The 72,089-nt window shown below is 37.7% G+C and overlaps 1 protein-coding gene across 3 annotated transcripts in view; it reads left to right on the forward strand.

Annotated features, from left to right (window-relative positions):
- Positions 1–784, forward strand: part of CBLN2 (cerebellin 2 precursor) — a 6,536-nt gene extending 5,752 nt beyond the window's left edge. For all 3 annotated transcript variants that reach the window (XM_034995818.1, XM_034995816.1, XM_034995819.1), the window contains one exon: positions 1–784. This exon is cut by the window's left edge and continues 18 nt beyond it. In XM_034995818.1, the coding sequence (XP_034851709.1) occupies positions 1–180 (180 nt within the window). In that variant the 3' untranslated portion in view covers positions 181–784.
- Positions 785–72,089: the final 71,305 nt, after the last annotated feature.

A 72,089-nucleotide genomic window follows, 5' to 3' on the forward strand; every position in this document is an offset into this window, starting at 1 on the left:
GGCTACCCGGTGATCTCAGCCTTTGCAGGAGACCAGGACGTTACCAGAGAAGCTGCCAGCAACGGGGTCCTGCTGCTGATGGAAAGGGAAGACAAAGTGCATCTCAAACTGGAGAGGGGGAACCTCATGGGCGGCTGGAAGTACTCCACGTTCTCGGGCTTTTTGGTTTTTCCTCTATAAACACAGAGCCCCCAGACGGTGGGACAAATTGTGATCTGGACCCAGGAATCTGCCCTTCCTCAACTCCCTGAACTTGCCAGAATAGGACCACTTATTTCCCACCTCCGTCAGACGGTTGAGGTAGAAGAATGATTTCCTTCTAAATCTCCAGTATTTTCTTTGAATATTGACCATTCCTCGGGAACCTGGCTTCTAATTAGTTTTAGACGACAAGGTCTGAAGGAGAAATGAAATTATCGATTTGAGCAATTTGTACCTGTGATTGTAAAGTCAATATTGGATCTTATTGTGGGGACCATTGACTTTTCTTCTTTTGTTTGTCCGTTGTATTGTTGCCCCCACATGAGGAGTGCCGCTGACCCCAGGATGGATGGCAGGTCGCAGGCAGGGCTCAGAGCAGGAGCCCTGCAAATCGCCACCCGCCGGATAGTCCTTGAAATGTGTTCTTTGTGTGTCTGTTCAGCCTTAAAGAAAAAGAATGGCTTCACTTTCATTCTGTATTTTCCCCCAGGGTGGACGGGAGGCCTCGGGAGGGGGAAGGGGACATTGTGAATCTGTCAAGAAGTGCTTTATCCGGAGAAGCAAATTTTGCACGATTGGACCTCGACTTTTGCTTTGTATTGTTTGTGTGTGTGCGTATGTGGTTTTTTTGTTTTGTTTTGTTTTCCTGGAAAAGCTTTACTTTTCTTTCCACATTCAGCTCTCCCTCCTTGCCCCTACTTCTTTTTTTTTTTTTTTTTTTGTGCTGGGATGGGGAGACAAATGTATGTTGAATTCTTGAATGAGACCAAACAAAACAACACAAAGAATGCCTATGTATTTTGTTTTGGTTGAGAACAAACCAAACAGAAGGTACCTGTATATCAAAGTACAAATAACAGATGGACGATTCTGCTTCTTCTTTCCAAGAGATTCTCTCAGACGCACCTTTAGAACCAACAAGCTGGAATTTCTTTTCTTTTCTTTTCTTTTTTTAATGCTCTGGAATACTTTAAGAACTTGATGTTCCTGGGTGGCCTGAATCACGTCTGATGAGGACGGAAGCTGTAATGACCAAGTCTCCTACACACACGCTTTCTTGGTCCAGTGTACCTGGGTCTTCCCAGCAGCCTGTCTCCGTCTATTTGCACCCACCTCTGTGCCAGCACACCAGGATCAGGTGCTTCAAAGCCAACAGGACCAGCCAGTCTCCCTCAGGATCCTCCTCTGATCTGCCAAGGAAAGAGGTGTTGACACTCCCCGCGGACACCTGGCGAGAAGCCACCTGCAAGTCACAGTGGTTATAGGTATTGGCGGAGGCACCCTGGGAGCAGTTTTGCAAATCCTTCTTCTTTGGCCCCTTGTACAACAATAGTATTACAATACAGCTGGGAGTCAATGGGTGCAGGATGCATATGCCAAGGAAATGTTACTAAATCCCAAAGCAATCGAAGAAGAGACCTCACAGCGGATGTTACTTTGTCCTTTGTGTCACAATGTAACCAAAATATTGATGATAAAAAGTCATAATTTAAGATTCAGAATAAATGGGTTTGATGTCTGGCTTGTTCTTCTCCCTTCGCATCGTTTCCCAACTCCCACTAGGTGTGGAAGTAAAGACCAAGGTTCAAGGCCTCGGGGAAAAGAGATCCACACCGTGCCTCTTGAAAACACACACTCAAATGCACACTCTCGTATGCAGATCTAGCTATGGGTCTAGATGGAAATTGCACACTTAAGTACATTTCAATTTCTATATATGTATTTTTCACACAAGAAGATTTTGGGGGGAGATATGTGAAAAAGATAGCATTAAAAAGGCTTTATGGATAGGCAATCTGCTTTCATCACATATAATCATTGATATGGTCAAGTCCCAATCCAATACTTCAATCAGTGAACATGGACATAAAAGAAACTGACATTTCAATATAGCATCAATTTTTTCTAAGATCCATGTGAGCATGGGGAAGCATTGGATTCCATTTTCAAATAAGAAACTCTGTGAGGATGATAGAAGTGCAAAAAATATATAGTTTGATGAAGAGTCTAAGTTTTACTGGCCTTAGGTGGACAGCATAATAAGGTACAGAATTTAATTTAAATTAACATGCTATTTTATTTTGTTAGGAAAAGAAAAATCAAGAAATATCAACCAAAAAACACTTGTGTATTTTGCCTCTGTGATTAGGAGACAACCTTCTACGTATGAGTGTTGTTTATTAATGCTGATGATGCAAGCAGTAGGATGCTAGCAGATGTTTTTCTTCTGTGTTTTACTGCCCTTAGTGAATTAGTCCTCTGTCCCTAATTTTTTAAACCTACCGTTCAATTTCAGACAAGCAGCAAACTTCATTAGGGGACAATATCGCCCTTCCGAGATAGAAAAATACATGCATATGTGTTATTTTTTTTGCTTCCTAATATGTAATGCACATATTTGTATTTACAGCTTTACTACATACAGGTTGTTTATTTGGTTATGCTGTCTAATAAATAAGTTATTAAATTGATGAGTCTAAAAATAAGCATATTTCAGGAGTTTATTTTGTCTGAGGAAAAAAGCTTCATCCTGTTTATCCCACTCCTGCCAGTTATTTATTTATTTTTTTATTTCTATCTGGAGCTGGATGCCAAAAACTACATTAGGGAGAAGCCACGACAGTAGGTTTTCTGAAGTTGTTTTGCTGCCCGAGTTCTGTCTGGCTAAGGATCTTGGAGGGAGATGATGCTCCTGTGTGTGGTCTACAAAAATATGTAGGTCAGATAAAAATTTGAAATATATTTTCCTTTAACTGGGGAACGAAAGTGACATCTGGAAAATGTGCATTCTGATTTGAACATCCCTACCTCTGAGCTTCAGCTTTCCCCTGTGGAGCGAGGGCAGGAGCCTCCACATGTCCTGCCCAACTCACAAGGCTACAGGTATTGTGAGGTCACACAGATGTGCAAGGCACCGTTGATTACAAGAGGCATTATGTGGCAGGAAGCATGTTTCTGGAAAGTCGGATGTTTCCCCATGCAGTTCATTAAAAGTATTTAAAACAAACATCTGACAAGAGGATACTTTTATGTGATGCTTAATTTCCATATTCCCCACTAGCTTATTAAAACTGTAGCACTTTGGAAGTTTAATTTGATTTTTCAGAATGATGGTAATATGAACATGTCAAAATCTCTGCATTTTCCTAGTAACTCCATTCTTAATTATGTTCTTTGACTGTCTTGTATGCCTCCCTTTCCGTTCCAGGATGTGATACCAATATTTTATAAAAATATACAACTGTAATATTTTTAACACAAGGAAAAACTGAGTTATCAATATTTTGGCATTATAATAATGAGTTGGTCTAGCCAATAAATGTTAATCCTACTAAACTGTAAATGCTTTTAAAACAACACTATTTTTTAACTTAAAATATATTCTAATTTGAAACACAACCCTGCTTCAACTCTAGGTCTTGAGAAACTGTGTTTACTATCTGTTCCTGAGCCTTTTTTGCAGCCTAATATTTTTGATCGATGAACTCATGTATAATGAAATTATTTACATTTTTAAAGTTTGTGATTACTATGACTGCTTAGAGCAAGGCAAGAAAGTCTATCAGATATTGGCATGGACACTCATGGAATCTTGTAGAGATTACATATTTACTTGTTTGGAAAAAAATGTTTTTTAACAAAACCCAGTGATATCAAGCATCAGAAGAGTTAGGAAAGACATAAAGCAAACCAAAACCTTTGTTGAATCCTTAATTTTAGTTGTAATATTTCCTTGATATCTTAAGGACATTGATACCAAGTCACATACATAGTAACTGTTACATATAGATCATTTGCCTGTAAGTACATGAACATATACACCTGATTTTTATCAATGAATAAAATAAAATACATAGGTTGACCACATTCTCCTGGAATCTGGAAATAGGTGAGAGGAGAATTTGTTGAATCATTTTATACAAGCAAAACAAAAGTATTGGTTGCTCCAGCATGCCTCGTATATAGCAAAAGGAGCAAAGAATGTTCTGTCAATTTATGTCCCCATGATTTTGCAATCTTTTATAAGGAAATAAATATTGCAATAAGAAAACGTTGCTGTGAATAAATAGTTAATGTTTATATTTCTACAGCACAGGAAGTATATAATAATCTAATTCACATGAATGAAAGGCTGTGACATTATATTTAAGGTGGTGTAAATAAATGATGGAACTCATAGAAGCAGGTTACATTGAATCATTCTAAATGTTTCTCTGTGCACTCTGTAAAAACACTTGTAAAAAATATAAAATTAGATTGACCATAGAACTACAATGAGGATTTGCCCTTTTACATTGCTTATGTAGGAATTTACTTGTCAATGGGACTCTGTTTCTAAAGCAGACACTTTGCTACCAAAATGGGAGATTACAAACATAATTAACATGTAAGATCAAAGCCTATACATTCTCAAAAGACTCTGAAAGTTAATTTTCTTGGCATTTAAGGAGCAAATATACACCAAAAATACTGAAGTAAGGCAAAATACAATTTCCATTTTGGTTTTTATCATTTTATGATTTTTGTGTTCAGAATTTTTTTTTTTATGAGAACACTATGAAGATGTTAGCTGATGATGGCCATGTACATTATTAATCAAGTATGTTTATGTATTTGCCTAGCCTTTTAAAACCTAATTTTTATGGATAGATTTCACCAAAAGGTGTATTTACTGCCTTTGCAGATAGAGAGCTACAATTCATTTACATTTAGATATTTTAATTTAATTTTAATTTAATTTACATTTAGATATTTTAATTTAATTTAATTTAGATATTAAATATCTAACATTTAGATATACGTTACATAGCTATCGATGATGGGATTGCTCAGATCCAGTCTTCACCCATCCCTTCAAAAAAAGAAAAAAAGTCTTTTCAAAATTCCTTTAAAGTAGATCCAATGAATATAAACTTTAAAAAAAAATGTTCTGTGTGTGAGTTTGTATAACATTCCACCAAAATCTGAATTCTAAGTAAATGAGCTTTCTTTCCATTCCCAAACCCAGTAGGGTAACTTGAAATTTGTAAGGGCAAAAGCTGTGTGGTTTTACCTCCAACAGATAATAGGAGCTCTGTTTTATCTTCCTAAGTGGATTTTGCTATGGATTTCCATCACCAAAATCACCTAAGTGTCTATAGCATCATAAATCATCATCTGCATCAGCTCGCCCACATACACTCACTGTGTAGTGTAAATGAGCTTCCTGACAACTTAATTTGGAAAAGAAATCTTCATTCCCTCTTCTTAATGCCCACGGCAGGACTCCCCGGGGTTAGAACGCTGCTTTGCACTGGAGTCATCCTAACAGAATGGAACTACTTATTAATGAGCCGCTGCCATTGCTTGCAACCTGACCAGCTCTGCCTTACCTTTTATCATTGTGCCTCATATTTGTCAGGAGTGCTGATTTCTCCTTTTGAATTTGTTTCGGGTGGCCAAACAAAATAACACAAAACAAAAACCCTACTTGAGTTGGAGAATGTTGGCAATATATTGGGATGTGGAACTCCTGAGTATTTTGCTTACTTTATTCATCTTAAAATGCTCCCATAAATCTCTTACACTCTCAAAGTCCTGTCGGATAGAGAGCATCCTAACATTTCCTTGACTTCATACTATAAATGAGCATTTATTGTGAATCTGGGTGCTTTGCTATGGAACTGACTTAAGATAAGAATAATATTTAAAGTATAACCAAATTAACTGGGAAAATTGGCAAATATTCTAAATTCCTCATTTCCAGTGTTTTGTTTACATGGATTTTTTTACAATGTTTTGCATGGATCTTAAAGATTCCTATCAGCTTTAAAATTAACATTAAAATCAATATTTATCTTTGAATTGCTAACATATCTTTTTTTTTTTTTTAACAAACATGTAACTATTCGGTCATGAGTGATATACTTTTAGAGAGAAGTCTATCGCTGGATATAGTACATGAAAATGTGATACCTATCTTTTTTTTTTTTTTTTTTCATATTCCCAAGCACCATGTCGGGATGTCATGGCATATTTTTGTTCTGGAACTGTACACTGTCAGTGGAGAAAGCAATTATATTACTTATAAAAAGAAATCCATTCTTTTGAGATCAGGGTGTAAATGTTTCCTTTTCATTCCGTAACATTTACACATTGCTGCTTAAGGGCCAGATAGTGTGCTCATGGATGATGATAGAAAAATAAAGACACACTATTATGTGCCAAGAGTTTACAATTTCTTGTTAAAAACATAGCCTGGAGGGTATCCAGGTTAACTCATGGTAAACTCGTGGGTGGGCTGGGTGTGTGTAGGGGGAACCCTAGAAATTTGAATGCAAGTTTACTAAAGTGAATAACGTAATTTACTTTTTTCACACACAAGGAGAATGTTATTTGGGTGTTGACACTGAATACTGAACACCCGTTAATTTTCCAACTAAAAGGTTCCTGGTGACCTCTCCTCCCACACTGAATATGGTTGGGTATTTGGCAGACACATGGCAGAGTAGAGCTCATAAACTAACCTTGAAATATTAAAGTGGATGGGACAGATATGGGGAAGTTCCATTGTTTTTACACATGAAGGTTAAGATACAATAGCCCTTTTTTATAGTTTTATTTCTGTTTGCCTTGTGTGGTGAATTGCTTGAGAAGACAGAAGGCATGCTAGAATTAGTCAAATCCTTAAAAGACAGATATAAAGCAAGATAAAAATAAGGCATGATGCGAAGTCCATTCTGAACAGAGCTGGGTGGAGGACCATACCCAGCATTTTGGCATATTTTACAAGATATTAACGAATACAGATCTAACCTAAGACACGCAAAAAAATAAATGCAAGATCAAATTGCACTGGTCAAAAACATGAACTCTGTATGTTTTATTATATAATCACACACACATGTGTGTCCGGGGGTGTGTGAAAGTTGAATATAAACAAATGTTTATAGTCAAAACTTACCCTGTCAAAATGCTTCCCTGTGCCTCTAGCTGCACCAGCATTGAAACCTTGCTTTTCTAGAAGGGGGAGGTGACAGAGCCACTTACCTTGGCTTGGATAAGTATCTCAATTCTTTGGTCTGTTTCCTATTTTATTTCTTGTATTCAATCTTAGGAATGCATTTCTCCAGAAGGTAGATACTACATCTGGTCTCCCTGACAGACAGAGATTGAGAACTGTTGAGACTAATGAAGCCATCTGGTGCTGTAAACCCAACAGAAAGCTATGATCAGTGGATCATGGCCTAATCTACTCTTCATCCATGGCATCTGAATTACCTTGGCACAAAGGAGTGACAAGGGGTTGGATTTTCGACAAGATTGTTGTATCTCCCCAATCATTTAGCAGGGAAAGGCATGCAAGCATCAGACTGTGATAATTAAGGAAGACTTATTCTCCCGTAAGGCCTATTACTTTCGATACTTAATTCCCCCCCCCCTTTTTTTAATGTCTCAAAGTGTACTGCACCCCCTGGATGCCATGCGATATTGACTTAACCATTCTTACCAATTTCTGATATGTTCACTGGAAGAAATTATTTACAAATAAACTTTCCTCTTTATCTCAATGAAGACTTGAAATGAACATAAATTTATTTTGTTATATTTTTTTTCCAGAATTGCAGAAACATTTGTTTCAGGAAAAAGTCCCCAATAGATGGTGCTGCTGCTGTGATTTAAACCACTGAACAATTAGTATGCAAAAAAGCTCCAGAGAGAGGCCTCTGGGAATTCCCTTACATCAAGTTATAGAAAGACAAAAATGTGGCTTTAGTTTTGCTAAATGCAAATTGTCATCATTGTATAATTTGAAAACTAGAAAGATGTTTTTGATATTTTGAGGTCAAGAAGTTATTTTTTATCTCCGTTGTTCATATTGCAAATATCTTGGAAACATAACCACAAACAAAATTGAGTGTTTCAGAAAAGTGAACTGAATGGCCTTCCAAGTTTCTATGCCCCCCCAATACTTCAAGGATCTATTAGTTAAAGTGATAATATAAAGATTAGAGTACAAATGAAAAATGGAGTCCTTTCATATTTATGGGAGAAAATTACAGACGCAGGAATCATACTGGCAGAATGATGTCATCACTGCTCTCAGTGATAAACCCTAATACATCAACCCTTTACACATGCCGTGCACTGTGTTGAGTGCTTTATAGTTATCTTTCCATTTAATCATTATGATAGCGTACAAAGTAGGCACTGTTATTACCACCATTTTACAGGTGATGGAGAATATGGTTTAAAGCGATTCAGTGATGTGGTCAAGACCTCAGAGCAGATGAGTCCCAGAGGTAGGAATCTGACCATGGGCTTTCTAACTTCAGGACCTATTCCCTATGTATAGCATTACACTACATCTCAGAATGAGCTAAAGTAAGAAAAGGATTTCCTTAAATAAGTTATCTATATATGTGATGATTAATCAAAATGGTTGCATCATAGTCATTTCAATAAAACTCTTTGTTTAAAAAAACAGGACAGTCTAGCTTCGTACTCTGCAAACATAAAAACTGCTTGATTGTAATCGTAAGAGAAAAGTTACAACAGCTACTGTAAATTTACTGACCCTGTGGTATCAGAAATACGGCAGTTTGGGCTCTCACTATTTTCATACAGAAAACGATAATGTAATCATTTTCTTCCTTTTGGTTTTCTTGCCGAAACTTTCTGCAAAGACAGGACTGAAAATGCACAAACGTACAATTACAAATAACTAATTTTCCCAAAAATATTGTATATTTTATAATGGGCACAGGTCACTAGAATTCTAGAGTAAAACCTGAGAAATCAAGTGCACAAAGTAAATAAGCTATGCTTGAATGGAGCATCTTGCCTTCAAGCTGTCCATGAAGGTTTTCAGCTTAACCTCTGGTGAGAGAAATCTCTTAGAAATTGGAGTCAGAGAGTTCTTTAAGCGATTAGATCTCTTGCCTAAAAGCATAATTAGCTTTAAAATTAGTTTTTAAAATTAAAATTAAAACTAATTGGACAGAATTAAAATAGATTTCTAAAATGGTAAATGTCATTTGGTTGGATTAAGTGTTTTTACTATATTCTAATCCGAGGAAAATATATTTTAGGAGGTAGGTAATAATGAGGCAAAACAAAATATGTCACCAAATGTTTCTCTGAGATTTCATTTTATTTTTTGGTACCTCCCATTTTATCTTTTATATAATTATATATTATATAAATATAAAATATTGATTTACATCAAACACTTATTCACATATAATATATTATGTATTTTTATATAATATAAAATATTAAAAGCGGCACATTCCAATTCAAAAAGGTAAGGCAAAATGTACCTTTCTTTAACAACTTTGTATTTGTTTATAATAAATGGCTTGGTCTTGGTGAGTAATGAATTGCTATGTTTTAAGAGGTGATTACCTACTGTGTCATAGTATTTGTCCGGGTTCTTTGCTGGGCTCTACCACCAGATAGAAAACCTCAAAAAGACCCTCCACTACTTAATACAACAGAAAATAAGGTAGATTAGCTAGAAGTATAACAATTACGTACAGGGATGTTTTCCTTCCCAGTGAGATCAGGTATTTAAAAAATAAAATCGCAAATGACCATAAAATAAATGTAGATTTTGATCATTTGAGGTTTTTAAATCAAAGGTATTGAGAATTTTCCATTGATGACTTGAGATGGTTTATTGCAGATTAAGTATTATGAAGTTAGGCTTATGGTCCTGTAAGATAGTTAATGTGACATCATAAGGGCACCACTGAAGAACACGGAACTGTGGTTTATTGATGGTATTTTGGCATCATAAAAGTTTATCCTGCCAACCCTGGTGGTTATCCCCGTAGTTAGAAAACAAGATAAGAGTTCCGCTAACATGATGCATCTCGCCAGGCTTTAGCCACAGAAGGTGAAGAACCAATCAGTGCTGCTACATCCCTGCTCTCTAGTGGGTCCTAGCACCTTCCTTCCTGCATCTTTTGGGAACGCGCATCATCTTCAGAGCACTAGCTTTCACTCCAAGGACATACATTCTGGAATTAAAATAACTCCTGTTAGTCACAAATGTATGGAAAAAAATACATCAGGGCATATTGATGGTGACGATTGATGACATGTACACATGAATAGGATAGATAGATGATAGATTAGATAGATAGATAGATAGATAGATAGATAGATAGATAGATAGATAGATAATAGATAGACAGATAGATAGATAGATAATAGATTTCAAGCATAGCAGTAAAACAAACAAAAGAAACCCCATATAACCTTTTTTTAGGTTTTTGCTTTTGTGATACTTGTCTGACATGCACATAGCTATAAAAAGAATTAACAAAAATAACTAGAGATGATTCCAGTTTTGTTTACTGTTATCACATGTCTGCCTGAAAATATTTCCAACATCTTTTTTGGTAACTTGCAACCTTAGAGTTAAGTCATAGATATCGGTTCATAATTTCTAAGTAAGAGAACCTACTGAAACATTCATTATTAAGCCTACATTTAAGTTTTTTTTTTATGCTTTGGGCTTCTTATTTTCATATGGCATAGAGAAGCTAAATATACTTGAGTCTGTTAATAAACACGTTCTTTTGCCACATTGAAAAGTTATACTACGAGGAAGCATATACCGATACAAATTGTGACATGTATGTTCTTAAAATTTGGCAGTCTACTACAGAATTCACAACTGTTTACTCCCTAGATTTCTCTGTAGGAAGTAAAGGTTACTAATGGTTAAACATTATAATCAATATGTGAACATAAAACTACTAGAAATAATAAGGGTGAAGTGAAATAGCATTGTACGCAAAGGGTATGCAGGATGTGGTTTTGGAATGGGAAAAGAGTAATTTTGCTCTAAATAAAAGGTGAAACTGAATGTGTAAGAAAACTGAATGTGTAAGAATGTTACAGGCAATTTGGGAAAAAGAATTCTTGAAAAAGAATCTTATCAGTGATATCAAAGCTGGATAATACTAAGTGGTTTTATTTATAAGTTTTTCTTTTTAAGAGTTTTAGTATTTATGGTACATAAATGCAAGACTAGAGTTTGGCTTTTTCTCTGTTAAAACAACGAAGTGTTCTTTGATTATTGGTCTTCTCTCAATAAGAGATTATTAAACTTTGGAGTTTTTGTTGTGGTTGCTGTTGTTGTTTGTTGATTTGTTACCTTTTTTAGTAATCCACCTAGGAAATCAAGATTCTTGTCTTATTAGAACAATTTCCTGTGCTTTGTGTTGATTTCATTATGTTCTTAATGATGTAAGAGAAGTGAATCTTCTCACTTTTTAATGAGTTAAGTTTTTGTCTTGTTTTGCTTTCTTACCATCACATCATTTTTTATGTTTACTTTTGAATTATTTTATTGTTACTTTGGTTAAATAGGTAGCTATTTTTTTTAGACCTAGGATCTTATTTGTTCAATTAATTTTATTTATTCAAATGTTGACATTTTTTGATATTTTGCCTTTCCAAATTAAATTCTAAATGAAATCTTTATAATCTCAAACTGGCTTTAAGATTTCTCAGAGGGTCCCTGGAAAATCTCAAAGGATTTGTCTTTTCATCTTGCAAAAAGAGCAATTAAATTTATTTGATATGTTAAATTGCATGAAAATTCTTAGCAAATAGGAAGCGATGCTTAACCTTCCCTAGGTTACATATGTATTGGGTAAGTGTAGTTAATATAAATATTTCAGAAACTATATGAAGTTCTGAGAAATTAGCCCATGCCTTTGCTGTCCATATGTCCTGGTATAATGTTATCAGTCATAATTCTGGTTATTATTTAAAATTGTTCTATGCCACAGAAATAACCAAATTTCTTCATCAAATGAATTCTCACCAGATCTTTAACCATAGTCAAAGTCTTTTGTCATCCACAGATAGGTTTTGTTTTATTCTGATTCTTTTCCAAAAGTTTTGCAATCAGCTGCAGACCCAGATGCTTTGTCTTCAATAAAAAGGGACTGTCTCAGAGACCTGTAGAAAAAACTATGACAGATACTCTGGGGTACAGACTTCTTTTTTTTTTTTTTTTTAAGATTTTATTTATTTATTTGACAGAGAGAGACACAGCGAGAGAGGGAACACAAGCAGGGAGGGGTGGGAGAGGGAGAAGCAGGCTTCCTGCTGAGCAGGGAGCCGGATGTGGGACTCGATCCCAGGACCCTGGGATCATGACCTGAGTCAAAGGCAGACGCTTAACGACTAAGCCACCTAGGCACCCCTGGGGTACAGACTTCTTATGACTTTGCTTAAACATACTTCAGACCATACCATTGGACTGAGTAAGGATTTTCAGTGCTCTGGTGGAGAAGCTGACAAGTTCATAAAACTGCTAACCCGAGATCAAGCAGAACAAGAATTAATTACATGGGACCGAAGAGTGATAATATATTTTTTTACAGTTTTTGTGTGGAACAGTGCTGGTTCTTTAATGCTCTGTTTTCTGGATATAAGGAACCCCTTTTGCTTTTCTCTTAAGCTATCTATAACTTGTAACAATTTAATAGATTATACTTTTGAAAGCTAAACATTTGGAATGAAACATTTATCTTTTTCTCCCTGCTTGATCCCTCCAGAATTTGGAAGCTCTTATTGAATGTGCTCATTTTCATGGCAATAGAATTATTTGCATAATTTCCATAGGAATCCAGTCCCTTTATAATAGAACATAATTAGAAAAAAAAAATGGTTATATAACCAAGGCTTTGACTGGCCTGTCATATTTGAGAATGATGTGCATGGAATCAGCTATGACCAGAAAGTTTAATGGAACTAAGATTGACTTTAAAGAGCGAGTGCTTATAAAGTCCTTTTGGAAAAACCAGCTTGGTGCCTGGCTTCTGGGGTTCCTATCCTTATAGGTGAGGAAGGAAATTCACTTTCTGGCAGACCCGGGAACCTGAGGATATTTTGGGGACCTCAGGAAGAGAGGAATTCACCTAAATCTGTAGGTACTACAGGTGAAGTGTGATGGTGAGTTCTTGGCTTGGCTTTCTAGCCAAGAGAAACTTCTAAAGAGAGGCGGTCCCTCATGAAAACTTCCAGCATTGCAAATTTAAAAATCCCTGTGCAGTCAATTGTCATTCTTGTTACACTTATGCAAATTTCAGGCCCAATCTGATGGTATCAGACTTATGCATGTAAACTTTGGTGATCTTTGGTCAAAAACAGGGGAGACTGGAGGATGGACTCGGTGATGGATTGGGGTAGGCTCTGGATGTGGGTGGGTGAGCAATATAATGGCATGTATGATAGGATTAGGGAAATCAGGGATGCGGTGTGATTTCTATCTTGGTAAAATCTGTTCTTCTTAGTGAAAATCTTTTACGCTACAGATATTGTTAAACTCTGATTTGAAACAGAGGCATCTCTAATAGGTGGCAAATCTGTTTATAGTGTGACTTTCAGGGAATCAGGGATGGGACGCTTTAGCTCTGCTTTCCTCCATGAGGCATTCTAAGTAAACAAGTTTTACCTGTCAAGACTGGTTCATTTTAAATTAATATGTATGGTTAGGTGGTTTTGTTATTTTGCATCTAACTAAACAGGATTTTAGGTTCAAAACATAAAACCGAATCTGCTACAATACCGACTTAATATTCCTTGTCAAATCAAATTTGATGCTTGAACCACTGATTCATGGTGCTGATTGTGATTCCCAATCCTGGAAAGAGGGAACTGTAAAATATCATGAGGTAGATTTCCAGAAAACCCCTACTAACATATCCAGGAGACATATGGAGGATACAGTTTATTTACAGCATTAAAATGCTCTTTAAATCTTAATTGTAATAGTCATGCCTGTGGGTTTCCTTCAGGTTTGTTGGATTCTGAAACTTGCTTCAGACTCTACCTAAAACACATTAATGTAAAAGCAAAGTGTTAACTCTTAGCAGGTTTTTCTCATTGGCATCTCTATTAGAACTCTCACTCAGAGGCTAATCAATAACACTAATGAAAATGACTAGCGTTTATTTAAAGCTTGCCAGTTACCAGGTGCCATCCTAGGTGTCCACACATTTTATATCTTGTCATGAGCCAGGTTCTCTCACTTTCTCTGGCCTATTGTAGAGAAAACTGAAGCAGATGTTAGTCAGCTTGTTCAGATAGCATTGCTGGCCATCCCAGCCAAGGGCTGAGTCCAGACTCACTGGCTTGAGATCCATACGATTATGGATTATGGCATCATACCGTGTTAGGAGCTGGCCTCAGAAAATTCCAGTAAGGGCTGAAAGCTCCTTTCTCTAATTGATTATTGTGGCCAGATGCCTATCTTGCAAAAGTTTTCCTTTTCGCTCCATAAATCAATTATTCATTACATTTGTTAGTTAAATATATCTGAGGTTAAAATTTATTTACGAGTTTAATAATATTTTTTGGCCAAGTAGAAAATGCCAAATTAAATACCAGCACTGAAGTGCTTAACTTGATGGCTTAATATATTTGCCAGCCAGACTCCAATAGTTTACTTATTTATGTATTAGGGTTCGGTGTTGGGGTAAAATGATGACATAAATAGTCACAATTCATGAAGCCTGCGGTTTGGGGGGATTTTGCTAAGCAGGTAGGTAATTACCACTGTGTACGGGAAGTGTCAGGACACTGAGAGGCATAGGGCCCCAGAGCAGAGACACAGTGGATTAACAATCATTCTCCCTGTAGAGGAGTCTTCATGGGGAGGTGATATGTAAGCTCCTGTGAACTTTGAGGGGAATGGGTACGATTTAATCAGCACAGCCTCCCTGAGGAGGAGGGCTGGAGAGGACATAGGAAGTTAGAGAAAAAGCCCATGAGACATGAAGACGAATTTGGAATTGAGCTTAAAGGTGAATTCTTTACAGTTTTAAGAATAAAAGTGTTATGATCAAATCCAAGTCACTCTGATGAGGCTGTTGCAACATGAATATAAAAACTTATAGTTTGGAAAAACTGAATTATGCAATGTTGACATTTCACATTTTCTGCGTCCCCTTGTCCCTTGTAAAAATGCACGTGGTAATGTCATAGTTGAACACTGCTTAGTTGTGCAGGCATAAAAGACATGCCCAATACCTACTCATTTGGTTCCAGCCTGTCATAATTTCCCACCTGCAGCATATGTAGCTTCCAAAGAAAAAACAGCAGTATCATGAAAAATGCAACTTTAGTCTGATTTCTAAGACAATTTGGAGGCCAAAGCGTCAGCTATGTTTTTCCTAAATAAATACGTGTGTTACATTTTTGGTGGTCATATTTTGGTTCATATGTTTGGTTCTTGTTGATATTTTAAAACTTGGAGAATATTTAATTTTTTTCCTTTTTTTATTAAAACATAATTTATATATAGTAAATTCCATCCTTCTAAGTTACAGTCCTGAGGGTCCAGATACAGTTATGGAGTCTAAACTCCACCAGCCCCACAGTCCAGACACAGAAGGATGTCATCACGGCAGTGAATTCCCACCTGTCTCTTACAGGAAGCCTTTCCTTCCATGTCCAACCTCTAGAACCCACTGATCTTTGCAGGTTTATAGTTGTACCTTTTCTAAAATATCATATAAATGAAATCTTCTGACATGTACTTTCCTGTGTCTGGCTTCTTCCACTTCACATAATAAATTTAAGATTTTATATTTTTGTATCTATCTGTATTCATTCCTTCTAATTGCTGAACAGTGCTCTAGTTTTCAGCAATTACCGAAAGAGCCACTATAAACATTCATGAGCAGGTTTTCCTTACATTTGGGTAAATACCTGGGACTGCGATGGCTCATACTTCAGGTATTGTATTTAAGAAATTTTGCCTTCTACAAGCCCACGAAATTTTTCTCCTTTCGATTCCTCTGGGTCATTTCTAGTTTATGTTTTTCATTTAGGAGTAAGTTTGTGCTCTAGACAGCTAGACCATGCTGGCTCTCAAGAGTCAGTTCTTAAAACCATAAGCTTTTGTGAATTTCCTGATGATATTATTAACTGAAGAAAAGCCATGTCAGTGTCATTTACACCATGAAAATCAACAAATGCAAAAATTTAAAGCTTTATCCCCCCCCCCCAATTTGGTTGTTACACACTTACAAACAGAGCACCTTCTATGATCCATATTAAATTGATTTTTGAGCAAGGCATAGAAAGAGATAGATGTATATTTTGCTGCAAATGAATATCCATAAATTCCTGCAGCATTTGTTGAAAAGACCATGCTTTCTCCATTGAAAGTCTTTGGTGCCGGGTTGAAAAACAGCTGACTATGTATGTGTGAGTCTCCTAGAATCTTCTCTGTTCCATTCATCTGCATGTCTGAAATGTCTGGATGACTACAGCTTTATGCCAGGTCCAGAAATGAAGAAATGTGAATCATTACAATTCTTTCTGTCTTCCTTTCCAAAATCATTTGACTGTTATAAATACTATTTTTCCTTTCAATCCTAGTTTTAGCTTCATGGACCTTAAAACTCTGTGTGTACACACTTTAAAGGTTCTTATGTCTTCTTGGAAAATTACTCTTTTATCATTATGTAATGTCTGCCTTTATCCCAGACAGGGATCCTTGTTCAGAAGACCAGTTTGATATTACCATAGCTACCCCAGCTTTATCTGGATCAGTGTTGGAATATAGCATATAATTTTCTTTTCTCTTACTTTTAACCCATTTATGCCTTTACATGAAGTGTCTAGAGTTGGGACATTTCCCACTCCCTCCTCCCCAAACTTATGATCTGTCTCTTAATTGGTGATTTTAGACCATTGACATTAATGGTATTATTAATGTAGTTGACTTATTAAGATCTATCATCTTGCTTATTGTTACATATATATATTACGTTTGTTTCTTTTTTCATCCATTTCTACCTTTGTTTTGATTATTTTATCTCTATTCTTAGGATATTATTTATAATTCTTTTAAAAATTGCTTCTAGCGGGGCACCTGGGTGGCTCAGTCTTTAAGCGTCTGCCTTCGCCTCAAGTCATGATCCCAAGGTCCTGGGATTGAGCCCCGCATCAGGCTCCCTGCTCAGAGGGAAGCCTGCTTCTCCCTTTCCTACTCCCCCTGCTTGTGTTCCCTCTTTCGCTATCTCTGTCTGTCAAATAAATAAATAAAATCTTAAAAAAATTGCTTCTAGTGATTTCCTTATGATTTAAAATATGCATCATTATTAATCAAACTATGTTCAAATAATTTACGTGCAGTTTAAGGACCTTGCCACACTATACTCACAATACCTCCCTGCCATTTATTTTTTTTGTCAATGTGTCATATATTTTACTTTTACTTTTACACACATTACAAACACAAAATATTGTCGCCTTTTTTGCTTTAGACAGTTACATTATCTTTTAATCAATAATAAGAAAGAATACATTTTAAAGTTACTTTAACTTACTCAATTTCTGGCACTTCTCATGTGTTTGTGTAGATCCATGTTTTCATCTGGTTTTCTATTTCCTCTGCATTCAAATCTTTCTTTAAAATCCCTCATGGTGCAGGTCATTGGCAATAAATTCTCCAGTATATCTTAGTCACAGAGACTTTATTTCTCCTTGATTTGGGAAGGATCCTTTCACTGGATATAGAATCTGGGCTGTTGGGCTTTTATAATTTCCCAGCACTTCAAACTTGCCTCTTCATTGTCTTTCCGCTTACCTGGGCTTATTATGAGAAGTCTGTATTATTACCTGTTTCCCTATGTTTGCCATATTTACTTGTCTTCGTTTACCTGTAAGATTTTTATCCTGGCTTTTCTTTTTAGCAGTTTGCCTTTGATAAATCCAGGTGGGCGTTTTATTTTTCTTGCTTGCTGTTTTCTGAGCTACTTGGATCTGTGCTTTTGTGTCTATTATTAATTTTGTGAAAATACTTGGGTATTGTTTCTTCAAATATTTCTTTGTCCCCATCTCTCTTTCTCTCTTTTCTCCTTATGGGATTCCAATTTCATGTGGTTTAGTCATATTTGGTGTTTTCCCACATATGTGTGCATGTGTACGTGTGTGTTCACTTTTTTTCTTTTATGTTTTAACTTTGGTAATGTTTATTAACCTATTTTCAAATTCCTGATCTTATCTTGGCTAAGTTGAGCCTGATGAGCCTATAGAAAACATAAAACATTGTGTTTTATTTCTAGAAATTTCATTTTTTTTCCTTATAGTTTCTATCTCTCTGATAAAATTGTCCTTATGCTCTTTCATGTTGTCCTTTGTTTCCATTTTTATATATTAAATAGACATTTTTTAAATTGCCTTTCTGATAATTCTAATATCTCTGTCATACCTGAGCCTGATTGTGTTGATTATTTTGTCTGCTGACATGGGTTTGTTTTTCTTTTCCTTGATTTTTTTTTTTCCCTCATAAATTCTCTGTGTAGGATGACAGAGAGTCAGATAAATATCTTTTAAGCCTGAAAATTTTCAGGTCTTTCTTCTGTTAGGGCTTTTTTGCAGAGTATTGAATTAGCCTTATCAGGAGTAGAGCTAGAGTCGAGGTTTCTTGTTGCTGTAGTTACTCTGAATATAGTACATGATTCAAATTCCTCCAGCACCAATTGTATTTAAAGTAAATTATTTTGTCAGAAGATTTTTTTCTCAATAGTGATCTACTTACAGCTTTAAGTCTTCCTTTTTTTGCTGTGCCTTGGAGAAAGTCTCTTTCTATACTATTACTTTCATTGATAAAACGCTTTAACTTGTAACTTAGCCCTCTTCAACTTGGTAAGAGGGAAATGGGGAGAGTATGCTCTGATGTTCTGATTGGGCCACAGTTTGCAGCAGGCATCGTGTCCCCAGGTCCCATGGGTGATATGTAGGGTCATTATTTATTGTTCCCCTTCAATAGCTCAGGAAATTTAGGTAATGTTATAATGTTTGACTAAGTGCCAGAATGTGTAGGAATAGAAAGAAAATCCTAATATTTCCTGATGAGCAGCTTTTGAATGATTTTTACCAGGAACAGGAAATCTGGAGATTTTTTGAAAAGAAAATTGAAAAAGAAGATACGTGGAGCAGCTTTTGGAGGAAAGGAAGAGAAAATTTGTTCTGGAGACACTGCCTAGGAAAAGAATAAAGAGAAAACATACTGGAAAACAAATAAATTATTTAGTAAGTATTTATCTTATTACCGTTGTAATAGAAAAAGGTAACCAGAGTGAGAGACTTTCGTTTATATGCTTGGTCAAAGACAAGGTAATTAATTTCTAAAACACTCAATGTTAGTGATTTTTTGACTCAGACTTCTATTAATACCATGCTTTCTGGATCTTCATCTTCATCCTTATTTTCTCATCCTGGGAAAGTCCTCGAACTCAAGATACGGCACTGGGGACTGTCATTCTCATTGTTGTGAGACAGTGGCCTGTTATATAAATGAGCCAAAGATGACCTCTATATATTGGCTTCCAGGCTTTTTTTGGTAACTTCACAGTAGGCTGACACCCATTAGCTCACAAGCCCATAGGCTCCATATCCAAAATTTTACACATTCAATTGTTTTCATGCTAGTCCAGAAAGCAGATATTTTGCCATCTTAGTGCCTGTCTGCTCCGCACGGCCTGTGAAACTATCTTCAGCATCTAGTGGCCATTGATAGAATAATCTTGTGACTTTGAGACACAAGCAGTTGTCCTTCAGAGTCTGTGAGGAGAGACTCCCGACCATATTGCTGAGCGACACCACCAGGACTCAAGCCTGGTCTTTGAGTGCACCCCCCACCCCACCCCCGGCAAGTTCCCTTGCCCCTCCCACTCTGGATAGAGGCCTCCTTGCCATAAGCCCCTACCCAGTCCCATGCTGTGAGGAACCTCCTCTCTCATGGGACCCTGTTCAAGTACCACCTAACAAAATGTGTGTTACTGCCTCTCATGATCTTATCTTTTCCCTTGATCAGCACCCAGAGCCCTCCTACCATGGCTCCATTCCTAGCTAAAGGGATCAATTCTTTCTGCTTATTGGGTTTTGCTGGCTTGCTAATAAGAACCCCAGTTAGGACTGATTGTCAGGATATTTTTTTCTTAAACTTAATGAGGGGGCACCTGGGTGGCTCAGTTGGTTAAGCGTCAGACTCTTGGTTTCAGCTCAGTCATGGTCTCACAGTTGTGGGATGGAGCCCTCCTTCGGGCTTTGCACTCAGGATACGGAGTCTGCTTCAGATTCTCTCTCTCTCCTCTCTCTGCCCCTCCCCGCTCATGCTCTCTCTCTCTCTCAAATAAATAAATAAAATCTTAAAAAAAAAAAAAAAGCTTAAGGAGAAAACTTTCATGGAGTAACTAGTAGACGAGGACCAACAAATGTTTCATCTCCACACCTCTGCAAGATCACCTGATGAAAATAAGAACCTCCCCACCCCCGCTTTTTTTTTTTTTTTTAAACCCATGTGGTTAAGATGGAAGCTGGTAATGTCAGTATGCATCTGTCTGCAGAAAACTTTTGGCCACCATGGCAGAGACATGGTGCACCGCCCAGTCTTCAGTGGTTCCTGCCCTAGTGTTCTGCTCTGCATCAGAACAACCCACAGTTTTTCCTAGAAGTGCTGAAACCGTCTGTCTACGAGTCAATTCTGTGGATAAAAAGGGAGTGTACAAAGCATTTCCATGAGCTCCAAAGGTATTTACTAATATTCTCACCTCGAATTCCCTATTTGGAGTTGCAGTCTGGTTTTGGACGGATGGTTTGCCATTTTGTTAAAAAGCAAATTCTTTGCAAATACTTAGCCTATTGATAATGTCAGTTAACAGGGAACACAGGAACCTTGGCATTTTTAAACATCCATTTCTAGATCAGTTAAATGAGAACAGGAGTCAGGAGGACAGTCAGTGTAATAAAGAAAAAGATGTATGCAGAATGGCAAGCATGCCGGTTTGTAGCCATAAGGAGGTTAGGAGAACAAACATATGGCGCCTGTATTCATTAGGTGCCTTTTCATTGAGCTTGTTTTTAGTACCTGAGCACCCAGGTTATTTTCTACACCCTACTCAGCAACTGAGGATAATTTTAGCATGTGATAATTCTAAAATACTTTCTTATCTTCCTAATCTTACTATAGAAGAAAATTGCCCTGATTTTCTTAACTGCATTTAACACTTAGGTAGGTAAGCCTTAGTATCATGAGGTGTTAATGACTTACCTAATTAGATGATATATCATCAGGGCCCTGAGCTATGTTTTTCCACAAAGAAACCTTCCTTTTTCCACACTTGACTTTTTTCCAGATTTGCAAAAGGCATGAGCAAACAATACTCTAACAACAAATGCTGCAATTTATTATGTGTTAATGATATGCTAGACCCTTTGCCAGGTAATCCACATGCATAAACTCTAGTGATGGAAAACCTTATCATAGACTAAAATATGCTTTTATGTATTAGGAGTTTGAAATTAATGAAAGACATATCGGAAGAAACAGATGACACCGAAGCATGCATCTTGCAAATTATCTTTCCCAATGACCTCTTATTAGCAATTTGCATTACTATGTGGGAAGTGAAGAAACATATGAGAACTTCAAACACATAAACATCCTCAGCTACATATGTAAGAGGACATATTTAAATTACCATTGCATAACCCCAAACTGTTCTCATTATTCTATTTAATCTGTATACAATACATAGTTCTTTTTGTTCGTAAAAAGTATGGATTTGCCATGAATTAGTAAAGAAGAAGGGAGTAGTTTCTTCACTTAGTAGTTGCTTACTTAGTGTAGGATTTGACATCAGTATGATTTTAAAATATGTTTCTAAATGCTTAAAAAATGTCTGAATGGACCACTTTTCTCTGTTTCAAAGTTGAATGTCTCTTTTATTTAACTGTTTTATCTTGCTCTTATATATAAAGCACTTTAAATAAAGAGCTATCATTCTTCAATTTCTTCTAATATAATTAGATCCATTAAGTAGAATTATTTAATATTGGGGGATATTATGGGAAAATAAAACTTCCCTGGCTTTCTCAGGGGGCTTGTAGAACACTCAGCGTTGTAAGGCTCTTCAGATATCAGAAGAATTACATCTGTAGCCATTTGTGTAGCTAATTTCTCTGACCCCCAAAGGAAAGGATAATAAAGCTTCTCTTTTGTCCTGGATAGGGCCAAATAGTTATAGCCTGGACTAAGTCCCAGGAGACCTGAAACCAGAATATTTTCTTTCTTGGTATTTATGGTTAGAGATGAAGCCCTAGAACTTGGAGACCTCTGTTGGTCTCCAAGAAATGAAGGCCAAGAACACCATGGTGTCCAAAAGTGGAGAAAATTTCCTGACTAAAGGGCTTGGGTGGAGGAACCAGCCCCCTTATTTCAGGGTGCTGGTGGTTGGGCTGGGTCAGAGAGAACAATGAATGCCCTAGAGCCGTTCTCCAGGGAAAAGCTAGGTATAGGCAGGAAGGTTTCCTGAAACAAATTCTAGACACCTCACTCCCTGGAGGAACAATTGGCCCCAAGGATGTGTAATGGAGCCATGCATTCAAGATGCTGCTGCCTTGGACCTTTGCACACTTGGGGTTGGGGCCCCAGGGTTCCACGCCTTGAAGTCCATGTCACTGCCTGGGAGTTTGAGGGGGCATGTGGAGCTGCCTTTGGCTTTCTGGAAGGTGACAGACTTGGTGCCTGGGCTTGTGGCAGTTCATTCTTGGGCTCTGGCTTTGGGTGGCCCCACTTCTGCATAGCCTCTGGGCCTGAGCCTGGTCCCCAGCACCGGGTGGGCCTCTGGGGCAATGCACCATCTCACTGTGACTTTGAGTGGGGCATCCATGGGGATTCTTGTTTTTGGATAGGTGGCTGATCAGACTCTTTACTGATGAGTCTGGGGGGTACCTGGGTGGCTCAGTGGGTTAAGTGACTAACTCTTGATTTAGGCTCAGGTCATGATCTCAGGGTCCTGGGATTGAACCCTGCATCAGTCTCCACACTCAATGAGGAGTCTGCTTGAGATTCTCTTCCTCTCTCTCCGCACCTGCACCGGCTCCTGCTCACAGGGGCGCACACGCACGTGCACACACACACACACACACCCCTGCATGCTATCTCTCTCTTAAAAAAAAAAAAAAAAAGATGGGTCTGGGACCAGGGGTCTCTAGCACCAAGTCAGCCAGGCATTTCTCATCCCAAGGCTCCTTTGCTGGTACATAGGAAAGAAAAAAAAAAAAAAATGAGATGAAGCCCTAGAACTTGGATACAGACCTATCTTGATCTTAAAAGCTGAGACTCTTTTTAAAAAAATTTTATTGTTATGTTAATCACCATACATCATTAGTTTTTGATGTAGTGTTCCATGATTCATTGTTTGTACATAACACCCAGTGCTCCATGCAGAACGTGCCCTCCTCAATACCCACCACCAGGCTAACCCATCCTCCCACGCCCCTCCCCTCTAGAGCCCTGTTTGTTTTTCAGAGTCCATCGTCTCTCATGGTTCACGTCTCCCCCTCCGATTTCCCCCCTTCATTCTTCCCCCTCCTGTTATCTTCTTGTTTTTTTTTCCCTTAACATATATTGCATTATTTGTTTCAGAGGTACAGATCTGAGATTCAACAGTCTTGCACAATTCACAGTGCTCACCATAGCACATACCCTCCCCAATGTCTATCACTCAGCCACTCCATCCCTCCCACCCTCCCCACTCCAGCAACCCTCAGTTTGTTTCCTGAGATTAAGAATTCCTCATATCAATGAAGTCATATGATACATGTCTTTCTCTGATTGACTTATTTCGCTCAGCATAACACCCTCCAGTTCCATCCACGTCATTGCAAATGGCAAGATCTCATTCCTTTTGATGGCTGCATAATATTCCATTGTGTATATATACCACATCTTCTTTATCCATTCATCTGTCGACAAATGTAGGGATCCGAAGGAGTACATGCACCCCGATGTTTATAGCAGCAATGTCCACAATAGCCAAACTGTGAAAAGAGCCAAGATGTCCATCAACAGATGAAAAGCTGAGACTCTTAACAGCTCCTGGAGAGATTTTATTTACATACCGAAGGGCTAGAGCTAGATTTCAGAAGCATTACATTTCCAAGGATGCCCTTTCAGAGGGAAGAGGGACAGTAATCTCCAACCCCTTTAAAAGCAGGGAAAAATCATTTTTCCTTGTCCCTTAGCTGTGGGCACCTGGCTACTGCATGGCACAGTTGAGCTGGCTCTTGCAGTAGCCCCAGGGGCAAGGCAAACAGGCGATGCACTTATTAATAAAACTGCTTCTGATGCATGAGAATGCATGAGCTCAAGATAAAGTTAATAAAGATAAATATCAAAACCCTAACACCTCTTCATTTTATACGTGATTGTATTGGATAGCGGGTAATAAAGTAAGCATTTCGAAACTTTTCTGTATAAGAGAGTATTTTCTCATCTCTCCCTAAATTTTGAATATGCTCTCATATAGTAGGTTTTTGACATTAGCCTCTTTTGAAAATAATATAGTTCATGTCTCTAAATAGTGTCTTCTGATAAAAAATTAAATTTAATAACTGCATTCCTTAAATTCTTTTATTTCATATCTAAGTATGTCTATCATCAATTTTAATAAGACATGTGACTCAATTATAAATCAAGGCATCAATTTCTTACTTAAAACAATACATTGTAAATTGAGTCATGATGTTTATCCTGAGGCACTACAGAAAATAAGAAGGGCCTTTGCCAAAAATATTATTTAATTTAGTGTTAGTCTCATAATATGTGTATTTTAATGGATCATCGCTTAAAATTTTCTACCACATATTTTATAAATGTAGACTTTGTTGATTAGAATAATTTGTTATTCGGGGCGCCTGGGTGGCTCAGATGGTTAGGCCTCTGCCTTCGGCTCAGGTCACGATCCCGGGGTCCTGGGATCGAGTCCCGCATCGGGCTCCCTGCTCGGCGGGGAGCCTGCTTCTCCCTCTGCCGCTGCCTCTCTCTATCTCTCTCTCTGACTCTCATGAATAAGTAAAACATTTAAAAAAAAGAGAATAATTTGTTATTCAAAAGCCTGTGACCATGCTGTTCTATTGTATTTAAATATTAAAAGTGTAAATTACTAATTTACTATGCTTTCCACTTTGAACCACTAATTTTGTTATTAGTTCAACAAAGTCCTTTTGCCACCAGAGACAGAATTAAACTACACTCAGCTTTAATTTCCTTTTTTATGTTCAAAGATTCAATGAAGTTGCACTTGAGAAGACTCTGTTACACTTACAATAAGGTACACTAAGATGTAGTTAACGTTAGACCCTAATTAGCCCATTACTATACATAACATTGCATGTGTATTATGTCATAAAAGGTGATGAATAAGATGAGGACCTTCAGAAAACAGGAAAAAGCGGATTACTAACGTTTAAGGATGTATTAGAAATATGTGGATGCTCTTTTATTTATTTTTTTAATTTTTTACTGGGTTTGAGAAAGGAGTGAGAATAGGAAGGAAATGGATCACAGAATTACTCTAAACGGCAGGTTCCTGGAGGAAGATTATACACTAGTAGGCTAAAACTTCCTCTGTTCATCTCAGCATTTTTGCTAATGCATGGTTTGGAATTTTGGTTGGTAAAGAGTGGACGGGGAGCAGCTCCAGTCGCTGGTCCTCTGGTCACTGCGCATTCAGTGAAGCCCAGTGTGAGCGCAGGATGCATTGGAATCACAGGGAAATGTTCCGGGTCCAGGGCTCTAGGCAAGCAAGCACGTGATGGAATGCAGTGTGCTTCATCAAAGCCAAAACCTGTGGAGCTCTGCAACTGCTCCAGGGGCTAGGCTGGTAAAAGAAAGGAGAGTTAGGTGAACCTCCAGCCAGCATGTGATGAAGCTGAGAAGCAGGATCAGTAAGTGCAGCTGGGTCCTAGAAAATGGTCAGGAGGATCTGGAGAACTTTCTACCAAAACTGTATAAAAACAGGATTCTTCTGTCTCTTTTCCGCCCAGTAAAATCATAGCTACACCAGGGAAGAAAAAAGAAATAGAAAGGAAAAGCAACACTAAGCCTGGAAATAGTTAACACTGAAATATTATAATGGTCTTGTTTTGCAATACTATTTGATTTTTTTCCCCTTCGGGTAGGGCAGTGAACTTTTCCAGTGGAGTTTAGTGCTGAGAAGACCTTCAAAGAAAGAAGGCCTGGCAAAAAACAAAACAAAACTACAAGTCAAACCACTGTCTTGTAGATGAGGAACAGGCTGGAATCAAAACCATCCCTATTCATTTGCTTCTTATCAACCCTTCCCCTTCCTGACCATGCTCTTTAGGACTTACCCACCTGCTCACGGGGTAGGGGTACTGGGGTGAGGGGAGTGCTGTGGAGGGGTGGGCACAGGAAGGGTGGGAGAGGGGCTGAAGGAGCCCTTTCCAATTTATCTTTTCCTTATCCTTATATGATCTGATAATAGGTACTAACAAGGGGGGGGGGGGTTCCTGAAAGTGATTATGGCTCTTTGAAGAAATTTGAAGAGAAAACAAGGGATGTATAAAGTTCGACATTACAAAGAAAAAAAATAAAAACAAGAAAAAACGGAGCAGGGAACTCTATTTTCTTTCCCTTTTTCTATTTTTCCCCCTGCGTGATTTCTTTTCACTTGCATCCTAGCCATGTTTTCTGTCCCAGTGATTTGTAAACACACATGCACACACATCACCTAGGAAATTAGATAAGTACTTTCACATATCATTTACATAGTACAGAGGTCAAAAACAAGATATGCCACCATAGATGGCAGTTACCTGTGAATATTTTGAACCAAATAACTGAGGTCATTGTGGAATTTTCAAACTTCATTTATAGGCTTCCTCTTAGAAAGAAGGGCATGCAATTAGCCTTTCAGGAAATTTAGAGAAGAGGAACTGTACAGCCCCAAATGGCTAAGGTATAAGATAAATTGGTTAATTCCAAAGGAACTGGGAAAATTGTGGTTACTATCTTTATGACAGTGACAAACTATGCAGGGAAGTGAAAGTGGGCTATGATAAGGTGGCATGATTTAGACCATGAGGACAGATTGTGAAATGAGTTAGAAAAAAAATCAAATCTTTACTTTTAAATATATTATGCTCAGATCTGAGGAGATCTTTGTTTCTTCTCCTGTTTTTCTCCTCAGCCAGTAGCAATTTTGAAAACTTTCATTCAGTAGCTCTGTTTTAGATAATAGTTCACTTCTGAGAGATTGTTTTTGCTTTGCCTTTATCTCTCCACTTGACAATTGGATAAGTGATTCGGTAAGACTTTATGTAACAGTATTGTTGTAGTGATAACCACGCTTAGAATATTTTTTTAATTGAACAAGTTTGTCTTTTCATATGACAAGAGATTTGAAACCTTCATAAAACCTAATTTAGGACATGATATCATCATCAACAAGAAGAAATGAACCTAACATAAGTCTTTTTCAAGAAAATTGCATAATACGTTGAAGGTGAAGTGTTCTCATTCAAAAGCTGAGAGAGAGAGAGACATTTTGATGAGAGAGAGATTTGATAAAGACAACCAAGAAACTACATGATCACCTTCCCTTAAATTATATCTTTAATAAAAATTTATATAAAATTATACCGGTTGTCAGCTAATAATAAATATATATCAAGTACCGCTAAAACTCTAAAATGTCCTTTGTTAAAATATTTCAAAGAATATCTCCACACTGACCCAAAAAATGGTGACTGTTGAAATGCTAACTTTAGGTGATGTCACAGAGCTATTGAATTTGGTCCATTTACCCAGTAATGCAGATGGTTCATTCTTCCCTTTCTTAGAGAAGAAAGAACCACCCTGCTATGGACACTGGAAATTTGGATGAATTCTTGTGATCTGACTATCTCTCAAGGGAAGTTGTAGTCAATAAACCCTAATTTTAACTCTATGTTTAGTTTCCAGCTACATAAATTTATGGGTTACATGTGAAAGTGTTTAATCCTTTTTCCTGTTAGATGCATTTCCTCTTTCTTTCTCTGATTTTTTTTTTCCTGCTTTAGAGGAAAACAAGTTCTCAGGTAGAATTGAAAGTTGTGTTCAGGAATGCGTGGAAATAGTGTAGGATCTGCAGGATAGGCACTTGACACTATGGACTGATATTCTGCATGTGAGTAATTACCATCACCTCCCTAAGCTTCATTTTAAAATGAAGAGCATGAAACAATATTCATGGGGAGTAGTGATTAAATAGAGGGGCATAGAATCAGTAATTCATAACAAATATGGCTTCATAAATTGAAACATCATACAAATATGGTTGTTATTTTATGGACGGACAAACTAAAGGAAAACTTTGTCTGTTATTCCTCAGCCCGGGCTCGCAGATTCCCCACTTTCTCCTCTTCCATCCCCATCCACTGCCACCTGGCTTATTGACTGTGTGGTCACTAACACTGCTTTACCTGAAATCATCCTCAAAACCCTAAAATTCCCCTTCTTAACTCTAATATCCAGCCCCTTTGCGCACCTTCCATTTCCACTGCCTTTTGTTCTCCTCATGATTCTGTTGCTCAGTGAAAATGGATCTTCCTCGCTTATCTGGATTTTCTAGCTTCTTTTGCCTCCGATGGGATCTAGCCTTTCCTTCTTGCATGGAGTCTTTCACAGTTCCCTTTTCATTTCCTGTCTTTTCAGTGATCAGCTCTGGGTAAGCTCTGTTCCCATGTTGGTGTGTTCTTAAATACAGCAATGTTCTAGGAAAGCACATGTACGGATGAACAGTGCCTCCTGATCCCTCCTCAAATACTGAGTGTAGCAACCACCCCTGAATGGGCGCCACAGTCTGTAGACAGGAAATACATAGAGACAGCTGACTGGTATTCCCAGGAGTGTGTAGGAATCACACTGTACATGCATTTCCTCTATTAACAGGTAAGTTTGTGAGAAGTTTAAGTACCTTGAATAAATTTGCAGTCAATAACCAAAGAATCCAGAATTTAATGGAAGTGTTCTTATTGAGTTCTAATATTCTGTGACCATATATTCATGTGATGGTGGGATCATGGAGGGTTCACATGATCTAATCTTTGACAAACCTCAGCTGGGCTGTTGTACAATCTGTATGTATTTTTTCCAACACTGCTCTTCCAAATCTCAAAATCCTCAAATACATAATCCCAGTCGACTTTCACTCCACAGTTGACCTAATTTCCATACTTTTTTTAGCCAAGAAAATTCAAGTGAATTAATTACCCATCTCCTAATGGAGAATTTCTCTGCATGTTTATTTTTTCCCAGTTTTTGCCCCTGACAGAGCTCAACCTGTATGTAACCCTTTTTTCTACCTGTTCCCTAAGGGTTCTGCTCTTATTTCTTTTGGTGGAACCTCAGCTCTTAATTTATTAATTCATTATTCCTTTTCTCAGTTACATGCTCAGATTTATAGATTCTGCCTATCAATATGTCTCTCATCCTTAAAAATAACCATTCAAACTCCTATCTCATTATAGCCTGTTCCTTCCCTCTGACCCTGATTTCTCAAAGGATGAACTCAATACCTTCTCTGCAAGATGCACACCATTCTATTTTCCTGTGTCGGTAAGTGCCCCTGGATTCCATATGTGCAACTCCTTTATATGGGAGAAAACATTAATTCATCTCTGTATTACTTGGAGTGGAGGATTGAACTTTGTGCCCAAAAAAGGTAAATGATGAATAAAATTTCTTAACTTCAACCGAGTTTTTAATTTTGAGTTGACTTAATTATTGTGACATTAAGTTTCAAAACATATTTTGGAATACTTGCTCAAAATATTTCAAATATGTGATAATACTGACATATTTTCTAACTAAACATATTTAAGGTTTACAGTAACCTTTCCCACACACTTAGGGCACCTCCGTGTTTCTCAGTGCTCTGATACAGGTTTCAGAGCTGTCAATAATTGTATCCCATACCTCTCACAATTATTTTACTTACTTACACACACACACACACACACACACACACTGGAGTGAATGTCAGGGTTCTTTAGATACACTTATCGCTGTTTTAATCTAGATATATCTTTTAATACAAACGAAGCATGCATTACTCTTCTAGGAATTGCAATAAACTGGATATCCATGGACATATCCTGCAGGATATCTCACTTTCCTGGTATAATAAACTCTGTGTCTTCTGAAATAGTCATAATGGTCAATGATTCATAGCATCCATTACTCGGAAAGTCTCTGTACCATAGAGGTGAAGAGCATCGACTCTTGACTTGAGTTCAGATTCCAGGTTTGCTACTGCATAGCTCTGTGACTAGGTAAATTTCATAATCTCTCTGTGCAGTAGATGGTGATATTACCTACCTGCTAAGGTTGTTGGGAGGACTGTGTAAAACACTTAGTGCCCAGCCCGTAGTAAGTGCCAGGTGAGCATTTGTTCTTGTTATTTAGAAAGAGCTACACTGAATAAATATCGATGTTACTCATTCATTTGTTAGACCATGGCTTTCATGAGAAAAAATGTATTTATAGAGTGATATTTCATGATTAAAATAAAGGAAACTTATTCTTTTTGGGAAGCCATTTTTTAAAAGATTCATTCATCCATGCAAGAGAGAGACAGAGAGAGAGGGAATGTGTATGAGCAAGCAGGGGAGGGACAGAGGGAGAGGGAGAGAGAGAATCCTTAAGCAGCCTCCCCACTGAATGAGGAGCCCGATGTGGGACTTGATCCTGGGACCCTGAGATCATGACCTGAGCTGAAATCAAGAGTTGGATGCTCAACCGACTGAGCTACCCAGGCACCCCTGGAAACCCCAAAATTCAATTCATGACTGTATATATGTATATATATGTATATACATATATATATATTTTAAGATTTTATTTGTTTGAGAGGGAGAGTGTGCAAGTGAGAGAGAGAGCGCATGTGCACAGCAGGGGGATGTGGAAGGGCAGAGGGAGAGGGAGAAACAGACTCCTCGCTGAGCAGGGAGCCCCATGCCAGTCTCAATCCCAGGGCCCTGGGATTATGACCTGAGCCAAAGGCAGACACTTAACTGATTGAGCCACCCAGGCACCCCATGACTGTATATATATATATTTATTAACATAAATGTATTATTTGTTTCAGGGGTACAGGTCTGTGATTCACCAGTCTTACACTATTCACAGTGCTCAACATAGCACATACCCTCCCCAATGTCCATCACCCAGCCACCCCATCACTCCCACCTCCCACAACTCCAGCAACCCTCAGTTTGTTTCCTGACATTAAGAGTCTCTTATAGTTTGTCTCCCTCTCTGGTTTCGTCTTGTTTCATTTTTCCCTCCCTTCCCCTATAATCCTCTGTCTTGTTTCTCAAATTCCTCATATCAGTGAGATCATATGATACTTGTCTTTCTCTGATTGACTTATTTCGCTTAGCATAATACCCCCTAGTTCCATCCACATTGTTGCAAATGGCAAGATATCATTTTTTTGATGGCTGCACAATATTCCATTGTATATATACCATATATATACCACATCTTCTTTAACCACTCATCTGTTGATGGACATCTACGCTCTTTCCATAATGAGTGTATATTTTAAGGAGCCAAGAATATAAACCACAAAATATGGATTCCAAACCCTTTTAAAATAGCTTATTTTCTGATGTAAATCATACTTTGTTATAGAAAATTCATATTAAATGACCTCATGGTAAAAGTTGATGTATTTTTTGGTATATGTTGTGTACTAACATAATAGAGACTCTGCTCTTTTCATGTATTTTTTCTTGATTTTTGGATCAAATTCTACAAATAAAGTTGCTTGTTGTGATTTTGTCCAAAAAGATTTCATAAATACAAGATGTGCCACCTATCATCCATACACATAGCTTTGTGAAAATTTTAGTAAATGCCTTTTCCAGTTTATTCCATAACAATAAAAATATCTGATGAAAAGAATCATCACGAATCACTGAGGGCACTATATTACCAATTTTTAGATACTTCTATGTTCCACTTTTGGTGCTTTGTTGCTTGTAGACAATCAGCTCATGTTTCCTCCGAGCAGTCCAGTTAGCTTAATATTATTATCTTTATTTTGTAAGTAAAGAAACTAAAGATCAGGAAGCTTAGATAATTCACTAAAGTTCGCCCATTCAATATGTGGCAGAACTGGGATTCAGTGTAAGAACTGACTGACTCCAAACTCCTTGTATTTTGAAAGAAAAAATATTTTACAAAGCTGAAATTGTAGATTTCCTCCAAATGTATAAATCATGACAAATCTACATTTTATAAAGGGATTATTGGAGGCAGTCTGTAACACTAAGATATGGGCCACATTCTGTCGCTCTTGTTCATTTTAGTAAATTTAGGGGAACGTGTCTTACTAAATGAAACACTCCAGAATTTGTACACTTTGTCATGCAGTTGCCAAGAATCCTAAGAAAAAGCTGATACTCCTTTAAAGTTCATGATACACGCAGTGTTTAAGATAGTTTATTTTTCTTATGGAAGAGTACTAATATGATTATAGAGGGCTGGCAAAAAACTTGGAGAAAACAAGCCACTCTATTCTCAAGTTTATCACCATCTCTATGTACTTACATATACAAAATTCTATATTTCAGTGTGTATGTGGTTTTTGTGGCCATTTTGCTATTTTGTTCTAGCTCAGAGCCGAAGAATTTCCTATCCTTAAAGTCTGTTATTTTGCAACAGATACTTCTAAATGCTGTGTGTGTTACAAACTGTCATCAGAGAGAGCCCTTTGAGTGGTTTTCCTATCTTCATAATAACCCAACATGGAGCATTTGGTCACTCTAAGTAGAAGATGGAGGTGAGATGGTGGCTAATATGATTTTTCTGGAAATAAGTTGTGAATCAAGGAGATGTAAAGAAGAGAACGTATGTAGTGTTGATTGACAGACCATTTCTTATTAGAACGGTGTTATATTTGGGAAGAGAATTTCATAAACCCAGAGCAGAGTGTTGATGTTTATAAATTCTTTTTTTGATTTCTTATGAAATCTTATGAATCTGGGATCCTGCTTCCATGACGACCATTTTTATACATACTTGATTAGTTTATATTGTAATTTACAACTCAAATGTGCACAACTCAACAGCAGTAGAAGAGTTAGAATTTAGCAGGTTTACAGCTTTATTTGGCCCTCGGCACAAGTAATAAAATCCCAGCTTTAAGTACCACTGGGGTTTATAGAATAAAAACATCTGCATTATTGTATTAAAATGTTCCTTCGTGTAATAAATATAACTGACAGTAGTGCATGACTTTCTTTATGAAAAATATGTTGATGGCAATATAGTCTTAAATACTGAAGAAACTGCCGATTAAAATTTTATGTGCCTAGTTACCATCTAGATGCTCAACAGATGTCCTTATTAACAGTTTATTGCTGGGTATTCCTAGTAAAAGTCTTAGTTAAGATTATTTTTAAAATACCCATGAAAACACTGTATTAACCTACCATTTATTTTAATAGTGTTTCCTGTTTATTATTCTAATATGTTCTTTGGGGTAATGTGGGTGTTTGAATGGATACAACTTTGAATATATTTTCCATGATAATGTTCTAGAAATTTTAGTGTCTCCTAAATAGTATCTGATGTTTTTCCCTGAATCTGTGGGAGTCTTTGGAGGAGGCACAGAAACACACTGCCTTCAGACTCTCAGCTTTATACCCTAATCTCGGGGTGATTAGCCCTTGGGGTCTGCCTGGGTCTGAGGACTTTCCTTGTGGAGGAGACAGTCTGGTTAAAACTGGGCAAATCCCAGCAAACCATGTTGTTTTTCTCCCTGTGGGTGGAAGCACTGGAAAGCAGTGGCCTGAAGAACTATTTTCAACTAATGTTCTGCTCATCTAGATCTTCTCAAATCAATCCTATACACAATCAATCTTCCCAAAACTGTTGGGGACAGAGCAGAATTTCTGCCCATTTACTTTTCACGAGAAAAATGAAAATTACACGGAGTTACAAATTGGTTACCAGCATATATCATTTTAACTTTTGTCAGCAGTGAATACATGAAATGCCCCCTACCAAATGAAATGTACTGTATATATAATTTGTTAATATTTTGCCTTCAAATATAATCCTTCAAATAATCACAGAGACATGTGCGTGATTAATGGGTAACACATTATTTTATGAAGGACTATGTATTGCATTAAATGGAAGGAAGTTATTTGCCATCTATAAATATTCCCTCAATTATTATTATACAAGTACCTATTATTTGGATGTGAAGTAGATTGTATTTTTAAATTTTAGAACATTTTTTAAAGATTATTTATTTATTTATTTGAGAAAGAGAGAGAGAGAACATGAGCTGGAGGGGCAGAGGGAGAAGGAAAGAGAATCTCAAACCAACTCTGCACTGAGTGCAACGTGAGGCTCAGTCTCCCGACCTTGAGATCATGGCCTGAGCCCAATCAAGAGCCAGATGCTTAACTGACTGTGCCACCCAGTCGCCCCAGATTGCATTTTTTTTTAATCAAAACACTCCAGACATTGCTACCCACACATCTTTGATTTTGCATGACTGAGAGTTGTAGTATCTATCTTGAGGTCATTAAAATAAATATTTGTGTTTTGGATGATGGTGATGTGATAATCACAATAAATTATAATCCTCTCTCAAACAGTGCCTAGAAAGAGACATGTCAGAATTTGTGTAATTAGAATTAACATGTATTTTCTAACCTTAATTTGTTCTTTCTCAATCTATAGTCGTTCTGTTTTTTGAAAAGGAATCCATTGTCCTTTGGGTATTAAACATAGTAGTAAATCTCTTAGTTACTCTGCAGGACATAGCACAGGGATTGTCTCCTCTTTGAGACTTTGCAAGGTAGAGTTCTCCTTTTTGTGGCTTCTGCGTATTTCAGACACTATTTATGCACTGAGTTACAATCATTGATTAATTACTAGATGTTTGGCTTCTTGAGAAGAGGGAATTGATGATTAAATATAAATCCCTATAAATGCTACTTTTATATTTAAATTTCATTGAGAAAAATGAAGGCATGTACAATTAGTATCTCAAGTGTTTTTCTATGATTAAGATACACAAGTCAAATCTGTTTGCCTCTTATCTAAAAGATAGGAAACAAAATTTACGCAATTGTATCCATATTAATCATTTACCAGACATCAAAAATCACTGACATATAAAAGAACTCAAGAGTAAAGAATTTTTCTTATATTAGGTAATAAAAATGCTACAATTTTATAATTCAAGCAGAGAGTAAAATGTCTTTGACCAATTTTTACTTAATCCCTCATAAAAGAATAAAATTAAGGGACACCTGGGTGGCTCAGTCATTAAGCATCTGCCTTCGGCTCAGGTCATGATCCCAGGGTCCTGGGATCGAGTCCCACATTGGGCTCCTTGCTCAGTGAGGAGCCTGCTTCTCCCTCTCCCTCTGCTGCTCCCCCTGCTTGTGCTCTCTCTCTCTGACAAATAAGTAAATAAAAATCTTAAAAAAAAAAAGAATAAAATTAACTTTCTAAACCATCCTTTTCTGTGTTTTTAATGATGATTTCACACAGAAAGACTAAAGGCAATGGCCAGAAATGCACTAAACCATGGTCAAGAACAATGGGTCTTCATCCATATCTCATTACACAGCCTATTCCATTAACTCGAGAAACCAGGGGACATCCTCACACACAGATTTTCATTCGAGTTGGGTTGGTCACCCCGCCACTAACCACTTCTCAAGGCCATTTTTCTCGTTACTAGAACAATGAATCTACCCTGATCTTGTTTGGTATGATCTAATCATGCCTTGTTGTCTTCTTGACACCTGGAGCTGGGCACGTAGTTTTTGCTGGCACTGTGGGTTGTTATAAGAGAAGTAAACAAGTCCAGGAGAGCACTTGCATAATACAAAGAATTTTTAAACACAGGATGTCATTTTTTGTTAGATAATCTCATAATTTAGACAGTCCCAGTATCACAATATTGGTTTAAGCTGAGTCTAAATGATTTGCTCAGACCTACCAGCCTAGGAGTAAGTTCAAATTTTTTTTAAAGATTTATTTATTTATTTGAGAGAGAGAGAGAGCACAAGTGGGAGTGGCAGAGGGGAAGGGAGAGAGAGTCTTAAGCAGACTCTGTGCTGAGTGTGGAGCCCCACATGGGGCTTGATCCCAGGATCCCAAGATCACGACTCCAGCTGAAACCAAGTGCTCAACCAACTGCACCACCCAAGCGCCCTGGGAGTGGCTATACTTTTAAAGTCAAGTAAACTGATTTTTTGTAGTGATCTATAAACTTTGAAGGGAGAGTCAGCCTGTCTTGAGGATAGGATGGTGGCATTCTGTTCACTATTCTTGTAGTTAATTATCCTGTAAATAAGAAAAGGATCCATGGTTGACATGTTTTTCCATTTTCCTGTGTGACAGCTGATCTTATGTCTTCTTGGTCAAGCAGTGGAACCCAGTTGTTTGGTCTAACACCAGCTTAGATGTCATGATGGTACTGACATTTATTTACAAGCACTTTTTTTGAAATAAAGCAGATGCCTTGGTTATGTGGGTGGACCCTATTCAATCAGTGGAAGGCCTTAAGAGCAAAGATTGAAGTTTCCTGAAGAAGAAATTTTGCCTCAAGACTGCAACCTAGAAACTCTGCCCCAGTTTCCTGCCAGGTTGCAAGACCTCAAGATCAGCTCTTACCTGAATTTCAAGCCTCCCAACTTACAAGGTTCCTCAGTCAAGGGAGCCAAAGTCTGTAAAATATATCTCTCCCCATCACACCCCATCTTTCTCTCTTTCTCTCTTCTTATACGGACACCAGTCATATTGGATTACCGCCCACCCATACTGAGTGACTTAACTTTAATTCCCGTTTAAAGGCTCTATCTCTAAAAACGTCATATTTGGAGGTCCTGGGGGTTAGGACTTCAACATATGAATGTTAAGGGAACATAACTTGGTCCATACACTCATTTCTCAGGTCACAATACTGAGGCACAGTGTGCTTTAATAACAAGCCCATTGTCACCCCAAGGAATTGCAAGAAGTAAAGTATAAATCTAGGGAAACTGTCACCAATATATACCCTCTGCATGTCTAAGAATAAAATGATTGGAAACAGTACTTTACCATAATGAAAATTAAATTGCGCTTGATGTTTGGAAATCCACAGAAACTAATTTCAAGTAACTAGTTTTTTTTTTTTTTTTTAATCTGAAATGTGGTATGTTCTCAAAGTAGATTAATTCTTACGATTTAATTTGATAGATAGCATTTCTTAAGATTAGATCCTGTCAGAAATCCTATCATGTCTCCTATGTGTTGGGAGAGATGAAGATCCCATGCCCACAGTGGAATTTAGCTCCTAGGGGCAATGCCAATAATTAGACCAGGCCTCTTTGTTAGTAACCTTCCCTTCCTGTCCCTTTGGTCTCTAAGAGTCTGGTGTCCTGTGTGGCCTGAGAGCTCCTTTCAGTTGAAAAAAAATCAAAGGAACAACATGCTGTAGAAAGAGTATATTTGTGCATTTGTCTGACTGTATCTTGGGTAAACTGAACTTGGATATCTGATTTCTAATCCTCCAGTTCTTTCTGCTTTGTGAAATGCAATAAAGAATTTGAAAAAAAAGATTATTTTCACACTCTGTTCATTCTAAAGAAATAAAACCCCAGAATCTCTTTTCATTTCATAGCATTGGTCTCAAGACCATTACCACTATTACTTTCTTTTCTTGGAATAATAATGGATGGGAACAATGATCATAGCAGGGATCATATTAGAATACTAGACTCAAAATTAACCTGGTAGATAAGTTAATAGAGCATGCATCTGAAATTTGAGAACCACAAAACCTTTGTCTGGTTAAACCCCCAATTCAGCAAACTTTCTTCTAAACAAAATGAGATGCAGAACTAAACTAATAAAATAATAAAATTCAGTTGCATGTGGATATATCCACTGGTTAGTTCCCCTGACCACATAACTGCATTATCAGAGAAATACATAAAGGACATTATTAGGCATAACCATGTAGAATAGCTACAATAAAAAGACCAAAATGTGCTTTATGCTGTCAGCGAACATAGTAGCTACAGCCCTAATATTTTTTGATAATAAATGTTCTAATTTTTAAAACCAAGATAAGTGCATAATTTCTTGATAATTTCATAGATTCTACATTGATTACAAGTGACGTACATGAGAAAATGGGGCAATTATCTTCCAAATTTCTAATGTTGAAAATATACATGTCTATATTCTAATTATGATTACATTTCTGTCCACAGATGTGTGTGTGTGTGTGTGTGTGTGTGTGTGTGTGGGACGCAGGTGTGTAGAAATGAAAGGAGTATCAGAAGATGTCACAGTGTAGAAAACCAAGAGGAGGATAAGAAATGCTACCAGAAGTTTGTTATGAGTGTCTATGCTTTTCTAATGTCACTACTGGGAGTCACTAAGTACAAATTTCTCAGTTACTTTGGCAGTAACTAGTGTTCTCTGACATATTGGTCACTGTGTGCTCAATTTATTAAAAATTAAGCTATGCACCCCTCATATAGGATTTTTAAATGCTTTGTTCTGAGTAAGTTATTTCATAAAAAATATTTTCTATTATGTGTGAGGGAATAGACAGTGAGCTCTATGGGATGCTCAGGGCTGCCTTAAGCATCAGCTTCTGGTAGAGAAGTTAAATTAATAAGAACTAGTAGTGTATCAACATACACAATATACTAACTCGTTATCAAGCTGAGACCTCGGCAGAAATGTATTAATTTGTTTATTAGTAATTCTGCCTAGAAACCATAACACTTTTGCCTGACATTTCATGCCAGGATGTTCATGAACATCTTACATAGAAGAGAGTTTTTTTGGTCCAGACTTCACAGATCTTAGCTATAAGAATAAGAACTTACTCTGCACAGATGTTATCAGGATTAAGTGAGATTATACATGAAAATCGCTCAGCCGTGGGTTGCAAATGTGAAAAAAAAAGTTAGCTGTTATATATTTACATGTGGTATCTATGGAACATTATTAAAATGCTTTTTGGACTTTATGACTTGCTAACATGTAGAGTATATATCATGTATTCATCCAACGGACATTTATTGAACACCTGTTACATAGAAGGCACTGTGCTCTTTCTAGGGAAGAACATAAAGCCTTGCAACGTGCAGCTTTAAATAGGCTCTGCTAAACATAAGGGTGACCTGACGATGACAGTTATCAATGAGTGATCATTGTTCCAGCCCATGTGGCTGGCTCAGTGGATAGATAATCCTGGGGTAGACACAGCGCAGTGTTCACCATACCTCATGCATATACTTATTCCCAGGTGCACAGGCAAACCACATCTCCCACTCTGACCTCATACAGCATCCCCGCCCTCCTTTCCCCATAATTTTGCTTTCTGTGGTCTCAGTTACCCATGATCAACCAAGGTCTGGAAACAGATAATCCTCCTGGTGTAGCATCGGGAGGTCAGTAACACCCTAGCACTATGCCTCATTGCCCACATCCATCGTTCACTTCACTGCATCTCATCAGGGACATTGCATCACCTCACATCATCCCAAGAAGAAAAAGGTGAGCGCATACACTTGTTTCAGAGAGAGAGGGTCTACATTCACAGAACTTTTATTACAGTTGGTTGTAATTGTTCTTATTACTTATTGTTGTTAATCTCTTCCTGTCCTTAATTTATAGAGTAAGCTTTATCATAGGTAGGGATGTAGGTACAGGAAAAAACATAGTAGATACAGGGTTTGGTGTTATCTGTGGTTTCAGGCCTCCCCTGGGGTTCTTGGAACACATGCCCCATGGTTAAAGGAGGATTTCTGTAGTTAGATGGGGCCCTGGCTGGTCTGGCCGATGAGATGTGGATGGGAACCATACGAGCCCCCCTGCCCTGGCATTTAAAATCAGCTCACTCACAGGACCATTCGGATTCTTGCCACAGTGACCGTAGAAGTCATGTTCCTGGGGGAGCAGCTCCAATATGAAGAAGATACCTCCTGCCATGCGCTGACGTGAGTGAGAAATAAACCTGCAGTTCATGAGGCCATTGAGATCCATGCGTTTGTGTGCTATCACAGGAGACTCGTTCCCAGTCTGATTCCCAGATCAGCAGCATGGGCATCATCTGGGCTCTTGTTAAAATGTAAAGACTAGTTCTTCTCTCCAGACTCAATGAATCACACACTAATATCTATACCTTTTTTTTTTTTTTCCCTACTCCATGTGCTTGCTACTTAAAGCACTTTCTGGTTGTAAATAAAGCTTTACTTGTTTGATATGAAGAGAAAGATTTAAGAGGGGCGCCTGGGTGGCTCAGTTGGTTAAGCGACTGCCTTCGGCTCAGGTCGTGATCCTGGAGTCCCAGGATCGAGTCCCGCATCGGGCTCCCTGCTCAGCAAGGAGCCTGCTTCTCCCTCTAACCCTCCTCCCTCTCATGTACTCTCTCTCTCTCATTCTCGCTCTCTCAAATAAATAAATAAATCTTTAAAAAAAAAAAAAGAAAAAAAAGAAAAAAAAGAAAAAGATTTAAGAAATGCGAAACACTAGGGTATTAGTTATATGTTACAAAGAAAATTGATGCCATACCCGTACTAAATATACCGTAATTACCTACCAAATAGAAAAAAAATACTTTATGTGGATGATTAACTTCACATCCCAAAGAGCATGCTAGCATCCTTCTCCTACTAATTACAGACTTAGTACATTTTTCATCAGTTTTTAGAAATGGACTATTAATTTGGTTCAATAACAAATCAGTGCCATGGTCCTTTTCATGCTATTATATGCCCAAACAGAAGGTGTATATTAGTCTAACCATTAAAAGCTGCATGCTATTTAACCAATTTTTAAAATTTATTTGAGAGACAGAGAGAGCCAGCAAGAGAGGGCATGAGCGGGGGAGGTGGGGGAGGGTCGGGCAGGGGGAAAGCAGACTCCCCGCTGAGCAGGGAGCCTGATGCGGGGCTAGATCACAGGAACCCAGGATCATGACCTGAGCTGAAGGCAGACGTTTAACCAACTGAGCCACCCAGGTGCCCCATTATTTAAACAATATTATCAGGGAAAAATAGATTCTGGCATGATGCTAAGCATGCACTCAGCTGGGTTACCTGAGGTCAAACCGAGACTTTGATACTTTCCCATGCAAGGTATTAAACCTCAACTTTTTCATTCTCTTTATAGATAAAATCGGGATAATAATAACACTCATGTGATTACTCTGTTATTGGATTAAATGTTAGTATATTTAAAGAACCAAGAACAATGCCTGGTGCTTATTTAGCTATTTATAATATTGAAATCAGGGGATCTGATGAACTTTTCTGAAACAACCCCAGAGATTCCCAAGAATACATTTTAAAAAATCTCTGAAGTTTATTAGAGAAATTAAAACTCATTTATAGACAGTGTGTGTGCCTCACAGACATGTGCCATGATGTTATCGATACAGTTCAAGCACCTCAGAGCCTTATTTTATAAAGATTTAGGAAGAAATGTTTTGTGCCTCAAATTATGCTAACATGTATAGGACAAATATTTCAGCCTTTAAAATTATTAGAATTCTTTTATATGAGTCAACCCTTATTCCTGGCACAGAATCAGCGTGTACTTCAAGTATCTGTGTAGGAACACTATTTATAAATCACATTTAAAAAGACTCTTAGTCCTTTGGAGATTGATTTTCATATCTTAACTTGTTTAAAAGAATGTGAATGTGCAAATTAGGCACATTCGCTGGTCTTGTCGGTTGACTTAGGTGTGATGCTGGGGTTGCCGCTGAACTTAGCGGCCATGCTGTTCATCTTCAGAGAGAGGAATTGTATTGCTCTTCACTCACTGGGAAATGCTATGGTTCTGTTAGCAGTCGGCTCTCCCCAGGACCTTGCCATTACAACACACTCAGGTCAATGTATTAGGAGGTTTCTTTCTGGATGACATTTCCATGGGACCAGCTAATGCTTGGCAGCTGCCCAGTCAACACAGCTAAAAACCATCTCACTTGCTTTTAAGCCTTGACTATTTTGTCCTTTGTAAAATGTGCAAACAATTTCACGAAATGGTTTTTCATGAAAAAATATGTCTCATGAATATAATTTTATGCATGGTTTAACATAAGACATTTAGAGGCAAAATGTCTCATAAATTAGATGCCTTAAAAACCCTGAGTTAGGAGACAGCACGAGTCAAGTTTTCAGTTCGTCTCTTCTGTTCTACTTCAGTCTCATATGATATTGAACAAGACTCTTCGTCCTGGATTGTTTCACTCATCTTTCTGTCATGACCACCAGAGAGTATTTTCTCAGCATTTTCAGGAACAAAAATTACTATTTATTAAGCACCTACTGTGTATCCAGTACTGCATGGCTACTTAAAGTAGAGTATAACAAAACCCTCTTGGGAGTATAACAAAACCCTCTTTCAGACCCCCAAAACAGAGCTCTCATTTCTCATGGCGATCATTCCTCTGACACACCTCAGGGTAGGTGGGGCTCTTTCTGCCTCTAGAGTTTATTTGTCATTGTTCTAATCCATTAATAGCAAGGCCGTTTTCTTTCTTGTCCAGTGACTAGCTTAGAAATATAGATGGGTCCTAGTTCCTCTCAAGGAATGGGAAGTGAAGGCTCCTGGGAATGGCCTTCTGGCTCTTAAGTAACAAATGCTGGGAGAAGCACTTCTTAGCCTCTGGATGCTGGTGTATCTGCCTCTGGTGCACGGAACCACCTCTAGGAGGGCTGAGTGGAGAAGTGGGAAAAACTTGGCTCCTTGATGATGTCACAGAGCCCCCGGAAGTGTCTTACCCTGGAGCAGTCCCTACCCAGAGACTTCTATTTATGAGATAACACATTTCCTTCTTGTATAAGCAGTTTGATGTGGGATTCTTGATTACTCTGACTGACATAAGAGTGACTTCCACCAATGGCATGTACATTTGTGGATTGTTGGATATATGTAGGGTCGTACCTAAACAGTATGCCTGCTAACACTTTCAAGCCATTGCAAAACAACATAAAATAAAACAACCAAAACTGACATATTGACTCCTCTGTTGTTCAGGATGCTGGTAACAATAAAAACATTTATTTTTCATTGAGGGTTTAATATACACAGACAGTAGTCTCAGTGTTTACCAGAAGTATCTTATTTAATCCTTATGACACGATGAAGTAAGAATTCTAATTAATGCAGTCTTACAGGTGACAAATTTGTAGTTGACAGAAGCTAAGTATTATAGCACTATCAGAATTCTAGCTGAGGCTGTCTGACTAAGTCATATAAGTATAGCTACTGGGATATGCTGACTCTTCTTGGAGTAATAATCTAAGTAAGTTTCATTACCTTAAAATGTTTCTAATCTCATGACAAACTTTGTCTTTTTTCAAAGAAAATGCATCAGCTACATTTGCAAAATCAATAGGTGGCCTTTTAACAATGGAAAATTGATATTATTAGATATTAACTACAAAAAATGTCCCTCTCCAAAGAACATCAGATTTTATGGCAATAATACTAAATAATATTGTTTGGGTGCTATGCAATTACCATGTGCTGTTTTAAGAATTTCACACATATTATATTTAATGTCTGAAAGACATTTATGAGGTAGATGCTATTGCTATCCCCATAGTACGGATAAGAAGAACAAAGCATAGAGACACCGAGTAGCTGTTAAGTGGATGGATGAGCATGGATTTCCACTGGAGTCTACTTCCATAAGGGTACTCAGCCCCTAGGTTTTGCTGCCTCCCATTTTTACTTATCAGAAGATACATTTCCTTTAAACACTTCCTTTTGCTTTGCTTTATAAACATATAATTTTATATTTATGAATTTCATTTGCTATAAATTTAAAAGTGAAATAATTACATCGCAATTTACTTTTCAGTTACAAACATAACTGATATGTACACTATCAAACTGAATAAGCTAGGCCCTATTCTTTTCACTTCTGATGGTCTCAAATGTTTCCATGGATTTATTATTTTAATGGGAAATTTGTGGTTGCTTACTCTGGTGCTTTGGAAACAGAATGTTCTTGAAAGCTCACGAAATTAGCCTTCTGTCTACAGAACCATGCCTCAGTTTACAGTGTGTATTTTAACATTAATCCAAACTTTATCATAGAAATCATCTCTTCTTTGCAGAAGACACCATAGTAAAATTATCTGGTGTTAAACGTCAATGAATTTTAATACATTTTCAGCAGAGCAGCGGTCTGTTAGGCTGAGTTTGGGGTTATTTCTATGTGGTGCCATAATAAATTGATGGCATATGTGTTTCTGATTTACATAAATATCACCTAAAGTGTCAATACCGTGTCCTGGTGCCAAAGGATAAGGCAGAGTGTATTTCAGATGTAAGAAGTTCAGCCAATATAGGTTGGGAAAAACTGGTGTAGAACGGTGGTTCTTGGTCTTGGCTGCATGTTGGATGTGGAGAGGTTTCAAAAATACTGCTGCCTAGACCTGTCTCTCAAAGGTTCTGATTTGGGGCCTGGCCTGGGTTTTGGGACTTTTAAGACAACTGTGGATTTTGATGTGAAGCCAATGCCGAGAATACCTCATGTGGAGTAACTCATGGTGCAGAGAAGCCAACCCCAAATGGCTCAGCCATTAACTTTCAATAACAGTCAAATGAAGACATCTAAAAATCAATAAAAAAAACTTGTCAATGTGAAACAAAATCTTTAATTAAATAAATTGCAGGGGATTTATAATGCAGGAGATCAAAACCACACAATTTTGTTTCCTCTAGATTCATGGAACAAATGTAAAAAAGTAGGTTCACTTGGGTAAAACGAGTGAAATATAAAGACTCAAACAATTTTGATGCCTTTTTTATCATGTGTGACTTTTGGGTTTTTAAGTTTAACTCGTTAGTGGGAGATTCTTTTGCCTTTAATTTATTGCTGCTATTGCATGTCTTAAGGAGGCCCCCAGAATCCCAAGTTTTTTTTTCAGTATGAGAACTCTTCCGTATGTACTAATCTCCATAACTGTGTCTACTTCTCTTTTTCCTGACAGATGATTAATCAGGAATAAGAATGCTAGAGAAATTGAAGGAATGGTGGCCCAAACATGTTAGGGTGAGTCAGTCTCCAAGGAAGGAAAGGAGTCTGTGCTTTTGGTATTTGTTTCTGAAAAGAATAAACCTCTGTGCCCCAGCTGATTTGGGGGAGCAAAGAGTTTCTTGGGAAGACATATGGGTAGATTCCTCAGAGCCCTACAGGTCCCTCCTCAGCAGTGTCCTCTTCCTTTGTGATTTCAAGACACAGGTTCCAGCAGACAAGCAATTGGTCGGAGCAGATGTTGGTACAAGTTAACGTGGACTCGCTCTGATGTTCTTCTCAAACTGATCTCCACCACTCTTCCTCGCATGAACCACACACTTCAAACAAAATCTTGAGTCACTGTGCTTTGAATATATACATCTTCTTTCTCTCCTTTTGCCTCTTTTCATATGATTTTCTTCATTTGGGAGTCCCTAGTGGGGCCAGATTTCTCCTTGTTGAAGTCATCCTTGTCACCTCTAGGCCACTGCGATTTCTTTCCATTATCCACTAAGCACACACTTTTCTATAGCTTTCAAATTGTGTTCTTATTCTTCACTCCAGCATCACTTGTGGCTTTCACTATTTTTCAATTTTAATGTTTTTTTTTTCTCCCAAAATGGACAATAAGCATCCTGGAGGCAGAAAGTGGACAACATGTTTGATACCACCCCTAACACCTCCCAAATCCCATGTCACTCTTGGTATAGTTCCTTGTACATGCTGGGCATTAAGTGAAGTCAATGCCAAGCATATGCACAAATGTACCACAAGGACTGACAGCATGCACCGACCTGCTGAGGCAGCACGTAACCTGATAGATTTAAATAAGAATGTACACTCTGAATCCAGGCACCCATTCATTCTAGGACCATTCAGAGACCCTAACAGGCTGGATATTAGATTCTGGAAGAGAGACCCCAACTCTTGGGCCATGGGGACTTTAAACTTCATGAGTAGAGAAGCGTGAGTCCCTCTCCTTGTGTAAGCAGGTACTGGGGTGCAATAGCCCTGCAGAGTGGCAGAAACCTTGCTCTGGTCCTGACCTGGTAGATTCAGGTGTAAGAGGCAGATTCTTCCATGCTACTCTTAGAGACCAAGTTAGAATAGTGCTGTTATGTCGGCTTCCTGTTCTTCCCTAAAGATAAAACATGGTTGTGAACTGGAGTCCAGTCTTGGTGGTGATCATGATTGTTTCAGCACTGGACTCTAGTCAATTTCTAGTCGATTTCCAGTCCAGTTGCTGGAGGAAAACTCCTTTCCTCCGGTTGCCTGTATACATAGGGTCTATCCTGTGTTGGATACGGCTTCTCTCACATTTGTTGTGTTCATGATGTGAAATTGCTGGTATTTGACCATTTTCTGACCTGCAAAATTCAATGTTATAAGGTTAAATCTATTACTTATAGATAATATGCACATTTATATGTGTAGTAACAAATACCAAGAAGCTTATATAATGTAACTAAAAAAAGAAATGAAACATAAGTTAATGTATTTCAAACTTGGAATAGTAGTCTCTGATCCACTTGACATATCTATTTAGGTTAGTTTTTGCTTTAATAGGATCTCTCTTTTTTTTTTTTTAAAGATTTTATTTATTTGACAGAGAGAGACACAGCGAGAGAGGGAACACAAGCAGGGGGAGTGGGAGAGGGAAAAGCAGGCTTCCCGCTGAGCAGGGAGCCCTATGTGGGGCTCGATCCCAGGACCCTGGGATCATGACCTGAGCTGAAGGCAGACGCTTAACAACTGAGCCACCCAGGCGCCCCAATAGGATCACTTTTGAGATTTTTTGTTTTGTTTTGTTTTGTTTTAATACTGAAGCTCCCTGCAATGTCTTCAGTTTCATCCTCAAGGACATGGACATAATATTCTGGGAAATGTGGAAATCATATACAAACTCCTCTTTTGTTTGCATGCCTGAAAAACCCGCAATAATCCTTTAATAAAATTCTGGTATTTGCTCTTTGTGCCTGATCATTTCCCAACAAAGGTGCATTAAAAACCACAGCTCATAGCTGTGAGCTAAAGCACCTTTGAGAATGCCACTCAGAGCAGGGTCTTCACTGCAAAGCCTCCTCCTCCGTCCACTTTTTTGTATCCTTTGGGTAAAAGGCACCTACTATGGACATGTGTCTCTGTTAGGAGACGTTGGCTGAATGAGTTAAGTTTGGTATCTTGGTTTCTGTGGCTCAGTGAATGGGTCTCACACTATGTAATTTGTGAAGTATTTATTGGCCTAAGATGTTTTCCTATAACAAAATCAGTAAGGTAAGACATACAATGCCCAACACACTATACAAAGCAATTATATATTAGCTTTGTGACATGTGCAAATCAGTCATTTTTTGCATAGATAAATAATTTTCTGTATTTGCAGAGTATGTTGCTTTATGTACTTTTCCATTAGCAGTTCGCAATCTTTGGGAATTCCCAGATCTCCAGATTCCTGACTCTCAAGTATGGTTTCTTAATAGCTGCACAAAAAATTGCCATCTTTATGGATACTATGGCAATTTGATTGACTGCAATTTTTTCTTTTTTATAAATGGTGATAAAATTACTTGTACACAAATCTCTTAATTTCTCAGAAAAAAATCACATTCCTGTAAGTTGAATTATCAGGCCTGATGGTCTGAGCATAAAATTAACTTAGGTACAAAATGTACTCAGCCACAATGAAACTTCCAAAAAACAGAGATCTTTAAAGCCACATTCTATAACCACAATGAAATAAAATTAAAAATTAACAACCAAATTTTAACCATTTTTGAATTAAAGATTAAAAGAATGTTACAAAAAGGTTAGAAATTATCAAAATGAGAGCACATTGTGTAATGCCTATGAAATGTGATTTCAAGTATTTTGTTATTTAAGAAATACTTTTACTACATAAAAGTATTTAAAATACATTAAAGGTTTAATTTAAAAGCTAGAAAAAATAAAATATTGCATGAAAAAATTGAAAATGAATAATAATTATGAATAAAATCAATACATTAAAATTTAAAAATAAAATTGATGAGTATAACTAAATGCTGGCTCTTTAAAAATAAAATATCATTGGATTTGGTGATGAATTGCAATTTTTTATTTATTATTTTTTCAAATAAAATTTATTTTATATATATATATATTATTATTATTATTTTCGGTTCCAGGAGTAGAATTTAGTGATTCGTCACTTATATATAGCACTGAGTGCTTGGTGATGACTTTTTAGATATAACACCAACTACATGATCCATGAAAGAGATCATTGATAGGATAGATGTCATTAAAATAAAAAATTTCTGTGCTGCAAAAGACACTGTCAATACAATGAAAGACAAGTTACAGACCAGGAGAAAATATGTGCAAAAGATATATTTGGTAAAGAACTATACTCCACAATATACAAATAACTCTTAAAACTCAATGATCAGAAAACTTGATTAAAAAATGGGATAAAGACTTTAACAGATACCTCATGAAAGAAGATAAATAGTTGGCAAACAAGCATATGAAAAGATGCCAACATCACATATCATCAGGGACGTGTAAATTGAAGAAACAATGAGATGCCACAGGACACCTCTGAGAATGGCCAGGATACTCAGAATGCCAACAACGCCAAGTGCTGCTGAGGCTGTGGAAAAACAAGAGCTCTCATGAACAGCTGATGGGAATGCAAAATGGCGCAGCTACTTTGGAAGAGAGTTTGGCAGTTCCTTACAAAACTAAATATAATCTTATTATATGATCTGGTGGTTACACTCCAGATCACATTTATCCAAAGGAGCTGATAACTTATGACCATACAGGTACCTGCACACAGATGTTTACAGTAGCTGATTCATAATTGCCAAAACCTGGAAGCAACCAAATTGTCCTTCGGTAGGTGAATGGATAAATAAACTTTGGTAGGTCCAGACAGTGGAATATTATTCCATGCTGAAAAGAATGAGCTATTGAGCCATGAAAAGACAAGGAAGAACCTTAAATGGGTATCAGTAAGTGAAAGAAACCACTCTGAAAAGTCCCCATACTGTATGACTTCAGCTCTATGACATTCTGGAAAAGGCAGAAGTATGGAGACCGTAAAAAAGATCAGTGGTTGCCAGGTGTGGGTTAGGGAGATAAGGAATAAATAGACAGGGCACAGAGGATTTTTAGGGTAGTGAAACTACTCTGTATGATACTGTAATGGTGGACCCATGTCATTCATTATACATTTGTCCAGAGCTATAGAATATACAAGAACGATGTAAACAAAATCAAGAAACTTCTCTTAAATATTAATAAAAAACGCTACAGATTGATCAATAATTTTAGTCCTCAAGTATTTGAATAAGCCAATTTCATTTTTGTTTGTTTTGTTTGGAAAAACTCTCCCTCACATTGGCAGCAGGTGATCTCAGAGTCACCCACAAAGACATTTTTCAAAAATGGCACATCGTTATATTTTTATTTTTTGCAGGCAGATGTTAGATGCACCAAAAGATAGTAATTAAACTTTCATTAAAGAAGATTGAAAAGGCAACTCGGTGTCCTACTAATATCTGGCTGTTTTGGATGCAGGTTCAGGCCATTAATGGTTTCCAGTCTCTAAGTGCCTAACACTTGATCTTGCCATTTCTGGCTTAAAGCCTTTCTTAATTCTGTAATGTTGTATAAGTTACCCTCCTGCCATTTTTGAGCCCCAAGACTTTTCATTGTAAGAGCTCAAAAACTGATGATTCAGATTTGTGGGCATAAAGTAGGAGAGGTGTAGATTTATTTGTATAATCTGTTGAATGAATATGTCTAGTATCCCACTACATAGTTTCTGACTGGAACTATTAAAATTATACAATGAATCAAACATAATGATTGATCTGAAAGAGTAAACATTTCTTACCTTTTTTCAGTCTGAAATTCAATTTTACTCTGGCTTAGTCCCAAGGTCCATCATACAAACTGAGGTGGGCTCAGGCTACTTGATGGTTTCCATTGCCTTGGGGTGTTTAAACTTTGTTCCAGCCATTTCTGGTATAGAGCCTTTGGGACACCCCATTCAGAAGAGATGTTGAATTCAGAGCTCTCATTGGTCCCTCTCTATTATACAGATTAATCCTTATTCTCAGAAGAATCCTGGTACTAACTGTTAATGCTGGACATTTTCCAAAGGGAGAATTTGCTAGACCTACCTTCCCTCCTTCCTTGATTTGACTCAGGAAAGACTGAGAATTAGAATGATTATCTAGGAAATGGTAACCACCAAGGTTCAAGGAGTTTTGCTCATTTTTTTCATGATAATTCATTATGATAGATATATACATTATCACATAAAAAGCCTTAAGTTAGTTTAAGGGTGTTAGACTACTTAATTCTTCCTATATGTTAATTAGAACTTTAGAAAATTTTTATCATGTTGTAAATGTAGCACAAATAAATACCTTGTTGATGAATATTTAGTTCCTGTCATAGGTTATGACTATTATGCCTCTAAGCATTTTTAGATCTTAGGTAATATAAGATAAGCCTTTTTTAAAAAAGAAGGGTATATTTCTTGCAATGTATACTGAAACCACTCCATTGAATGTCACATTCAATAGCTAAAGTACTGAAGTAATGACACATGAATACAAAGTCTATACAAAGGTTTGTCCATTTTGGTTTTATAAAAGGTGACTTACAAGTAAAGGAGTAAATTCATTCAAAGAATAATTTAACTTTGTTTTATTCTTTCTTTTTTATTTTTTTTTAATTTAATTAACAGAATTAACTGGATTTTATACAGTACTATTGTATAAATTGTAAAATTTATAAAATTCACAAAATACATGTCACTAACTTTCTTTTAAGTTTATTAGGCAGGATAATTATAAGTTCTTTTGTTCACACACGTTGATGTAACAATGAAAGTAGCCCTTTGCTACTCTCCTTGTAGTAATTTACATAACATTATCAATAAAGTAACTTCACTTGTGGAGCAATTTCTTTGGCAATCAACCCAATGTAATTAGATTTTTCTTGTAGGAATACTGTCAGTCTTTATTACTAAGTAGTTAGCCTACAATGTAATATTACGTATTTCAAAAATCAGCCACATGATTTCATGTTAAGGATTTAAGTTAAAAATCATACCCAAAATGAAATGTGTGGAGAACACATACACCATCCTAATTTAAATTCTGTTATGAGGTTTTATTTTTTAAGCCAACAGTGAATTTTGCTTTTATTGTAAAAGAAAATATGTATTGTTCTTTAAGAACAGTGTATAACTCCTGTGAGAGCCATTTATAAAATCTAATAAAATCTTCTGAAGTACTTGTAAATCAGCATAAATTTGACATCACTCCAAAAGACTGATACGATTTTGTGTAACTTGAGGAATATTTAGATCAATCCCTGGACATTACTTTGTGTAGAACCTGTACATTTTCTGTAGACATGTGAGATTCAAATTACTAATCAACTTTTTAAAAATTTACCTTTCCAGAATGTAGAAATATAGATTGTCTATTTATTTACCATTAAAGAATTTATGTGGTATACTACTTCAAAAGCCAAAAATACCTTAATTCACTTTTTGTCTTTTAATTATAACTATACAAATCATATTTGTGGTCTGATTAATTATTTTGTAACATGAGGCTGATACTGTCAGCTCAGAGAATTTGCGTACTTCAGACTATAATAATTTCATTGCTACCAGATTATCATAAATAACAATTTATAAGGTATTTTGACAATATGGTTAAATTAATCCAAATACAACAGACCTCTAGGGGATACACCAGTGGGCCACAGGGGTTCACAGAAGTCACAGGAATTCTACATCTAATGTTGATGTCCTTCAATTATTTCTTTTTTAAGATTTTATTTATTTATTTGAGAGAGAGCGCACAAATGAGAGAGCAGAAGCAGGGAGAGCAGCAGAGGGAGAGGGAGAGCAGACTCCCCACTGAACAGGGAGCCTGACACAGGGCTGGATCCCAGGGCCCTGAGATCATGACCTGAGTTAAGGTAGCTGGCTAACCGACTGAGCTACTCGGACACCCCTCCTTCACTTTTTTATTTTTTTTTAAGATTTTATTTATTTATTTGACAGAGAGGGAACATAAGCAGGGAGAGTGGGAGAGGGAGAAGCAGTCTTCCCGCAGAGCAGGGAGCCCGATGCTGGGCTCAATCCCAGGACCCTGGGATCATGTCCTGAGCCAAAGGCAGACACTTAACGACTGAGCCACCCAGGCGCCCCTCAATTATTTTTAAACTCCAGTTTGGGCTTTATGTGATGTCAAAAAACAAGGAAGATTTCTTTAACTAAACATGCAAACAAACAGCAGACAAGTCTTATTCACAATCTAAACAAAAAACAATAATAATTTTACCATACAAAAGAATAGTAATTCATTTGGTCCTATTACATCATGTTACTAACTTGCATTACTAATACCCCTGCACCCCGTCCTTCGAATGGTCCTGTTTCCTCTCTTCCCTTTCCCCTAAATCAGCGGGAAAGTGTGAAAATTACTCAGCCCCATAAGGAGCAATTGACTCTATGCCCAAGGAGAGGAACACAAGTCTGGAGGCAAGTTCAGGTAGACATGACAGGGCGGTGAGGAGCAAAGCACCAATGGGATGAAAATGTCCAGCCAAGTTTCACCTAGGACTTGATTTGGTTGGTTGCTAGCCAGTGGGGTCAGTGGACAGACCTGGGATAAAGGAACGATGCAGAACCCAACTCAACCAACCAATGTGCAGACTTCTGACAAATGGTGAAATGATTTCTGGTCTTCACACATGTGCAAGAACCTTACTCTCCATCCTTGTGGTGTTCGCAATGACTGTTCTGGTAGCTAGCTCATTGCAGCACCCCTCGTGAATGTTTCTGTGGTCTGTGTAGGGCTGGTCCTTTACTCTTGGCTTTTCACATTGCAAAGAGGAAGTGGAAGTGAGCATGACTCGGGACAGCAACTTGTCCCATGATGTGTTCGTTAGTGCCAGTAACTTTCAGACTCCTGTTCATGTGGAGGAGCATCACTAACAAGTTTGCAGATGGGTAGAAATGGGGTTTCCTATTATCTGCCTATGGGACTGCTGCCAACTGGCTGTCTGCCCACTATGACTTGCTTCACCATCAATCCATAAGTAAAATGACATCACAAAACCACCAAAAGCACTTCAATGTATCAGAGTCTATGCATAGTCATGCTTTCTAACTTCTTTAAATCTACTGCTTATTAGCAGATCCCAGACATCACAAAACCACCAAAAGCACTTCAATGTGTCAGAGTCTATGCATAGTCATGGTTTCTAACTTCTTTAAATCTACTGCTTATTAGCAGATCCCAGAAATGTAGGAATCGAGAGAGTTCTGGAAAACCCAACCATAGGACACCAGGGATTTATTAGAAAATTAGTGTTCCCAGAGTCTCAGTGAGAATTTTTTCTGTCACTACATTTTATGATCTCTGCAGCTTTTGGTTTACTTTGAGAATTCCTTCCTTGGAAAAGCCAAGAATCTATATCCTCATGCCCACCATGGTGGGCAGGCAGGGCAGGGCAGTTAAAATAAAGAAGTTCCCTGGAACCAGCTTGTAGTCTTTAAATCTCAGCTCTACTGGTTTCTTGGTACTTGTCCTCGGTGCTTCACTTAGCCTGCATCTCAGTTAAGTCATCTCTAAAATAGATACCACGTTTGTTACCTAATTAGTATGTTGTGAGGATCAAATGAGATAAAATGTCAAGTGTAGAAAAGCACCTGACTTTTAGTAAGAACTAAAAAGGGAGGGAAAAGATAGCTATTATGCTGCCAATACCATGTCTTTGTTCAGTTGAGAAAAGAAAAAAATGGCAATTGCTCTCATAGGTCCTGTCTGTCTTGTCCTTGTGGAATGTGAATGGGCAGCTGATACTCTTACTTTCAATGCCATGATGCTAGACCGAAGTCGGCTATTGCACCTAAGGAATATTCTGGAAATGCCGGCTGTATCAAATGGCTGTGTTGCCTCCAACAGTCCAGTATAATAAGGTTATGACTGGGCTTTTTCTTGAACTATGTCAGTCATCGGGGGGGGGAGGGAAAAGCCACCCACCTCCCACCATCCTCCCTCCAAAGAAACCTCTTGGCATAGAGAGAGACTCTAATTAAATTATCAGTTTATATGACTATTTTTGCTTATAAGTATATTAATTAATTATATTAAATCTGAGGAGGAAGAGACTAATCAGGGGTAAGATATTTGAACCAAAGATGAATAGGAGGAGATGTGGTTTTGTGACAGGAGAGCCAACCTAGGTGTTATTAGAGATCTGCAAGTGGCAATGACAAACAAAGAGATCAATGGTAAAAAGTAGTTGTTTCAGGAAAAAAAGAACAAATAAACAGCTTCTACGTACAATTATTGAGGTGTAGTTTTGGGTTGAAGTGAGAAAGTAAAGGGAATGTTCATACAAATAGAATCATATGGTGTGTAGTCTTTTGTGACTGGCTTCTTTCACTTAGCATAAGCATAACATTTTCAAGGTTCATCTAAATTGCAGTATGCATCTGTACTTTTGCTCATCTGTATATCCGTTGATAGACTTTGGGTTATTCTACTTTTTGGCGAGTAGGGGTAACGCTACTATGAACATCTGTGTACAGATTGTTGTGTGAGTGTATATTTTTGTTTTTTCTCGGGCATATACCTAGAAGTGAAATTGCTAAGTCATAAATGCTAAGTCCAAGTTCACCATTTTAAGAAACGTCCAAACCATTTTCCAAAGTCACTGTGCCATGTTATACCCCCACTAGCGATGTATGGGGCACCCACTTTCTCAACATCTTCAACATGTATTATTGCCTGTCTTTCAGGGCCTCCAAATCTCAGTTGAAGTCTGTTGCCACCTGACAGCATTTGTAGGCTTCAGCTTCACTATGGAGAGGGAAGGTTCTGGGTCTTGTCTTTGTCTGTCACTTGGAGGACAGAAATAGTGATTCGACCGATCTGCTTCGATGGCTGAAATTTGCTTGCTTTGAGGGAGGTGGGCTGGGAGAATAAAGAGGATGTGGGAACTGGATCTGCACCTTTTCCTTTCCTGAGAAAAGATTGCCTGATTCCTGGCCATGGAGCTCTTCCTCGGCCCCTCTCTTTGCTCCTCTAGCCAAGGTAAGAACTTTGGCTCAGTCCAGTTTGAAAGACCAGAGGACAGGAACCGATGCCTTACATGTTTGATCCAAGCTGGCATCATTCCTACTCATCTATTTTTGTCTTTCTCCACTAGGAAGTGATCTCTGCGAGGGCAGAGATTTTGACTCATTGTCACTCCTGCTCTTGGATTAGTGTCTAGCCTAAGGAAGGCACTTGATAAACTTGCTATTCACTATTGAGTTGGTATTTTCTATGGCAGCATACAATTCCGGAAGAAAGAAATGACACTGTGGGAAACTTTCTGAGGGAAAGAGTGATATCTGAGAATTTTAATTCCAAGCCAAAACGTCTGTATTTACACATATGATAGACCACTCAATGAATCAAAAGCTATATGTATGTCTTAGGAGAAACAAATGAAAATTGAAAAAAAATCTACTAGACCATGTGGAGTTACAGAGGTAAATAAAAGAAAAATAATTCAGGAGTATAGAAGTTATGGAAAAGAACTGGTAAGGATTATTGAATTGTTTTACATAGATAACTAAGATTAATAATCATAGGAATCAGGGCCACATAATACAATATAAAGGCCATACATTTTCAAAAGGTAAAAGTATAATCAATATATTCAAGAGATAGGAAGGGGGCGCCTGGGTGGCTCAGTCGTTAAGTGTCTGCCTTCGGCTCAGGTCATGATCCCAGGGTCCTGGGATCGAGCCCCGCATCGGGCTCCCTGCTCCGCAGGAAGCCTGCTTCTCCCTCTCCCACTCCCCCTGCTTGTGTTCCCTCTCTTGCTGTGTCTCTCTCTGTCAAATAAATAAAATCTTAAAAAAAAAAAAAGAGATAGGAAGGGAAATTAGTGTGCTAATTCTGTTATCATTCAGAACATTTAAATGTAATGCATAAGGTATAGTTTAAATTATGTATACTTAAAAGTAAAAGCAGTGACCAAACCTTCATAAAGACTTTTTCTGATTGCTTTTCTTAAATGTAGGTAAATATAAGATTTCAGAATTTTTAAGATAATGAAGCCTATGGATAAAATTCAGTAACTCTACTGATTATACCCTAATTTCTTTTTTTCACTGGCTTGATAAAGTCATTTAATTTAAATAAAAATGCATTTCATTAAGATGACCTTTATTAGTTTTATGTGTGGTACCATTACTGACTAATCAATCTAATCTGTCTGTCCATCAGTTTAGTTAGCTTCCCATCCCATGATCCTTCAGGGCATCTTTCCTTTTACCTTTATAGAAGTATGGAGTCATAGCTGAGAAGATAGGCACTAAATGGTCTGAGTGGGGAGGTTTGAGGTATTTTTCTTCTCCTTTTTACTATTTTGTATTTCTTGAAATTTCTTTATAATGACCATGAATCATTTGCATAGCACACGTTAAAGACATTTTTTTTCTTCAAAAATTAAAAAGAAAAAAGACAGGGCGCCTGGGTGGCTCAGATGGTTAAGCGTCTGCCTTCGGCTCAGGTCATGATCTCAGGGTCCTGGGATCGAGTCCCGCATCGGGCTCCCTGCTCCTTGGGAGCCTGCTTCTCCCTCTGCCTTTCTCTCTCACTCTGTCTTTCATGAATAAAAAAAAAGAAAAAGAAAAAAAAGAAAAGAAAAAGACACATAAGGGAATGCAATATTAGAATAGGAACTTCAACTGAAAACATAAATGCCTTTACAATATAAAGATAGATTTAACCCAAGCAATGTAAACTCAAGAATATTGCTTACCACTCAATTCCATAAAAATTGTATTGGTGACTCACTCCAGTTTATCTTGGGTGCCCTGTCTATTTATTGTGCCCATCCTGACTAATACCATGACATGATTATTTTAGTATCAGTCTGTCAGAACTTATCATTTTAATGTTTGGCTGGTCCAGCTGTTAATCTATTAATCACATACCCCCCCCCCTTTTTTTTTGGTATTTTGAACACTCAAATAGTTTTTCTGAAACTTTGGAATATATTTATTTACATTTTTATTTGTTTTTGTTTTATTATGTTATGTTAATCACCATACATTACATCATTAGTATTTGATGTAGTGTTCCATGATTCATTGTTTGCGTATAACACCCAGTGCTCCATGCAGAACATGCCCTCCTCAATACCCATCACCAGGTTAACCCATCCCCCCGCTCCCCTCCCCTCTAGAACCTTCAGTTTGTTTTTCAGAGTCCATAGTCTACAAACATTTTTATTTGTAAAGAAAGAATGAAACTAAAAAAACATAAGTTGGATGCACTGGGGTCTGAGCAGATACTGTTTCTCTCCCCTTTGACACCCAGTCGGCCAGCAAGCCACCAGAGAGGGCTGCAGGTGACACTTGGCTGGACCTTCCCCACTCATGCTAACCAGGACCGGCCTGAGGACCTGTGCTCTGTCTTTCAGTCCAGGCTGTGCTTTCTCTTTTGGTATAGATTCAGCTCCTCCTTGGCCCTCAGTGGGCTGGGTAAAATTTTTACAAACATCTGGTTCCGATCTATCTGCTGTGGGATTCTTTTTTTTTTTTTTTTTATTTCATTTATCTATTTGAGAGACACAGACAGAGACAGAGAATAAGTTGGAAGGGAAGGGTGGGGGGAAAAAGAGAAGCAGACGCCTGGCTCAGTGCGGACCCCGACAGAGGGCTCTATCCCAGGACCCTGAGATCATCACCTGAGCCGAAGGCAGACACTTAACCGACTGAGCCACCCAGGCTCCCCTGTTTTGTGATTCTAAGTTCTACTTAAAACCACAGATATATACTTATCTCCAATTCCATCAAGTTGTATACAATAAATGTGTATGGCTTTTGTATGTTAGACTTCAATTAAGGGAAAAAAATAAAAACAAGCAAACAAAAAAACAAGCCTGGAAGTCCTTTTACCAGATGGTAGGGAATGAAAAACCCTCTGAGATTCTCAGGTACCAGGATTCTCTGGCTTCACTGTAATTCTTCGCATTTGATCTCATCAGTTCCTCTGAGATTCTGACCTTCTTTAAGTAGCTTTAGCCTGTCAGTGTTTTCATTAGCCAGTAACCCAGACAGAGTTTGTTTGCCTTGTTTGTATCCTGCTATAACTTACTGAGCAAACACACATGCACCCTTTGCAGGAGAATCTCTTAATTTCCACAGCGGACTTTAAATCCGTATTAATAAGTAGAAATCTTTTCCCAAAGGCAATTAAATCCATACAAGAAAATAATCATTTTCAGTTCCTGACAAGAACTAGTTACCAATGATATTGACTCCCCAATTGTTTTTATTAATTTTCTTTATCATTTCCATAAACACAAATAATTTCCAGGATTAGGATCTCATAAAATTTCTCTCGATCCGACCCTATCTCAAAAGCTGAAGACTGACCGCTGTTTTTGGCGGGTTTGTCATGCCACTTGTTAGCAATAAAGGGACTTTTGTTCCCACCCCATCGCACACAAACACATTTGTACTACCACGACCCTACCTTTACACGCATTGCACACACGTGCATTATATGCCGTGGAGTCCCCTGAAAGCAGGCAGCTGACCTAGTGAACATAGAGCACTGTATTTCATACTTATACACATAAATATTTATTATTATGAGCTTACTTTATTTTTTTAAGATTTTATTTATTCATCTGAGAGAGAGAGGCACAGCCTCTCTGAATATCTGAAAAACAGATATTTCAGCAAAAATAATCCCAACTTGGTTCATTCTCAAAAAGTCTAAAATAACTCAGTCTCATAGGGAAGTAATATTATGCCAATTGTGTATCAGTATTATTTACTTCTAATTCATTTCTTCAAGTGATAATGATCACAGAGACACACTTTATCCCCATTCAAATGTATTTTTTCAGGTCTCTGATGGCATGTTTATTAGATGCCATAATTGAAATGAGCATTTTATAATTGAATATTCTGAGCAGAAAAATTTGTTACAATTTTAGGTTCAATTGGCAGATGAGTCATTTAGTGGACTCATTAGCACCAAAAGAAACTTAAGAACTTGAGACATTTGCAAATATGATGGCCAGGATTCTTTATATCCGATTAGCTTGTTATTGTAAAATATGAAAATATAAAACGGCATCAAAATATTAGGAAAGTAAATTATTTGAGGACATATGGACATAGTTTGGATATTTTCCTGAAGTCACATTTCCTTTCCTTTTCCGTTGTAAGTACTTTAACCAAGCAAGGTGAACTTTGCACCAAGGAAGCAGGGCTCATCAGAAAGGCAGTCAGCAAAGTGCTACAGTCGTTGATTGGTAGGTGGTTTTCGCTCTCCTTTTCCTCTGCCCCAGCAAAATCAGTTACACAATTGTCAATTTAGCATATGATCGCTCTCCCTGAAATCAATGTTGGCTGACTGTATTAATGAGCCGAGCTATTGATAGATATGCAGTGGACCTACAAAGGCTGTCACTTTTCAGCGCAAGCTCAAATTCCAGTGCTTTATTGCTGCTATGATTTCCCAGCTATTGATTTAGTCTTAGATAACTCTGTTTTTGGCAGAATCACTACATATTATTTTGATTTTGAGTACGACTAGATATTCAGTATTACCGAAAACACACAACGTAGAACCCATTCATAAGAGCCACACTGGGTTTGGGCAACAGCCGCAGATTCCAAAATGATTTCATTACTTAAAAGGGGATGGGTGGTTGCTGGCGCTGTTAGAATGCTATCTACAGTTAATTGCAGCATGGGGCAACGAGTGAGTGATAATACCGCCCGGGACAGTTCATCGGTGCCTACTAGATTCTACTTATGTCCACACAACTAGACCTCCCCAAAACTCTATGAGCTTGGAATTTCTGGAAGTTTTAATGCTTGAATAAATTTGCCTAAGTCATAGCTGGTCGGTGGCAGAGTTGATTTGAAGTCAACTCTACTTCCAGAGCACTTCTCTCTAACAGGGATACTCCCAAATACACAATCCACATCTCTGATTCAATCCTGCATCCCACGCTAACGTTCTATTAACCACCATCATCAGCATCACCACTACTATTCTATTTGTGTATACATTCCATTTCAGCACTCTGCAGAGGATGCTTTGCATGTTATTTTAACAATCACACAAGTCTACATATTTTCATCATCTATTTTATCTTTATTCTGTTTTAATCTTCTGCATGATTCCAGAGGGAATCGTTAAGTAATGCTTGAGGTTCACGTCCCTAGTAAATAGTGAATCTGAACTTTGAGGGCTGCATTCTTAACTCGAATGTCATTTAGAAATAACTGATCGTTTTTTATTAGTTTCCTTTTGCTGCTATAACAAATCACTATAAATATAGAGGCGTAAAATGAAACAACCTTCTTATCTTACATTTCTGGAGGTCAGAAATCTAGAATGGGATGGCTGGGCTGCATTCCTTCTGGAGTTTTTAGGGGAGAATCCCTTTTTTTCCACTTTTCCAGCTCTTGGAGGCCACCCACATTCCTTGTCTCATGGGTCCTGACCTCTTCCTGTTGTCGCATTTCCCTCTCTACGAACCTCCTGCCTTCCTCTTTCACTTGTAAGGATCCTTGTTTCATTCGGCCTACACTGTCAATCCAGGTCAATTTCCCCCATTTCAAGGTCAGTTGACTAGTAATCTTAATTCTATGTGCAACTTTAATTCCTCTTTGCCATGGAGCATGACGTTCTCACAAATTCTAGGGATTGGGATGCGGACATCTTTATAGAGAGGGTTATTCTGCCAACCAAAGCTGCCTGGTTACATTGAGATGTGCTCGGTTTCATAATTAGTTCACAAATTGATGGAGCCAGACTTCCTAGGGATTGAATTCCAGCTCTACCACTTACTAGCTATGTGTCCCTGAGCATGTTAGTGAACCTCGTTGGGCCCCAGTTTCCTCTTCTGTAAAATGTAGGTAAATACCAGCATCTTCCTCTCAGATTGATGAGGGATACAATAATTGAGCATTTGTAAAAAAGAAAATTAATACCTGATACCTAGAAAGTGCCATATAATTTCTTAGGTAAAAATAAGAATAATTACCTCTATTGATGGAATATAAATAAAAGGCATCAGAATTACATAAGCCACATAAATATTTGATTGTATGGGTATAGTACAGACACAGATAAGACTTAGATAATGATTAAACTATGTATAATTTTCAATTCCCACCTTAAATCTAACAATAAAAAAGCAATACCTACTTGCAAGTAGTAACTATTATTATTCAGTTTAGGAAGATATATAAGTTGTCAGGACGGCCAGTAATTGTGGGATAACTAACAAGATTTTCTGCCTGAAGCAAAGCTTCTGTCCTAGACACCAGGAACCATCCCCCTGAGAGCAGAAAACAGCTCTAGGAGGTGATTCATTTAGCTTCATATCCCCTAATAATAAGCAAACGACGTTTTCATCTTCTCAGAAACGAGACACACTTCCCCCGTCAGATAGAAAGAAGGGGATGGGGCAACAGTGCATGTGGGAGCATATCATTTTCCTCATCGGCCCCCACTACAAATGCACATACATGTGCACACTCACCACAGACCTTTATGGATGACAGAGGGAGGAAAGCAGGAAACTGGTGTTGGGGGTGGGTATCAGGATTCCTGAAGAGACTATATCCTTCTCAAGTTCTCAGAAATTGAATGAGGAAGACAGCTTCTCCTTCAGTAAAGCAATGTATTAATGGGTTTGTTAGACACATTGTGCAACTGGACCCCTACCATCTTATTTCCCTTCTTTAGACATTGCGGGGACTCATTCGGTGAGCTCCACTGTGCATCAGATTTAGTGGGTAGATTTAAAATCATGTAGATGTCTGCTCCCTATGCCAAATCCACTTTCTAGATAACTGCTGTGAACAGCAATCAGTATAAATGATCATTTCGTTGGTTTTATTTAAATAGAAACGCATAGTGTGATGGGGTCAGAGTGAGCCTGGGCTCTGAACCTGACTGTCACACTCTGACAGGGTGACCTGGGACAGGACACATGATTCCAAATCTTGGAGCCTGAGCTTCCTGTATGTCTGCAGGGGAAAACGGTACCCAGCATGCAGATTTATGACAGGTTTAAAGTTCATCTTTGTAGAATACCTACAACAGGACGAGGGATGTGAAGACAGAAAATGGGTTATCTACCATTACAAGGGCGAAAAAAATTGTTAAGCTGAATGTAGTCGCTGACTAATCTTTAGCAATGATAACTGGCACGCGCGCGTGAGAGGGAGTCTGTAATTAGACACACACACGTATATAAAATTTTGTATTAAACATCAAATGTTAAATATTAAATGCATATTATCAGTCTAGTGAATATGATAATAGCTTCTAATGGGTAGGTGATGGAGATTCTATTAAATAATATTCAATATATACAAGAAGACCAGAGCTACTTTATCTTGGTTTTTATGGTTCCATAGTTTTCCATATATGTAGCAAACCCTTAAAATGGTGTGCAAGGTTTTTCTGGGAAAGAATCTAAAGGTTTTATCAAATTCTCAATGATGCCTTGATATGCTTACCAACTGCTAAGAACACTGGCTTAGAGCCCTTGATGTGGCAAATGGAAAGCCATCTTAGAAAGAAGTGTGGGAGAACATTCAGAGACAGATCTGGTCTTGAGTCAAAATTAACCTTTGAATAAAATTCCATAATCACAGAAGATTAAAGTTGAAAGGAGCCACTGAGGAAGCAAATATCTTTGTTGTGCAGAGGGTGCATAATCAAAGTCCAGAGGCTAAAGTGACTGATCTAAGTGGACTACTCATTCTTAGCATAGTTGCCTTTGGAGTTCAGGTTGTTAAAAACCTGGTCCCCAAGTTTTCCCTCTGTAACTTACTTCTTGTTTGTGTATACCTCCAAAGAGGGACCACAGATACCTGTGAAAATGACTGTGGCCTTGGAAAAACATGTTAATACATTTTTAAAACTGTACCTATAAAAACAGCTATAATCATGTAGCAAGCATAAGGAAGATTGTGGATGTCTAGCAAATTAACGCTTGACAATTCCAAGTGCCAACTAGTGCTAATTTCATTTACTGTAGTACTGTAAATGATGTGGGTATTTGGCAGGCAACAACTTAATACCATCTGGCCTGAGAAATTTATGATTCATTCACACAACTAGACTTTTAAAAAGTTTTATTTTGTTTTTGGTTAGAGAATGCACTTGACTGCTGGTTTGAAGGACAGTCACTTGAAGCTTTTCAAATTGAATCTTCACTTTCACATACAGCAACTAGGTATTTTCTCTAGGAGTTGTGACTATCATAATTTTTAATAAGCATTAATATTTGCAATAGGGATAAATCATGCAAATATTAATCTGTTGCCTTTTAGTTTTACTTTTCCATATCATGTTTTCATTCAGCCCTCCACTCTGGCTAACCCATAAGACTTATAGTCACAGGGAATGAGATAATTATTCCACTGGGACCAGAGATGCCATCTATCGACACTGAGTCTCTACGCTGACCAGTCTTTTAAACAAGAGAAGAGTTTTGAAAGCCAAACTCTGGGGCAGAGAGGAATTTCTCAACAGTAAACTTTTCCCTTTGGAGGTAGATCTGGAGGTTTAGATTACAAAGTGTGAGTATAGGTGAATATCCAGGATGAAAAACACAGGAAGTGGAAAGTTATTCATTTCAGCCTGAAATGAGCAGAACCAAGGAACTAAAAGAGGTGGAACTAAAGAGCTCTTCCATGAGATCACATAAGCTCTTACCCTCCCACCCATTTACCCAGATGGCATATTGGAAGGGAGTACAGAGTGTGCGAGGTGGCTGAAGGCCTGGACATTTATGCAATTTAAATTAAATATCTAAAGATATTTAGCATTTAAATACTCACAATTATTATATAAGAACAAGATTACTGGGTCAGACTAAATCTAAATAGACACAGGTAGGTATAGATGGTGTGTAGATGGTATATATCACCCGGGGGAGAGAGAAAGATGATGAGGATGATTAAACTGTAGAATGAAAAATAAAGCTCATTGTTTTCATACAACTAAGAATAGTGCAAGTAAATATTCAAAACCAAAAAATAGCTATTATTTATTGAGAATTTATTAGGAAGGATGCTTTATACTATGTATCTTGTATAAATTATTTCATTTGATTGCAATAACATAGTGAGATTATTATCATGTATTAAAACGAAATTGACTTCAAATAATTTTTTTAAAACTCAGGAGCAATTAAGTAGAATATACTCTAGGTATTTGTCTTTAGTGATATCCCCTTTGTGACATAGCTAGTCCTTGACTTTGACCTCACTGTGACAGGTAGCAGAAGTTGCCAGATTGTCCAGAAACGTCAGGTGCCTTTTCTTTCTTTTTTCCTGACTGACATTAAATGATTCTATCTTCAATCACTTTCCCTGAGAATGCTTTAGCTTTGAAAGACAAAATTTTAAAAAATACACCAGATAATATATTTTTTTATCACAGTTTTTTCTGAATGAGTCATTCAAAAGAATTGGACACAATGGTGGGAATTTCAGGCATCAAGTCAGCATAGGAAGAAATGTTTGTACGAGAGGGATTTTTTGGCACACTTCAGAACACTCCAACTCAATCTTGTCTGCCTGACTACTTGCATTTTAACCCTATATTAGTTCATATTACACAGAACTGGGGATGCAGTTCATGATGCAATGGACAAGACAACTTTATTGCTAGGGATTGTTTAGACAAAAGCTCTAGAAAATGCTCACTGCAAATTACCTGCTTATCAGAGATTATAGGTATGCTCAATTATTTTTAAAACAAAACAGTTCTTCTTAATCTCTCAGCATTTAATCCATCATGAAACAACTTTTAAGATTATTGTTTGGTCCATTTGCCTGTAGCACATGTGTGAGACAATGCTCGTTCTTCTTAAAGGGTGATCAAAGCTTTCCCAGAGAAGAAATATTTTATGGGGGTGCAATCCAAACTAAGAACAAAAGAGGGCATCATAAATCAATAAGAAGTCCTAAATTTTGATTTTTGTTTAAAGGAGAAAAATACGTATGCAAGAACAATTTGTGAAATATACATTTATAAGCACATATGGATATGCATATGTTTTGGTAACTTCTTCTCTACTCTTCTGGTGAAGGAAGGATACCTTCCCTAGGGTTATGGGTGTGACTGAACACATGACCATGATCCTGAACCGATGAGATTGACAACAATTTGTTGGTCCCATATACTCACAGCCTAGAAGAGGAGGCGTCACATGGCAGGTAGGATCACATAGGGACTGCACTCAGGCACAAGGTGAGCCATCAGGAGCTGTGGGAGGCAAGCTTGGTAGTAACAAGAAGATGAGGTGTCCCCTGGTTGGCTATGATTAGCTTGTTTGATTAATTCTCTGGGCTGGCCTGGAAGAGAACCCACTACTTAATGATAAGCAGGCACTGTGATTGGTCTTCGTGATGAGGGTTGGCTGAGGACTTTACCCAGGGGAGTAGAGAGAGAAGTGGAAGGTGTGGTTTGGCCATTGGAGGCTTTCCCAGTTTTCTACCCCAGTGTCAAAGCACACATAATATTAGGCCTTAATTTTAAGGCTTGTACCAAAGTACTGTGTAGGTACACACAACCACACACGTAAGTTTTGTTACCTAATCTCATGACTTTGCTTATTTTCTCTTTTTCCACTGATGGCTACCAAAATCACACCAAATTTTGTTAAACTCAGTTGCAAGAAAATTATTATGGCTATCACTAAATCATAGAAAACACTTATTTTCATATTCCTCTAATTTCATACATTTTGTTACATCTTATGCATTGTTATGACCTATACAAAGGAAGTGTAAAGTGTCAAGAAAAAGATCTTATTGTTTAATGTCATAATTTGACATATTTTTGTAGTAAAATTTTGAGGAATGTCTCAACAGGGTTATAACTGGATCATGTGATTTTTGTATTTATAACATTCTTCTATTCTCAAAAGAACTTTTTTTGAAGATGTCCCCAAAGGCTGCTCACACATTTAGCCTCTGGTGTACAACAAATGTAACGGGTCCTATTTTCTAGCAGAAGGCATGCTCTAGAGCCAGTCCAAAGTCAAGTCCAGCCCTACAAAGCAAGAGATTTCAACAGGCATGTGGAAACTTGGACAAGAAGTGAGTTAGGATCAGCTTCTTTGTTTCTTCCAGGAAGCATCAAGTCAGAAGACCAGTGGACTCCATATTCAGCTTACAAAATCTAAAAAAAAAGTTCTTGGTCGCCAAATAACTGGGAGCAGGTACAGTGCTAAAGAACTGTTTCTGAAATAATATAAAACAATTCTGAATCTTGACACATGAGAGTCTTCAGACAGGAAGGAGGTTACAGTAGGTACCCAGAGGGCCTCTCTTAACTATAGCTATAAGGAAGCCTAAAATATTCCATTCTTCTCCAGCCTACAGAAAGCTCTCTGAAGAATGTTTCATCATAATTATATAGGAGATGAAGGTTTTGTGTGTGTGCTTAAAAAAAAAAAAAAGAAAGAAAGAAAAGCAGAGTCTAGCTCTTCTCTTCAGCTGTAGCCCTGTCATGGAGACTTTGGTGCTGGTGAAGACATCCAAGGGAATGTGCATAGTTGCAACCCTAATTAAAGACCATCCTATTTAATTTACCCTACAGCACTGAGGTAAAAACCTGATTAAAAAGAGTACCCTGAAGGCTACAGGGTTGGTTCACTATTGGGCCAGGAAAGAACACTTCAAAAGTACAACTCTAGCTGGAAATTCATGGAAACTTTTCTAGCTTTTCATAAATGAAATGTGGAAATTGAACAGTGGACAGAGGAGCAGTATTTGACTACTGAGTGCAGCATTTCAATGAGAAAGCATCAGTAAAATCTGGCCCAAAGTTGCCCTTGTGTCAGCCTGACCTGCCAACCTTTGACTATTTTGGAAGGTATGGGGTTCCTGATCTACATATAAGCCAAATCCACAAAAATCTCTGCTAACACGATCCTCTTAGAACAATCTCCTTTCAAACAAATTTTATTCTAAGACACTCTCAGGCAGATGAGGAGAGTGAAGTCTCTGAATTTTGCTTGACATTACTTCCTAGGGCTTCCTCAGAAACCCAAGTTTGTAAATGACTCTTCAGAACATTATCTGTTCCTTAACTAACAACTAACTAATTGACTAACTAACTAACTAACTAACTAACTAACTAACTAACTAACTAACTAACTATCTTACTAATGAAAGAAGGAGCATTTGAGCACCAAGAGGAATATAAACTGGGCAAGTGGATTGAAATCAAGGCGATATTGTAGTAGGAGTTGGCACTGGGAGGAGAGAAGAACCACTGGATAGCTTGGGGTAGAGACATGAATTTACTGAGTTTGGTAGATTACCTGGATATCAATATTCATTTCTATTCATTCATTCATTCATTCATTCATTCATTCATTCATTCATTCATTATTCTTTCAACAGTGCCTTGTTAGGCCCTTACTAGGCCAGGGGGCTTGTTGCTAATGTTTAAAAATATCTTTTCAGGGGGCGTCTGGGTGGCTCAGTCGTTAAGCATCTGCCTTCGGCTCAGGTCATGATCCCAGGGTCCTGGGATCGAGCCCCGCATTGGGCTCCCTGCTCGGCGGGAAGCCTGCTTCTCCCTCTCCCACTCCCCTTGCTTGTGTTCCCTCTCTTGCTGTGTCTCTCTCTCAAATAAAGAAATAAAATCTTTAAAAAAAAAATATATATATATATCTTTTCAGGCACCTGGGTGGCTCAGTTGGTTAAGCGACTGCCTTTGGCTCAGGTCATGATCCTGGAGTCCCTGGATTGAGTCCTACCTGGGGGACCCTGCTTAGCAGGGAGTCTGCTTCTCCCTCTGACCCTCCCCCCTCTTGTGCTCTCTCTCTCTCTCTCTCTCATTCTCTCTCTCAAATAAGTAAAATCTTTAAAAAAATAAAAATATCTTTTCACTGAAAGTTTGATCTATACATTTCTTGATCATGGTGATGGTACCATGGGTGTATGCATATACCCAAATTCATCAAATTGTATACAGTAAATACATGCCTTTTTTGTATATCAAGTATACCTCAATAATGCTATAAAAAGACTCCATGCATTTTGAAAAAGGAAAGATTTTTTCTGAAACAAATGATTATTCTGTTTTCTTTGCTGACTCACCTAGAGAAACACTTAGATTAACTTAATTTCAGATTTTGAAATAAAGGCTGAAAGAAAAATATATACCCATGTGTGAACAAGTAAAGGATTGACAGGTTCACATATGCTCAAAACTTATTTTTCAGAACAACAAAAAATGTCTTTTGGTGATGAAGTTTTGTTTCTACAATATAGAAATGATAATATCTGTCTTGCTTACTGTATGAGAAGGTAGTAATGAGATTTTAAATGAAATTGTTTATGTTAAAAGTGTTCTGAAAATTACAAATGGTAATATACACAAAATACGTGATTATTATAAAAATGGAAAGATGGAGTTTTTACATCTTATCTAAGCTTCTATTTTATTGACTATGGTTTCTATTGTTTTTCAGTCTAGCCCCTGAAGCCACAACAAAAAATTAGACCAGAAAGAAAAATAAAGCAATGATCATGGAGAAAAATGACAAACAGATAAAAAAAGAGTAGAAGAAAGAGATAAGGAGTGTATAATACAACCTATCCTGCTGCATGTGGGAATTACACAGGGAACATTTCCGTTTTAAAGAAATCACTTATAAAAGTTGCTAGTGTAAATCATTTGAAGTTGATACTAGCTGGAGCAGTCAGTATGCATGCAAGGGAACATATTCTATTTATTTTATAAGGCCAGAGATACATAAAGCACTCACCAACTATAGAATATTCAAGGGATGCTCATGTGTCAGAAATCCATTTTTAACCTTCAGTGTTGAGAGGTTGTCCTGCCTTTATTATTTGTAATCTTTGTGTTGGAAGCACATGAAATTTATTTAATCTTGCTTCCAGAGTATGACATGAGCTCCCTCTCTCCTTTCCTTGGTTCCTTCTTTGTTGCAGTGAGTTTTAAAAGTTCTTTAAAGCACCTGGAATCTAAATGTTACAGGTCTTGATTCTCATTCAATTACCTTTGTGCAACACACACACACACACACACACACACACACACTATTGCTACAATTTATGAACCATCCTCCAAATAGTGTCCCTCTACATATTGTGAGATATATAGTAACTAACATAACTTTTCAATATTCACTATGAATTTTAGAGGCTACTTATCAACTAGGAGAAGGGTTGATGCTGGCTTTTATTTCTGGAAGTAATTATTTATGTTCTTTTCAGACCACTAAAAATCATCATTCATTTATTTGTTCATTCATTTATTTATTGAAATCTTCCTGCAAATCGAGAATTGTTCTATGTGCTGAAAACAAAGTGCCGAGCACAAGAGACAAAGTTCACACTAATGGTGGTGTTGACGTTCCTAATGGGAGGAGACAGGAAATAGATAAATAAGCAAATACAAAACCATGAACTTCCCTTTAGTGACAGATGAAGAAATGAGGCAAAATACGGTAATAGATGGTAAGGGAGTAGAGATGGGAGTTGCCATTTAAATTAGGAGGTTATAAGAGTCTTTCTAAGCAGAGACCTAAATGATTCAAAATCGCAAACCATCTCAAACTGATTCAGAGGTGTGTCAGGTAGAAGGCACAACTAAAGTTTTTGCCCAGAAGACCAAGCTTGGTGTATGTGAGTGACAGAAAATATGGCACAGTGGTAAGGGGTGAGGTCAGAGAAGTAGATGGCGCCATGTCTTCTGGAACATGACAGCTGAGGTTAAGGAGATATGATTTCATTCTATGTGAATATGTAGGACCATATGAGCAGGGACATGATGTAATGAGTTATGTTTTAAAAAGACGAATGTGGTTAGCCCGCACACTATAACGTGGCAGGGTATACAGTGGCAGGAGAGGAAGTGGGAAGATGTGAGTTGGGACTGGCGTGGTGACAGTACAGGAGTTTTGAGGGAGTGCTGACTGATCAGCATGGGATGGGAAAGAAATAGAGGAGTGACACCCAGAGCTAAGTCCTTTGCACATGGGAGGGTGAGGAGGCCAAGCAGAAGCCCACTGGAAGAGTGTGTTCCAAGATCATTATGGTTAGGAGTCAGTTGCAGATAACAGAAACCATTCTGGCTTGTTTATGCAGAGAGGGATTTCATAATTGGTATTTGGCAACTGACAAAGCTTTAGAAAAGCTCGAGGATTGGGGCGCCTGGGTGGCTCAGTCGTTAAGCGTCTGCCTTCGGCTCAGGTCATGATCCCAGGGTCCTGGGATCGAGCCCTGCATCGGGCTCCCTGCTCAGCGGGAAGCCTGCTTCTCCATCTCCCACTCCCGCTGCTTGTGTTTCCTATCTCGCTGTGTCTCTCTCTGTCAAATAAATAAAATCTTAAAAAAAAAAAAAAGAAAAGCTCGAAGATCAACTGTTATGCTGGCCCAGCATAGAATCACACTGTCTCTGCCGTGCTGACGAATCTCCCACACCACTGCAGAAAGCCATTGGTCAGAAGGCTGCATCCTTTGTCACAAGTCATGCCTGTACATGCTTCATTTAAGTTCATTCCCAGTCTAAGCCTCATGCAAGTATGTGTGTCTGGCAGACCATAAGTTATATCGGGAAACCTGAATGTAAGGACCTCTTGACAAGTTAGTTTGTAGCATCTAAGTCTTCTGAATTCAGCACAGTATACTAGAAAAGAATTCCAATGGATATAGACCAAACCAACCCACAATGGGGTAGAGGTACTGAGCAATGTGTTTTAGATCTATTGAATATAAGCTGCCCACTTGATGTACTTGGGAGGTCATAAGCAGTAGATGGTGAGATATGGAAGCTGGGAACTCCTGCAAGAAATCATGAACTAGAATAAAAGGTATCCTCACATCTGGAGGGCCTGTAGAAGGGGGTAGTTACTGAGGTTATCTAGGGAATGAATATAGACAGATGAGAGAATAAAGTACCATGAGGTCATGAGGAGGAGCAAGCAGAGCAGACTGAGAGAGAGGTAAATGGGGTAAGAAGAAAAGCCGAAGATGGTGTCCAGCAAAGCAGACAGAGAAACAATTTTAAGAAGGAAGCATGACCAAGCATAAATATTTTTGGATGTTTTATACTTTAGGCAAGTTGGGTTTCAGCAGAATGGCAGGGATAAGAGTCGGAGGAGATGAAGTACAAAATGTGAAGTGAGGAAACAGAATCTTTGGGAATCTCACTATGTATATTTGAGGTTAGGCAAGCCATCGGAAATGCTCTGATAGCTGGATGGGGGACAAAGGACAAAAGGGACAACTTAAAAAAATAAAGGACAATACTGCCCAACAGTACTCTGCTGATGGAAATAAGGAATTGAACCCTCGGGATTTCGGTCATCTCTTCATTGTGTTTCCCATTCTTGTCTGAGCACAGTGTGTTCAGTCTTTCTGTGCTCTCATTTGGTGCCTAGACTCAAAATGGGTCTGGGGCATGAAAATAACTCATATTTACATATGCGTGTTTCCAACATTACGTATTTTGTTGTTTAAGTAGCTAATGGGCTCTAATTACATAACAAATTATTTTTTTGTTTTTTTAAAAATAAATCTCTTAATTTGAGTTATGACATTTCAACTGATGATGCTCTTTTTCTGAGCAAGGGAGATTCAATAATTTGGGCAGAAAATGAATTGTTATTAAAAGTGGAAACAATATAGAAATTATCCCTTTGCAATGTTTATTTTCTCTTTTTTCTTGTCTTGACAATATTGATTATAGTTTAAAACAAAGAAATCATCTGATAGGGAAATAATAAGGTTCAGTTACATTTTTTTTTCTATATAATTTGCTATTTTTTGAATGATATCACTGAGAACTTTATTTTCAGATCAGCCTGCCCATGACTCAGGTTCACTTTGTTGTTGTCTCCAATCATGATAAAACTTTAAAGTTC

Source organism: Mirounga leonina, unplaced genomic scaffold (assembly GCF_011800145.1).
Source record: "Mirounga leonina isolate KUSES-001 unplaced genomic scaffold, KU_Mleo_1.0 Mir_93, whole genome shotgun sequence".
Taxonomy (NCBI): Eukaryota; Metazoa; Chordata; class Mammalia; order Carnivora; family Phocidae; genus Mirounga; species Mirounga leonina.